Below are 71,121 nucleotides of genomic sequence, written 5' to 3' on the forward strand. Positions count from 1 at the left end.
ACGAAGTATAAAGACAGACAGAATTTTACCCGGCTAAGTTTAATTAAAAAATAGTAAATATTGAGATGCTGATAGCACCGCAAGATTTGGTTCCGAGTCACCGTTCTTGCATCTAATATTCAATCAATTGCCGCCTGTAAAGCCAAAAATATTCTGATCTTACATGAATTGACTTTATATATAGTCAACATCCATTTAATTTTCTGTAGCCACAAAAAAAAGTATAACTAGGTTGTTATCTTGTCTTTAACGATATATTTTCATAAGAAAATACCTTAAGAAATGAAAATTTTGCTTTTATCGACTTTCATGAGCTTAAATTATTTTATTAATTGGCTGCTATTTGGAAAGACAGTGGCGTAAGCAATACAATGCATGCACGGTATTGGAAAGAGGAATTGGAACGTCCCATGATATGAACTTATTTGAGTTTTAATCTTTTGAAGTGGCAGTGTAAGCGACATAATGCACATACCGTATTAGTAGGGAATCCTGATAAAAAAAGAAATGTAGTAAGACTTTTATTTGAGTCGGTTGTCAAATTGTATTGAGAAAGCTTATCATAATTTATTTCCGCCGGGATGATATATACAGTGTTGATCTGGTTTAGGATTTAGGATTTTATTAAACTTCAATAAAGCTATTAAACTGTATAATTATTAGATTTCACGAACATTACACTATTATAGTTTAATAACTTTCTCGAATTTTAACAAATTCATGATGCTGTATTGGAACATTTATATGTGCGTATGTGTATGTATGTACGTGTGTATCTATAATACAAATCTTCATTCATAGAGCGCAAAACCTGGCACTTTTAGCAATACAATGTTATTTGTCGCGGAAAAAAGCTGCTGCTACCACTTTTACCTTTTTAAATAATGAGCTTTTTTTCCCTTTAATTTTGTGTAGTTATCACTTTAACATTTATGAAATGTAATGATTAAATAATGAAGTGCGAAGCTTGGAAGCTTTATCTGATCTGAGAACGAAATTAATGTTGTGTTTCCGGCACCGGCAGTGAACAAAAATTAGAGAAAAAGATCACGCGAAGCTCTTTACTGTTCTTTTTCTTGCGCTATTGAGAAACATAGCTATGCCAAAAGCAGTAAGTAATAAAATGACACGTGCTCCTTTCAAACTATATATTGTTCATGATATCTGTTGTCCGGTGGTTGGTCATTGCAATGAAAGTGTAAGAAATTAAGTTCAAAGTAGAGGACGGATAAAAAAAAAAGAGAAGAAAATTAACTTGAAGTTATATACAGAGAAAAGCCATGATGCGTGGTTTCCGAAAGAGGGGGCGGGGGCCATATTGAAAGCTCAGTGGCTCCGAACCCATCATATATTTATCTCCAATCTCTATCCTGAGGGATAGCTCTTGTCGTTTGATGAGGTGGTTGCACAAGTAAAACAAGTCATGTTTTATATATATATATATATATATATATAAGAAGAAAAAGGAAAAAGGAAAAATAGAGCACGAGAGATTCTTTCAACTTTCAAGATAAATATAAGTGGTGGTTTCAGGTGGTTTTCAAATAGATATTAAGGTCGAAGGTCACAGTTTAGATGGAGGCGTGCCCCCCGCTTCCACATGTAAATATATTTTACTTGATTATTATTGTTATTTTTATTTTAAAAAATAAAAGTTAAATTGTTGCCCTCCAACGGGTGTCCCCACAGTTAGTACCTATATTAATTGTGGGCCCTCTTTAAATTTCTCTCTCTTTAGTCTTCAGTAGTTAAATTTTTTAGGTGGTTGGTGCTCTTCTGGAAGACCAAGTACACAAATGGCCATGATACCTAAACTTTTTCATGCATGTTTTGGACCATTCTCATGCCCTACCTCTATTATAAATTATCATTCATTTGCAATTTCATTTTACGCACAACATCACCAGCCCTACACTTTGTTTGTTGTCCTTAATTCATTTCTCTTTCCAGCTACCTAGCAGCAGCTTCTCTAGTTTCTCTTTGAGCCCACTAGCCAGTATGATCTAAAGAAAAGATATATATGCATATATCTTTCACTTTAATTGATTATTTGAAATAAGTTAGCTAGATAATGCTAGAAGATATGAATCTATCCATTAATGGCCAGTCTCAAGTTCCTCCGGGGTTTCGGTTTCATCCAACGGAAGAGGAACTTCTCCATTACTATCTGAGGAAGAAAGTGGCCTATGAAAAGATTGACCTCGATGTCATTCGCGAAGTTGATCTTAACAAACTTGAGCCTTGGGACATACAAGGTACCGTACGTAACATCATTATCTTCATCGCATCGCATCTCATCTCTATAATTAATTGATTACTTGATATATATGTTTCTTGGTCTTTATATAAATGATATTCATGGGATTTTTTAATTTGGTTTTTGTAGAAAAGTGCAAAATAGGATCAACGCCACAGAACGATTGGTACTTTTTCAGTCACAAGGACAAGAAATATCCGACAGGGACAAGAACAAACCGAGCAACGGCGGCTGGATTCTGGAAGGCGACCGGCCGAGACAAGATCATTTACAGTGGATTTAGAAGAATCGGATTAAGAAAGACCCTTGTATTTTACAAGGGACGAGCTCCCCACGGACAAAAGTCTGACTGGATCATGCACGAGTACAGACTCGAAGAAAGCAATAACCAGCAGCAAGATATAATCATTAATGTAAGAATGAATACTCCCAACATAATTCAAATTAAATTAAAAGGACCTCCTATTTCTCTTCGTTAATTAATTAATTTCTTTAATCTAGCTATTTAATTTAATTACTTAAAGGTAATTAAGTTTCTTATATCTTAATAACACAATAGATTAATTATAAGCATGTATTTATGCATATGTGAACAGATCCAGCCATCGAATTCATCAATAATGGGAGAGTCGTCGGAGTCCATTCCTGAAGATGGATGGGTGGTTTGCCGAGTATTTAGAAAGAAGAATTATCAGAAAACCCTAGAGAGCCCTAGGACAATAACCTCCACTTCAGTAATGGATTCAAATAATAAGTCGCACATGCTGATTGGTTCCAGCAACGATGCTGTCCTCAATCAATTACTTTTATACATGGGATCAGGCTCTTGCAAGATGGAGAAAGTTAACGGCGGCTCATCATCAAACACCACGATCATGAACAGCAACGATGACGATGATGACGACATGAGAATAACGCTTACTGCAAATATCAATAATAATAACTCAAGCATCACCGAGTTACTTCAAGAACGATTCATGCATCTTCCTAGGCTTGAGCTGGACGGCCCATCAATCCCCATCAACAGTACTTCTCCCTTTGACCAAGACCGTATGTTGAAATCTTGCTCTCCCATTATTGATGAATTCGATGGCTGGATCTGCTGAGGCTGCAGGCATTGGCTGTGGCGCCTCTGATACAACCAAAAGTACCGGCCTCAATGACTGGGTTGCTCTTGATAGGCTTGTGGCATCTCAGCTTAATGGTCAGGTTATTGACTCATCAAAGCAGCAGCTATCTTGTTTTAGTGACTCTAATGCGGTTTTCAATTTTTGTCCTGGCGATCATGATCATTTACATAATTCACAGAGATCAAATCAAGTCTATAACAACGACAATGATCTGTGGAGCAGCTTCACCAAATCATCATCATCACCGTCATCATCAGACCCATTATGCCACTTGTCGGTATAACAGCAGCATTACTGACCAAGAAGATACGTTCCTACCAGTTTACATATATATATATATATTTTAGAATGAAGCCTCCTGAATGAAGTCTAGGTATATATGTCATTAGATAATACGTGTATCGCACAAATAAATAAATCATAGACCATTTTGTCTAATATATATTCACCGTTGTTATGGGTGCTGAGACAAACTCTTTCTACCTATGTAATCATATCAAAATGGCTTAAGGTCTTTCCCGATTTCGTTAACAATATTGAAAAGCTCGACAAGTTAATTATATCACATTGTTGACTTTTTAAAGCAGCTAGGATTTGGGTCTCACTCACATGAATAACGATACCCACTTCCACTTGGCTGGGTCGCATTGGTAAAAGGTCATTCCCATTTAATCAATTCGTTATTGTGCTGTCGAAGATGAGTGAGATCATGGGGTCTCACCTAACGTTACCGTAAGTATCTTGTGAAGATCAACACACACAGATATTTTTATATAGTTGTTGCCTAATGCAACCCATTCTCAATTTTCTCCCCACTCAAGTGAGCAAGATCCAAATTTCAGACTTCTCGTTTTCATCCAAGAAATTTGAGATTTTACTAATATATAATTTAACAAATAAATACACTCATGAAAAAGTTGACTAGCTTTGTAATATATATAGTTCATATGAATTTAATAGACATACCATATGTGCTTTTCTTATCCTTGGTTGAAATTGGACTTATAAGTATTATTTAATAAGAAAATGAATTTTTTTTTCTTTCAAAGGGACAAAATGTTCATTACAGTGAAAGTTGATCGAATGACAGAAAACAAAAAAAGCATGATATAACATGAAAATTTATTGGTTATAGAGGTTACAATAGTACGTTTAAGCATATCGCATTATATTTTACGAAGCAACTCTCTGGATGAGTATGCACTCACGTGTTGCGATAAAATTATAGATGTATAGAATCAACTGAATAAAATAATAGGATATCTAGCCTTCTCGGTTTATACCTTTGATTTTTTAATTTTTTTAAAGCTACAAAAAATAAATGTTATTGTTTAAGGAATATTGAGGGCACGTGATCAAGACAATTAATGTTGCAGAACTTGAAAACTACACGAAGTTCCCAAATTTGTAAAAGAAATTTTTGCGTAAAAATTATTGTAATTTGACTAATTCCGTAGAGTTTCATCTAAGATGGCAAAACGCTGAGTAGAGACTCAAAAGTGATCATTCTTCACAATCAACATTTGAATTTGGGTTAATTTGAGACGAAACTCGAGAGATGTTGAAAGCTAACATTTCTCAACAAAACATGTTGCCATGCTAGCATACAGAGAAAGCGTTTGGTTCCATTTTTTCCTACACAAATGTTGCTTGTTTAAGACTCAAAAACAAAAAAACTATAGCTTAATTCACATCATAGGATTATTCCTTGAATTATGATACACATTATAATATTTAATCTTAAATGATGTAACATGTAATGTATTATTCACTAAATAGCTGATGATTTTTTTTATAAATTTTAAGCGAATGAATTACATTATTTCACCGACTTAAAATTAGAATGCCTAGCTTATTTCTTTAGTGTAATTAAGAAGCATTTTTTGGAAATTTATTATCAGTTATAAATTTAAAGCATTCATTAGCGCTATTGATCTATCGTGTTGTCGATTTATGAATAATATAGCTTTACGTTACTTGCTGACCTTCTTGCATGTTCACATAAATTCGTCAAACATTTAAAATCATTCAACAACGTTAATTAATTAATACTGATCCCCGCTTTTACAGTAAAACCAAAGAGATATCATATCAATGTCCAATGGTGGTGGTTTCTTCTACATGGAAACTGCATCCGATCATAGAATCTCAACAAAATAAGTCAATAACATACTTATAGAAAAAAAAATTATATTTACAAAAAGCCAGATTGCTGAACTGCCAGAAAACATACTGGAAAGTTGCCAACTTCAATGGTCTCATTTTATGTATTAACCCAATTTATAGCAAAGATACCTAAACATTTTGAAATTTTTTTTAATTAACTTATAATCATAACTATTGAAATTAATAATGGGGTTTAATATCAGCAATTATAATAATGGGTTCCTTCAATATTGGTGGCTTAAGATATGTTACCTAAGTAGTTAACTACCGTGTGATGTGCTTCTATGTATTATATATAATATTTTAATGTTTCTCTAAATAAGATTCATGAATTTTTTATTATAATAATTATATTTTGATTTTCATATTTTATCATTGGAAGTGTATTTTGAGAATATAGAGGAAATCAATTTGAATTTCGCGAATAAATCGGCGCAAGATTAATGATTTAAGGAAACAAATTGTGCGTTACAATTTAAGTATTCACGTGAAGCCCAGAAGAAGCAAATGGCTATAATGTAATTAAAATATTGGGCTTAAAAATTAAAAGTAAATGATGTGCACGTGAATTAAGAGGAAATTGAAAATTTGGTGCATCTAATTTAAATCATTTCTAACCTAAGGATTTGAGCAAGGCGGCTTCAACATTTTTAGTTAAGAAGCAAAAGCCGGGAGAAAGCGGAGAAGGAGCAATTGCATGAGGAGAATCCGATAGCAAGAAAAGCCGATCGAAGACATAATTGAGTTTCATTTCTTTTTCAACTCCTTTGTTTGAATGTTCGCCATTAAATTTATAGATTTTCTTAATTTTGTGATGAAATAATTTATTTTATTAGAGTAAGGATATAGTCTTACTATGAAGATTTATTTCCATAAATTTGTGTTTTTGTTAGTTTATTATTCTATAATTAAGAGTTTATTATTGTGCTCAAAGTTTTTAAATATCTTACCAATATTTAAATAATTTTAGGATACATAATAAGATCGAGAGAATATTTATATGATTTTGGTCTGCGTAATGGATACCATGAATTACATAGAAGATAGTGATGTGCTAACCTCATTCATGCAAATTTATTTAAGAGTTTCCATAGAACTTATCAAATCTTTACATATATAAATTCACATAAAGATGTAGTGGCTTAATAGTTTTTAGGATATTCTTGATATTAATTGAGAGAGGGTATTAAATAGATTAGGGAAATTCTCAGTCAACATGGGTAATAATTTTTAATAATATAGATGTAGAGATTAAATTGGATTGATTATGGTAAATTCATATGTTCTATTGTCTTAATCTCTTGATGATTTTTGTTACTACTTCCATCTTTATTTTAATTTTAATTGCTTTATTTTATTTTAGTTTTCAACTCTACTCATCATTATATTACTTTTCTCAAAAAATACGCTTGCTAATTGATGCAACACCCTATATTAGGATTATTAAATCAAGAGTCATAGAACAGAAGTAAAATTAGTATTAGGATTAATTAATGTTGACATCCCTAAACGAGAATGAATTTAAATTCTATTTAAACCAAATAAAGATATCACTTTAATTTAGTGTTTTAATTAACTTGTAAGTATGTCCCATAATCTGAATAGTACTGTCAGATAATTATCTTTTATTAAATTTTATTTATATCTAATTATTTAACAGTGTTCAAATTGTGGAGTATGAATACTGCCCAAAAAAATTTTGATTCCATAATTTACATCATTTCATTTTGAAAAGAGACTTGAATTATGTGTTTTGTAAAATTGGACTCAATGATAAAGGATGCTTACCTCAATAAGCTCACTATATTTGGATAAAGGACAATATACCCAATTTTTTTAAAAAAAAAATTGAAAAACAACTCACAAACAGATATGTATCATTCGGACAACTTATTAATTTTCCATGTGACGGCCGGTTGGAAGTGTTGTGGATTCCTTATGCCTAAGACAATATTTATCGGCGGCTTACAAATCGCATTTTAATAAGTACTATCAACATCTAAGTTAATATGTTGTGAAGATATTAACAGTTAATTATCTAATAATTTAGCAGAAGAAGATATTCACTGTTCAGGATATTCCCCACAGTCAAGTGCATCTAATACAAAGTATTTATAAACCTAAATAATTGATTGACGATTAGGTCAAATTAATCCATTATTTAAATCTGATTTTCGTCGGAATACTTATTGCATTCGTTCACAATTCAATGCTCTTTTAACACACCAACTCAACGGTAAAAGTAATGCTACATACTTATCCGGTAAGGGTCACCGATTATCATTTGTTATATATAATGTTGGGTCTTATGAAGTTACAACATATCTAACTTACATTTACTTATAATTATTTCTTTTGTATGACTCAATTGCTGTTAATCAAACAATTAAATGGTCATAAAAAACTACTTATGGTTTGATGTGAGTTATATATATTGTAACTTAGTTACTGTTTTTAATTCCCCTAGAATTGGCCTGGGGAGCAACTGCCCCAAACGGGTCTTAAATGTTAACTGATTTTATTATCAATTATTAATATGATAAAATATCTAACACTGCATGATATGTCAAATGTCACACATCATTTAAGATACAACTATGTATCTCAATATATGTATGTATCTTAAGTTTGTAACATTACCGATTGCTTATATGCTCACCGAAACAATCATAATTCTTAAGGAAATTAACCAAAATGCCATTTGCTTTGTGAAATTAACCATTTCTTCTTCATGTCTTAAATATTGTAAATTAAGCTCTTCACATCAGTGTTAAACAATTCTTATTCAATCTATTTGTAATAGAAAAAATTTGATAGGTAAAAGATGAATGGATGTTGACATAAATTTAGAGAGACAAATGTAACAATTAATAGAATTATTATTAACATAAAAATGATTTTGATTAATGTCATCAAATAAAACAGGAGTTTCAGTCAAGAGTGAAGCTATTGGCATCCTTTCATATCCTTACGAAACTCTATTTCAAATAATATTACAGTTAGAGACAAATAAGAATTAAATACACATAGATTTCATTTTCCAACAAATTACTTACATTCGCAACCAATCCTTTTTTTTAGGGTAAAAACCCATTTAAGCCCTGTATTTTAAGATTAGTATCCATTTAGTCCTTATTTTTTTAAAAATGTCTCGAAACATCCATGTCGTTAAAGTATTGATACCCATACCGTTATTTTTTATTTCTTTTGGCTTACTTTTATAATATTACCCTTTTATAATAATTTTTTTGTTTGGACATTAATAAAAAAATTAAATTACTAATTTAATGCTAAAAAATTCTATTAATTTTTAATTGTCAAAAATTTAATTGTCAAAAATTGTATGCAAACTACCAAGTGCGCAAATGGTGCTTGCAAAAAAATTAATATAATTTTTTAGGGTTAAATTGGTAATTTAATTATTATTTTTTATTAATATCCAAACAAAAAAATTATTATAAAAGGGTAATTTTGTAAAAGTAAACCAAAAGAAATAAAAAGTAACGGTAGGGGTATCAATACTTTAATGACATAGATGTTTCGAGGCATTTTTAAAAATATAGGGACTAAATGGACACTAATCTTAAAATACAGGGACTAAATGGGCTTTTGCCCTTTTTATTTTTAATTTTCTACCTGTTACTTTCTATTTAACTAAAATAAATTGTAGAAATTTAGAATAATCTCTTATTCCTTTCATATTTCTTATTGATTATATATATATATCTTTTTACAAAACCACCTTCTTCGCCAGACTCTTTCTCAGAGATGATACAAATCATATAACCTGGAAAGAGAAGTTCTTAGCAGGTTTACCTACTCTACTTGGCGAAAAGGTTAGAAATTCCATTAAAGCCCTTCATGACAATCGTATTCCTTATGATGAGCCTCACTTATGGTGAACTAGTTAGTTTTGTCAATAAATAAGGTTTAAAGATCTGTCAAGATTTGAAATTATAGAAACGACTTAAATGGGAGCTTAGGAAATCTAAGCAAGAATTAGGCAGTTTCTGTAAACAATTCAATTATGACCCCTTTAAAACTTCCACTTCCAAAAATTGTAATGGTAAGTGTTCTTCCAGACCTCACAAGAGACATTACAAATCCAAAAGCTATAGGAAGCCATTCCAGAAACTTAGAGAATCTTCTTATAAGAAACCTCAGAGGCCTTACAAGAAGACCAACTTCTCTAAGAAAAAGAAATTTAAACCTAAACACAAAGCCCCTTTCAACTACAAAGAAGCCATATGCCACAAGTGTGGTATAAAAGGCCATACTGCAAAGTATTGCAGAATGAATCGAAAGCTTTTTGAACTTGGCCTTGATGAAGAAATCCTCTCCAAAATTGCCCCTCTTCTTTTAGAGTCTTCTGACTCTGAGTCTTCCATGTCAGGAGATAGTGATCCCCTTCAGGTCGATGAGCTTATTGACTCAGATACCTCTGCATCCAGCAGTAGTGATTCTGAAACAGATTTTTATTTAAAGAAAATCAATGTTTTGACTAAAGACCAAGAAACTTTTCTTGCGCTCGTAAAACATATTTCTGATCCAAATCTTCAAAAAGAATATCTTGATAAGCAATTGTTGGCGGCAGAAAGTCTTTCTTTTGTTTTCTCATGAAATCTTTTGAGGACAAGAAGATTTAACATTTTCGCCAAGAAGAGTAGGTAAACCTGCTAAGAACTTCTCTTTTCAGGTTATATGATTTGCATCATCTCTTAGAAAGAGTCTGGTGAAGAAGGTGGTTTTGTAATCTTGGAATTCACTAAGTTTCCTACATCTCAAATTATGTAGTAACTCAACATTTTTATCTCTAAAGTGAGAAGGGTCACCTATGAAATGGAGGGATACGGTTAGGATCAGGGTGGTTACGGCATCCTGAATAGGGTTATTAAACTCGTCAAGAATAGGGGCTTCATTCTCATCTATTTGGATATCATTTAGGATTTCTAATTGTTGCTGCTTGGTGAGAAGGTGATCCCACCAACCTTTAAGTTGACCTGTAAAACCTGCAATAAGAATCTCTGCAATGGCTTTGTCAGAAGTTCCTGATTGGGTTTTAGAGGCATTGACTGCCATGGTCATCTGTTGCAACAATCCTAGGATGTTATACTCGGACATTCCATCTATATTCCACTCATAGACAGAGGATGCATTATATCGAGACTGATTTAATGCACTAGGCCTGTTGTCTATGGTCAAATCAGGTGGAGACTTGACAGTGGGAAGGGCTAGTTCCCAATGGATTTTATTGGCTTTTGGGGTATGTTCTTCTTTAAAGGCTTCTAGATCAGAAGAGGTTGTAGACATTTGGTCTTGTTCTAATACTCCAATCTTACTAGATTGAGGAGTATCAGGGGCTATTTGAATTTTGCTAGATGAGGAAGAAGCAGCTTCTATCCTATTTAATTGTTCTCTAATGGCTTTAGCAAAATCTGATTTTGACTCCTGAACAAGCTTTTGACTAGTCTTCGAAACCTGAAAAGGTTTGAAAATATATATATATATATATATATATATATATATACACACACACACACTTAAGATTGTTTAAATTATAATTTAAAATATCTATAAGTTAAGCCAATGATTAAAATAAAAAAATTCATCATCAAAAAAACTTTTTAATTTATGTGTAGAGTAATAATAAGGTTACAAAAGAAATGAAAAATATCACAATACTACTTTGAGTTTTAACAACAGAAAAATTAAATAATAAATTAGAAGTAGATTTAAAATAAAAAATAATATTTCGAACATAAAATAAATATAACTGAAATAGGGATTTCATGTGGAATTAGAGAGGTGCAATAGTCCAACTCTTTAGTCATTTTTTTTGCTATATCAACTGATACCTAACCATTTCTTGCAATGAAATTAAGAGGTCAAGAGTTACAACTCATATAAAAAATTAACTAACCAACTAAATTCTAATAGGTTAATAAAGTGTACAATTTTGTTTGTGGTTTATTGTCATTTTTAGAGTTTATAAGGAGCAAAAACTAATACCTAAGGAAGTTATGAATGATTAGGAGGACCACATATGAGAAAAATTATAAAAGTTTCGTGTGCTAATGATTGCTCTAGTGGAAGAAGTGATTAATATTTCGTTCATTGAAAAAGGAATGTCACCAAATGGCCTATCTACCTATATAAATCCGGAGTACCCACAAGTTGAAATTCAAATTATTATAAGATAAGATTAATGTTCTTTCATTATCAAATAAAGGAGATAACTAATGGAAATTGGGATGTCTTCGAAAAGATGTATAAATATTTGTCCATACAGTGGGTGCATTAAAAAGTAATCACGTTTCTAAGGCTCCACCATATTTGCTAAAAGACTTTTTTTTTTTTTTTGAATGGAAAGTATCTTCATTTCAACTTAAAGAAGAAAACAAGAACAACAAGTGGGGAGGGTATGAACCCATCCAAACAATAGTTTCGAGCTTCTCTAGAGTTAATTTAGCTAAAGAGTGGGCTAGTGCATTACAAGATATATGAGTATATTGGACACAAACTGAGCTAAAGCTCTTCAAAACTCTCTGCACCTCTGAAATGGTCCAAAAAATTTCGGATCTGCAGCCCCGACTTTTGTTAACTAACTTAACAACCTCTTGCGCATCTGATTCCATAATCAAGGACTCTATACAAGCATTCCCTGCAAGTTGAAGCCCCCATTGGATTGCTTCTGCCTCAGCAATAAACACATCACCATAGAACTTGGACTAAAAGACCCATTTTTAATTTACTGGAATGTGTACAGCCAAAATCAAGCAAAACACTGTACAGCATTTTGTTGCAATTAATTATATTTCAGAAGAATTTCGTATTTGCGAGAGCAATATAGTGGACGGTCGTTGAAGCATCACTGTCGTCAATGAACACATTATGAAATTAAGTATATGTCCCAATGCAATATATGGTGGCAAGATTCGGTCATCACAGGGAATTATTAGAATTATGCCCCATGTCTTATAACTTATTCATGCGAAAGTATTTTATTCAAATTTCTTAAATTTTGTCGTTGAATTTTGAAATATTCTAGTTGAAGCCCATCACCTAGCACCCAAACATGTTTATAACCAATCAAATTCTTATCATTAGCAAAATAAAGCCATTTTACACTTTCTCGAATCAATAACTGGACGAGCCGAACCGCCAAACCGTGTTATTTGGAGAAAGTAATTAATCACGGCTATGCTCGTGTTTTGGAACTCGTCCAAGTCTCCGTCTACTTTATTTGTCATTTTACTATTTTGGTCTTACTAGCCGTAAAGTTTACATATTTTGGGAGTATGAATAAAAGAAAATGACTTATATACATTTAACAATGGAATTAATTAAGGAAAAATGAGGATGACCTCCCAGTTATTTAAAGAAACTAAATGAACCACCCTTATATTTTAAAATATGTCCAAACACTCCTGCAGATATGATGATGTTAGTTTTGTATATCATTTTATTATTTTACCCTTAGTTTTAATGTTAGTCATAAAATTTAAATATTTTGAGCATTTTTAACCAAAAAAACTTATATCCCCTTAATTATCAAATTTATTTAATAACGAATTGCAAAGTATGAAGAAAAATTACAAGTAGGAGAAATGTCATAAAAGTTGCATAAACCAATGTAACATACCAAAACATGCCCTAAATGTCTGAAATCGAAGATTCTAAGTATACCTCTAAAAAAGAAAAAGAAAAACAATTGAAGATCCAAATAAACATGCAAAATTAGAGTTGGTAAAATTTGACACGACCCGAGTACTCGACACGAATACGATATAAATAAATGGCTATGGATCATAAAATTTGACGCAATTATTAAATAAATCGAGTCCAAGTCGACACAATTTTTTTCTGTGTCAGGTTAGGGTTAAAATTCTTGACCCATTACCGATTAATGACATAATTATATTTTCTAGTATAAATTAATTTATAGGCACTTGTTATCAAAACTCAAGTATTGGACATGACTCTCTGTTTTTTTATTTTTTTATCTTTTTGTAAAGATGAACATATACACAGGGTTTCATTTATAAAATTTTATTTAGATTTAGAACTTCAATAGTATAAATGAATAAAATATTTGAAAACATGTATATTTTATAATATCGATATATAAAATTATTTACATATATATAATTAAAACTCCAATAATATAAAATGTGTAATATTTTGATAGATATGCATATTTTATAATATCGATAAATTGTGTGTGTGTGTGTTTGTGTAGATACATGCACAAATGCTCAATGTAAAATTTATTAAATATTTATATATTAAATGAGTTATTGAATAACCCGTTTATTTTCCGTGTTAAGTAAAGATTTAAAAATGTTAACATGATTATTAAATAGGTCATATTTGAATCAACCTAAATTTGAGACGACACAAAGCTAAAACGACATGAACACGATCTAGTGACCCATTTTGCTAGAGCTAATGCAAATGAAGGCCAAATAGATAATTGGACTAAATGCAACAAATTCACCCATAATTAACTACAAATGAATAATATATAATAAATTAAATGCAACAAATTCACCCATAATTAACTACAAATGAATAATATATAATAAATTAAAGAGAGAAAAAAGACACTATATAAAGGGGATACATAAGCAACCAATTGATAAAATAATAAATCACATATACTTGCTAATGTTTGATGAGAAATAATTAAGATTGCTTAATTAGCATAAGCAAGTAAGCAAGCAACAATTATAATGATGGCAAACAACAAAAGGTGTATGGTATGGTCCAGCCTATGCTTGTCCAACAAAATGAGTGATTGTCCGCCAAATTAAAAAAGAAGAAAAATATATCCAATTTCTCATATTCATTTAAACTACTGCTTTGGAACTATTAGGGGTGGTTGTAATATTTCTCGTACTTACAATTTTTGTCAATACTTTGCAAGTAGTTATGAAATTAATTTAATCATTAAGGGCATATAAGTTTTTTACTTAAAAACTTTCTCAAAATATTTAAATTTTATAGTTAACATCAAGATTAGGAGTAGATTAGTAACATAATAGATAAAACTAACTCCATTATAACTGAAGGAGGTTTGGACCTATTCTAAAACCTCGATTAATTTCTTTAAACAATAGGGTGTTAATCCTCATTTTTCCTTAATTATAGTTATTTATCGAAAAATAATAAAATGATAAATAGCTATAATTAAGAGAAAAAATTGTAAAATGATAAATAAAATTGGCACTTAACTAAAATTAAAAGAATTTGGATGGATTTTTAAATACGAGGGGGAGTTCGATAACTTTCTCTATACAACAGGGTTTGTCTCATTTTCTCTTATTTTTGTATATTTATGATGTTATTTATTGTTTGATTAAGTGTTCACTCTACGTTAAAAATCAATGCATTTTATTCCACTCAACTTTTTGAATATTGCTGAGTGCTGACACATCATGTTTTTCAATATTGTAGACTATACATTATAATAGTGTACATAAAAAATGTCAAAATATTATAAGTTTTTTAATAAGGAGTAATATCCCAATAAGGGATCACTTATTTTATTAAAATAAAGGATAAATTGAAAGATAAGAAAAAAAATACACATTTTTATATAGTACAAAATAAAATATATTGCATTAAAATGGAAGATTTGTCTAAAGTAACAACATTAAACCAATTGATTTTAGACAAATTATAGAATCCATACTCTTATAATCAAGTTCCCATATTTTAATAAGAGACATAATTGTTTTTCTCTTAATTATAAAATAATTAACTAAAGGCGTAAATGTTTATAATAATCTAATTCAAATATCAATAATAATCTAATTGTAATTCATTAATTATAATTCAGTATAGAAAAAAACACAACGTGAGGACTAAGGACAGGCGACGGGGTTTACCGACAGGCGACGCACGAAGCCAGAGAAAAAATTATGAACACATTTTTCAGCTTTTAGGTCCCAGTGGAAGTGATATGATTATAGCGTATTTCCTACGATCCACGTTCGTTCACTTTCTTGTTTGATTCAGATGATGATGTATTCAATCAACCTCACCATACGACTAAATCAGGGTATAACAATTTTATCATTTATAGGATTGATTTATTAGACACCCACGTTCTTTCTTTCGTTCCTTTTCTCCTTTTTATTTATTTATTTATTTATTTTTAATGTTTGCGTTTTCCTTTCATAAAGAAATTGATCTTGTTAGGTACGCGGGACCAAACAATCAGACCAAAGGTAACATCTGGGAAATTGATCGATTGCTATAATAATGATAATTTTCGTATAATTTGACAGAGTTTGCGTTGGGAAGTTAACGCAAATTGATGAATAGGAACGAGGCAATTGAAAATTGATTTTTCAGTGGATGCGTGCGTGGTGCGCCTACAAAGTCAAAAAGCTTTGCTTTATTGGTCTTTAAAGTTTTAGGATTATTGTTTAGAATTAGAACATTATAACAAGAAAGTGAATGGATTTAGTTTACTATGATTGGAAAAAGAGTGGACCTTTTAACACCTCTCTAAACTCTTATATCAATCTTCTTTTAAAATTAAAATTAATATAATTTATTTATTAAAATTAATCATCTTCCTATAAATTGTTCTCAGAAAATTTCTTTTTGAATTGCATACAAGTCTTGAAATATTAAATTTATTTTAAACTTTTCTCTTATTATATAATTCCTATCTGCATAACTCTAAATTCGTATAATTTTTTCAAAAAAAAAAATTCAACTGAAATTTAAAGGATAAATATAAATTATGAAATGAGGTGGGTGTAAAAAGTTTGTTAAAAGAATAATTTATCTAAATATTTAATTGAATTTCCATTCACAACAGGAAATGTACTAAATTTGCGTTAAGTTATTTGAGTAGTTTAATTTTTTTTTTTTTTTTTTTTTTTTACCCAGAAAGAAAAATGAGTTTTAAAAGAAATTTTGAGGGGTGTCAAAAGACCTACCTAATAGAAATTAGAAAATGTAATCATAAATCGAGTGATGTAATCACAGACTGCATGAGGGGCCGTTGATTGTGGCTATAACAATAGACAAGCCCATGTATAACAGAAGGCGGACCTTCAAAGCTAAGTTCCCCCCAAAAGGCCGAACATATTGATATCGGCACAATTCTAAAGGCAAGAACAACAATCTGATTCTCAGCTTAAAGAAAACTTAAGACTGCAGAGGGATACACAAATAATTCATGGAACAGGGAAAAGAGTTCTGGATGTTTACGGCGCGTTCCGAAAATGTGTTGATTACTTGGTTTGCTGGCTACATTCCATGAATTTTTTTATTAAAAAAAAGAAAAAGAAAAAGAAAGAAAGAGGAGTGAGTGAGATTATTGCAAGCGAGGTTTTGGTACTAGTAAAGCTTACAAGAAGATTCATCACTGATAATGACGCTGTGGTCTGTGCAAGTAAAATTAGTTAATAATCGATCAGGAACAAAGAGGGCAAAGCACTAACCCATTCTCATTACAATCCGGACACCTCAGGGCAGCAGTCTTCCCACGCGGTTGCATGTTGATGACCAATTTACAGCTGCCATTGCAGCGAAAACAGGGGAAAAACCTGACATCAGCACAGCCTTGACACACCCCCTTGAGCTTCCTGATGGGTATGCCTTCGATCAACTCACCGAACCAACCCTCTTCAACAATTCTCAAAACCTCTTCGGCCCCACCGACGTACCTCCCTTTAACGAACACCCTGGGTAGGACTGGGGGTAGGGGTTGCACGCTACTCTCTGCTTCTTCTTCGTCTTTACTATTATCATTATCATTATTATTACTATTATTGCTGCTGCTGCTCCTCCTCCTCCTCCTCATCATCAATTCCCTCAACTCTTCCTTGAACCCACGATCCATTGACACATCCCTTTCGCTAACCGCCACTCCGAAATTTTCAATTACTGATTTCGCCGCTTTGCATGCTTCATATGTCTTCCGTATCCCTCTCAATGTCGTTGTGTATATCACCACCTTATTTTCTCCATCTGGCGGGCATATTCTTTCAAATCTTTCCAATACGCTCTTGATGACTGCACTGTTAGCACTTGGGTTTTCTTTGGCTTTCCGCAGGCTATTGTTGTCGCTCTCCCCCAAACCGGACATCAGTTCCCAGGAGTTTATGACTTCTGCCCTAACCGGCTCGCCCGGGAGTATGGATCCGAGGGTGAACCTCTGTGGCCGGGTCGGCGGAGTCGTCGCCGGTGGGTCCACATTCAAGAGGCCATAGGTGGTGGAAGTCAGCGACACTATGTGCTGACTCAGCGCCGAGCTACCGAGTTGACTCAACTCGTCTTCTTGGTTTAGCAAATTTGATGAGGCGCAGCCCATTGTCTTTCTCCAATCTGGTTTTGAAATTTTTTACTGAGAGGGAAAGAGAGAGATATCAGATCAGACCAGAGATTCTAAGAAGGCGTTGTACTTGTACATGCTGCAGGCAGGTAAGTTTAAGTTTAAGACTGACTCTACAACTTCAAAGAAAGATTGTATGTCCAAATTCTACGAATAATAATTAATTAATTAATTAAGTGTCATTATAACATTGTCAGATTTGGGTTCATTCAATTTTCAAAACTTTGATGGCACTGTCACACGAGCTTGAGGCTTGGGCGCTAAAGTTTTAATTCAAATTGAATGCGGCGCTAAAGTGGAGCCTCGAAGTCCGTTTCCTTTTCGGGGCTTTGATAATATTACCTCCCCGCCTGTGCTGACTGGCCCCTTGGGCCCTGATTGAACGCCTCATTCGGCCCAGTGGTGGTGCTGACTGACCCACTGGCGGCCGGCCCAATGCTTTTTCAGGTGCCTGCAAAATTTTGCTGCCAAGCAATAATAATAATTTCCTCATCAATCATTCAAACGAATTGCGGGCCTCTTTTATCCACGCATCAGTCAAATTTTCTGGTCCAAGTGATGACCCAGCTTGAAAATTCAAAATTGGTTTTTGGTGCAGAACAGAACCAGTGAATAACATTTGCATTATTTATAATTACTATCCTCAGCAAAATGTCAATTAATTTGCTACCTGTTTGTTTATATTGAAGAACGAACACAAGAATCATAAATCATTATTGGAAAGTACAGCAGAGAATCAGACACCCAGTTTGACCGGCTACCGGGAAATGAAGCCTGACTCTTCGAGTTACAGCTACTCGGAAGAAAAGCAAGAAACAGGTTTCCTCGTCAAAGCAACTAGATGATAAGTTCGATTTTGGTCTTCGAGGACCCTGCCATCCAATAATATAATAATACTACTATATATATATATATATATAATAGTATAATACATAGATGAAGTAATCTCTTATCTCTTTTCTCTCTTGTCCTTAAGCTGCTGCTCAAGACACGTGATGACAATGGGTTTGGTCAGTTGGTTCTTAAAGAGTAAAATAAAAGCATGCTCAATCGAAAAGCTTTTAGCTAGTAGCCATCCCCAACAAACTTACTTTGGATTCTTTTCCACATTAAAAACTCCGGTCTCTCATGTCATGTACTGTGATAATTTCTTACACATTACAAAGTTATTGACAGTGTCCCTCTGACACCTCCTCTAGTTTTTTTTTTTGTTTCCCACACCCCAATGCCGCCAGCAAATTAACACCCATATGCTCTTAAATTTGCAGACATATTGGAGTTCGTACCATGTAGATTCCTGACTTTTACAAATGAACATTACTCACTCTCCTTTCTTTCTCTCTCCCTTTAATTCTTCACGATCATAATGGTGAAGAAATCAAATTAAGACACCATCGCCATGCATATAAGCTAAAAGCTTTCTGGCTTCAGATTCGTTGTATTCAATTAATATTCATAGCTGCCTTGCAACTCTTCATGGGAAAGAAGAGTGGTATCTCGTGGTTCACAATAGTGAAAAGGGCATTTAGGTCCCCTTCTAAAAATGATAATGAGAAAAGAAACAGCAGAAGGAGAGAGGATGAATTTGAGCTGGAAGAGGAAGAAAAGGTGCGTAACACTAACATTACACTGCATTCACGCTGTCAATTTCTGCCTTGAATAAAAATTTTCAGGCGTTGCGTATGTTTTTTGAGTTTGTGCAGAAAAGAGAGAAAAGGAGGTCGCTTTTTCGAAAGGCTGATTGTACAGATGATGTACTATTACAACGATGCGAAGCTAAGATGGCAGCAATTAGTAGTGCTAATACTCGTACAACAAAACCAATGAACCCTATTTTAGCTTCTGAGCAGGGGCGCGCATATGCACTGGCTGCAGCTACTGCGGCAGCGGCTATGGAGATTGTTAGGCACTCTAGGCCAGCTTCCAGTAATTATGTTAGGGAACACTACGCTGCTACAGTTATTCAAACATCTTTCAGAGGCTATTTAGTAAGTGCTATATATGTATTGCATTAACACAGATACATATGCATGACATTATATATACATGCATGGTATATGTATGTATATGTATTTAAAGATAATGATCGGGTTCATAAATCATAGTTACTTTGATTATTGAAGGCAAGGAGAGCTTTGCGTGCACTCAAAGGGCTAGTGAAGCTTCAGGCTTTAGTGAGAGGACAAAATGTTCGACATCAAGCCAAGTTAACTCTTAAACGCGTACAAGCTTTGGTTAGAGCTCAAGATATGGTGCGTGATCAACGAACAAGGTTCTCACATGAGGGGAGCAGAAGGTCGTTGTTTGCTGAAACCAACGATTTCTGGGACTCTAAAAACCTTCATGACATTAAAAGTAGAAAGTCAATGGTAAGTCACTTGTGTTTCTCTTCATTGTCAATTGTTTGTTTATAAACTTCATATATTCTGGAGATGAATAGGAGAAGTTTTAGAATAAATTACATATAATATAATGAATTAATACATGTATCGTGTATCACATGTGTAACTAAATTTTACAAAACAAATACTTAGATATTAATTTTTCATAAAAGCAAATATGTCTATTATCATTTATTTTTTGTATAGCTAACAAGATATTTAAAAATTTCTCTAGCTAGTCCTTATTTTAATGAATTAATTAAGACGTTTATTTTAACAGTCCAGTAACAACAATGCAAGTGGCACCATTACCATAGCCGATTGGAATGACCATCCATGTACAAGCCAGGGGATAAAGGAAGCTGTTATGAAACGCGAAAAGACACTAGCTTATGCTTTCTCAAACCAGGTTAGTTACTCATCGATCTCCTTCATTAAGGAGAAAGTGTTCGACTCTGTTTCGGGTTTGGAAACTAAACTATAATGAGTCTTATTAATATGATTCTAATAACACTATCTTAATTCCTATCAAGGTATGGAGGTCTCGCAGGAATCCATCAGCGGGTGATGAAAGGGAACTAGATGAGAGAACAAAATGGCTTGATCGGTGGATGGCTACTAAGCAATGGGAAAATAGTGCTACTAGAGCTTCAACTGATAGAAGAGACCACATTATGAAGACCGTAGAAACTGATGCATCCAGGCCAAAATATCAAAACCAAAAGCAACCAAGGCCGCCGGTCTCCATTGGCATTGCCTCTCCACTTCACAGGGCGCAACCAAATCTCTTTTTCCACCAATCTCCAGCTCTCACGCCGTCTCCATGCAAAACCAAGCCAATTCAAGTCCGTTTGGCTAGCCCTCGAAGCTTTCTGAAAGAACAAACAAGTTTTTCAGCTGCACAAACCCCTACATTAAATGGGGTTGCTGCTGCAACTTCTACAATGCCTAATTACATGGCTGCCACTGAGTCTGCCAAAGCTAAGGCTCGTTCACAGAGCGCACCGAGGCAGAGGGCATCAACGTCAATGCTGCCGAGAGAGCGAAGCGGGTCAGTGAAGAAACGCCTTTCTTATCCAGCTCCAGAGCCACATTGTTGCCAGAACTCGAGAAGCAGCAGCTTCAAGAGTGTCCCGGCTGGTTGTGGTGGCTATAGTTCTGGAATGGAGCAGCTCTCAAATTACTCTTCCTGCTATGCAGAAAGTTATGGTGGTGAAATTTCTCCATGCCCCTCGGGATCAAGATTTTCTCTCAATCTGTGGGAGTAAATTAGTTACTCGTATACTTTCCCCGCATCTTATTCCTCGCATGCCGCTAAGATCAAGTTTAACCAAGTTCAAATTTTCCTTTTACGAATCTTAGCAACGGATGAATTTGTAAATGCTTGGTGATATGATAATTTAGTATGCCTAATTAGTTGTACTAGTTTTACTAAACCACAAAGCATATTAATTATATATAAAAACATTGGTCATGGAAGTAGGTAATAACACCAAACTATAACAGTTGAAGGAATTTCTAATTAGATTGTTGTTGGCTAATGTTCAACTGATCAAATCCAACTTCATTACAGCCAACATTTTCCATTCCACTGGTAGTCGGTAGATACACAAAACATAATGGGCTCAAAGTCAAGTCGTTGCAGCATGCACCACGTATTTACGCATTAGCTTTTTAGCTGCTAGTAGTGGTGCTAGTGCTGCAGCCGTGAGGAGATGCAGCATTCGAATCTGATTTAACACTGCTTGCAGTACCAAGGCACAATACTTCAGCCAATGGTCCACCAGGTGGTGAACCCATTCCTGAAACGTGGTTCATCCAGTGGGGTCTCAAAGCCCCAGCATTTTCTCTTTCTGATCCCATGGTTCCGAGACTGGCCATCAAAGCATTTTCGTTTCTCTCAATAGTTTCATTTCCACCAGACATTGACAATGTAAGGGAAGAGAGTGGCAGCTTCTCATTCGAGGAAACAAAGCAATTGCTGGTGCTGCCCATTCCGTCCTCATCGGCCATATTTTCCCCTCCAAGTCCAAGCGACCAAGCATCGATGAAGTGCCTAGTCTCCTGTGTTTGCTGTGCATGGTGGGAAACCATTTTGGGGCTAAGTAACAAAGAGTATTGGTCATGTAGCCGCTGAGCGTCAAAAGCAAGATCATCACCACTCAAATTATTTGAGTTGATGAGATGTTCTTTATGATGATGATGATGGCCACCGTATTTGCTGGTGTTTTGGAGCCATTCTTGGTTGGAATTACTAGCAACAGGCATTGTCTCCCCTTTCATGAACCATTCCAAGCTTCTTCACGGGCAAGCCAGAAATTACAAGCTAGAGTTACATCATACATAATAAAGTATAAAAGACAAACCAAAAGGCCCACCCAGTCCCACACCATATGGGAACAAAGACAGAATCGTAAAAAAATTGAGATTCAATTATAACATTAGAATATGATTAAATGAGCCATAGAAGTCACAACAAAACACAAAAACACCATTGTTGAAATCCCAACTAACCTTGGTTGTTCTTGTTGTTCACTTAATGCAATAGAAGAGGCCATGTACTTTGGATAAGACTTGTTGAGGGTACTGTTGTGGACACTTTGATGAAGGCTGCTGTTGTGGCCTCGGTGGGCTGGTAATTCCACAGGCTTTCTTGAACGGGGACGGCTCTTATGAGAGTGGCGCTCACAATATTTCTGTTCAGGAGCCACATCTCTAGAGCACCTCCATTTCTTTCCGTCTGTTCTTCTACACCTCCATGGCTCTGGATCCGAGCTGCTATTATTGCTCAACAATCTTAATTCCATTGACCCTTGCACCACTATTTTGAACAGAATAACTGATTCAATACAACTCTCTCATGCATATATAATAAAATCGAGAAATTTTAAACATAATGATTTGATTAAAATAACTGGAAAGAGGAAGGAAAAGAGATTAGTACTATTTGGTTGACAGGAAGGAAGAACCCTCGAAGTTGAAGGGCTTTTGGTTATGGGTAAGAGAAGTTCATGAGGAATGGGAGCAGAAGCCATCATGTACTTGTATATCAATGTCTGTCTCTCCAGTTCTTGCAACTGAGCAGCAGTAAACGCTAATCTCAAATTCACAGCTGCTGCTGCTGCTGCCATTTCTCCTACAGTAGTTGCACACCTTACACAGTTTATATAACATACGTATTATTATAAAGTTATATTATTCTTTTTTTTCCATTCCTATTGCCACCTTCCCCCCCCCCCCCCCCCCCCCCCCCCGGCGGGGAAAAAAAGAAATCAATAAGTTGTGCTAAAACGACCAAGGATTTATTTTCTCTATTCTTTAGGCTTTAGTACTAATAATACCGCCGGGGGGAGGGGGGTGTGGAGGGTATTTGGAAGGAGGAGGATGGGCACTTAATTTACATGGTTTAAGAAAAAAAAAAAGAGAGAACTTGAGTAATATTACCTGAGGCTGAGGCTGAGGCTGAGGAATTAAAGTGAAAGAAAGAATCAGTAATAGAAGGAGGGCTTAAAGACTTCGACGCCAGTACTGCTGCTGCACTGTTGGTACCAGATCTAGAAGCAGCACCGACAACATCGTATATATCGCTCATACAAGCAACCTGATTGCTTGCGTTACATAATATGGACCCACCACAACCACTAGCACCACCACCAGCAGTTAATATTTCACAAGAAGTTGAAGAAGAAGATAACAATAACTGAGGAGATTGATAATTATTATTATTGTTAATATCATAATTAACAGCACTACTACTACTACTACTAGTACTAGTAGTACAGGAACATGAACGTGAACATGATGAGCTTTCTTGCATCCTCAAACCCAGCCCTCCGAAATTACTTGCTACTGCTCCTTTCTTTTCCCCCCCACAATATAACTAACTTCTTGTACCCATGAAAATGAAATTAAAATTCGTCTTCAAAAAGACAACTTTCCCATCAACAAATTTAAAATATTTAACTGGATCTCTCAAACCCAAATCATAATTCACAAACAAAAACTTCAACACCACACTCTCTTTATTTTTTCTTTGTGGAGATAAAAGCGGGTTTGGTTAGCGGTGCAGCCATTTTTGAGCCATGCGTTTTGGTTCCTTAGCTTCCAACATTCGCACCTCTTATGGAATAAAGACAAGAATTTACATATCTCTCTCTCTCTCTCGCTCACACGCAGACGCGCATCTAACGTTTCTCTTTTTCTCGTTAAGTATAAGTTGATGATCTTATTATTGCATGAAGTTTTTGTGTTACCGCTTCGATTGATTTTGACTACCTGGGATAAGAGGAACACTCATTGGCTCTGGCAAACTTAACTAAGTTCCGATTTACTAATTTTGACTCAATCGACTAACGGTCCCCGTCAAGATTGTCACTTTCCGTCAAGCATGCCGTTAAGTGTGGCTTGCAAGTTGCATCGAAGATTGGGAGTTTGGGCCCACTTGGTTTTCTTGTTTTGCTGTGGGACTGAGGGGGGACCAAAATGCAAAATTTGGATTGTGACGCACTAACTAATTCTCAATTGGGCTCCCTCCTGGTGATTTATTTGTTGGATTGGACACATGGAATTGGGAATTTGATGAAATTTTTTCAAATATAAACCGTAGTTGATGTTTCTGCTAATACTGTGTATGATGATGTTAGAACATTATTTGCTGATGGTGACCGTTGAAAGGAAGGCTAAGGCTATGGCCATGGCATCATTATAATTATAACAGGCTTGTTTAAGCAACCTATAACCTAAACCTAGTCGAAGCCATATTGGGGGTTAGATAATAACAGTAGTTGCTTGTAGCTGGCTAGCTGAATACGATGAGATAGCAGTGAGAGTGACGTGTCATCACGAGCCCCAAGGCCGAGCCAACCCAAAGCTTTAATGCTTTATCTTTACTTGTGTGGGTGAGCATTGATTCTCTGAGACCACGCATGCACTTCGTATCTATTCGAGACTATTTCTCTCTCTCCCTCTTTTTAAGTTTTATTTTATGAAGGTTGTTATGTTATATAATCATCTAACATATGTGATTATATAATAATGGTTAAATTTTTATCCAATAATTGTGAAAATAAAATATTTTTTTATCTAAAATTTTCACTATTATTGAATGAAATTTAACGAATGTTACATAATCATGTATGTTATAGATGAGTAGGAGTAGTGGTGGGGGTTGAGAAGCAGCAACAATGGCGTCAATCGGCAGCAACAAGTGTTCTTTCTTCTTAGTCAATATCTCTGTTTTCTATTTTTAGCACTTGTATTATTATTATTTTTTTGGGACAAATTGATTAGGTTAGAATCATATTCGATATGTATGTTGTAGACAAATAAGTCATTTGATTTTATTTTTTTTGGTTATTTAGATGGGTAAAATAGTCATTTAATGTTTAGAGGTAAAACTATCATTTCATCAATATTATGTTAATTTCAATAACATAGTTATGACGGCAGTGGATAATTGAAACTTTTTGTAACTTTAGATAGATTTGTGCCAAAAAAAAAAATTATTTGCGTTTTTTTAAAAAAAAACCAAAAATTAAAGTGGTCGGTGGATAATTTCCCTTTAATAAATATTATCTACTCCACTACTAGACTTATACAGTAGAATATCTAAATATGAATACTCTATATAGGAATAACCTCTTCATAGTAATAAAAATTTATGGTCCCAACTTGGGACCTATTATAATTAGGAATAAACTCCATATTGTAATAAGTTATATTTTTTGTAGGTCCCGTCTTAATAAACTTACCTCTCCATAGTAATGATATTTTAAAAATATATGCCAGTTACATTAAATAATTAAGATGGAATAAAATATCTTTTTAAAATTACTTGTGACAATGATTTGTTCTTTAAAATTGCAACCACATCTTTCAATTTACGGGTATTGTTGAGTGTTAGAAAATGCATATTTATAAAGGAGAAAACCATCGTTTTACATTTCAAGTCTTACTAACAACCCTTACTTTTATGTATTTAATATTCTTGTGATTTAATTACGTGTGTTTTATTTTAATTAAGTAATTTATGTATTTTAGGGGCATTATAGTCATTTCACAATAAAGGAGAGATCAGACGGCAAAACGGACATCACTTTTGAACTCAGGACGGTCGAAAACCTTAGGAGGAGCATAAAAGGAAAAATGACACTATTCACATGTACGGTACTATTCACATATACGGGACTGTATACGTTACTGTTCACGGCACTGTTCACATAGACGGATCGATGATGTGGCATTGACTGATGAGGTGTCACGATCCTGTTGGACTAAAATTCTTATGTACTGTTGATGGTGACGTGGCAGCATATCAGTGGACGAAAAATTTCGCGTACGGTGCATGCATCACACAGGATTATTTTCAACCAAACCGCGTTACTGTTCATCCGGGTCAAACTGCGTTACTATTCAAAGTCGGGTCAAACCGTGTTACTGTTCATCCGCGTGGTCAAACTGTGGACTGTTGACTGATGACGTGGCGCAATCCTGAGCGTCCAAACTGTTTTTAATCCGATGGCCATGATTTACTCCATGTATCTATAAAAAGGGGGCCTCTCCCCCCTAATTCGATATCTCTGAATCCATTTTTGGGATCCATTTTCTGTAATTCCCTCTCCATCTTGTATTTTCTTCGTATTTTAATAAATTTCCATTTTGCCCCTAGTTCAACTATGAGTGGCTAATTTTCTTTCAAGCTTGGGTTGAAGGTGAAGTCTCAACATGTGTCATGGGCTTAATTTGGTAAATTTATTTTCTCTTCCCCTCTAGTTTTTGTGGATGTTTTGACTTCTCGTCGACAAATAATAATAATCTTGTCTAGATACCGCCTTGGTTACACCGGCCCTCTAGTACAAGGTTATTATTATTTGGCACGGTAAGCCCTTAGCACCATATTAATTAGAGCGTGGTTCATGAGGTGTGGATTCCCCCCTCATGATTTAATTGGCATTAATAAGGAATATTTAGCCCATGATGCATGTTGATGCGGATCCGAATACCCAAGTACGTCATTTCAATAGAATTATCTTCAATTTATTCTCGCCATTGCAAGTCCAATTTTAGAATTTATTATCGCCATTTCAATTCCAATTTTAGGATAATTTAAATCACTTCCACCACAATTCCAACCACCAATTTACAAAATTAATTCTATACATAATTAAAATCCACCTCCTCGTGGGATCGACACTCGTCACCATTAATCTATACTACAATAGATTTGTGCGCTTGCGAGTACATTAAAATTTGCACAACAGGTATGTATTAATTGATCAGCATAGACATCTTCTTTTTGAAGCCAAAACATTTCTAATTTCTCAAGTATATTTGTAGTTTCCTGGTATGAAACCTTTTGTATTAGTTTTTTTAAAACTATATATCTTTTTTATTAATATATATCCATTGAATTTGACTCACGTACTAATTTATTTATTAATGTATATACATTAAATTTGACACACTTATTAATTGATTAATACATAACATAATTTACCTCTATATCACTTGCATTAGGGATAATTAAGCAAAGACAATAATTTTTGTACTATACCTCTATTGAATTATAACGTCTTTATAAGAATAAATTTCTCCAATTTCAATAATATGACTACGTAGAGGTTTTACTGTATTATTGAGCAATGAATCTGGTAGCTTGAGCAGATTTTTTGTTGTTTTGCCTAAGCAAATGCAATGACCCTAAAGATCGATCTGCGGAAGGAAATAGTACATGAGTGCTTTCTAGGATCTCTCTCCTTGTGAGTTTTCTCTGAAAACTTACAACGATGAGGGGAAAAATAGAGGCGTCATGGCTCCTTTAAGTCACTCTGATGTGGGTGGGTTTTCTTACTATTGTTTTTTATCACTTTCATTATTTAATGTTGAGTAGTTGGTGAATTTCTCTTTCAAAAGTCCGTTCCTTAAAGGCTCCAAGCTCCAAGCTAATCCTTTCTAGCCTGCGAGTCTGTGTGGTAGAGAGGATGGACCCAGAGGAGCTAATCAGAAGATGTAGAGCGATAAAGTTGAGTGATGAAGAGGAGGGAAGAGTTTCTTTCAAGAGTAAAATGAAGGCCACAGGGGAAAAAATAGTTGCGGGGTGTTTGATCGGGAAAGTTCTGCATACGAGGGGAGTCAATATTGAGGGGTTGAAGTCTGTTTTGCAAAAGGTTTGGAGAACCTCATGCGAAGTAAAGATAGAAGGTCTAGGTGATAATGTGTTCATGTTTAAGTTTGGAACTGAGGCGGACAAGAGAAGTATATTAATGGGTGGCCCTTGGCACTTTGACAGAGCACTCATTGTGCTCACCGAACCAGCGAGAATTGGTGATGTAAAAAAGCAGAAATTAAATCAGGCATCTTTCTGGGTGCAGATACACGATGTCCCCATCATGTGTATGTCAAAGGAGATGGCTCTGGAGCTAGGGAATGTCATTGGAAAAGTTGAAGAAGTTGAAACAGATGCAACAGGGGAATGCTTTGGACAATTTTTGAGGTTGAGAATTTCTGTGGATGTCACGAAGCCCTTGAAGAAACTAATTGAGCTAGAGCAAGATGGGGAGGATAAGGAAGACATTCCTATGCGGGTCATGTACGAAAGACTGCCGGATTTTTGCTTCTGTTGTGGGCGGGTAGGTCACCAATACAGAGAGTGTGTCCACTATAAATCTCAGTCCAAGGATGAAATGCCGTATGGTCCATGGCTTAAAGCACTCACGATTACTGAGAAATTGAAACAGGGTAGAAGGAAAGATAGATGGGATTCAGATATCAGAAACAATCATCCAAATGCTTCAGATCTAATAAAAAGGGCTGGAGAAAATGAAATGATGGAGAAAGACCAACAGAATGGACGGGTTCATGAAACAGGATACGGATTCAATAGGCCTGAATGGGATTCGGGCATGGGGAGTTTGAGTGGAACGAGGAGCAGGGATCAATTGGGGACTGGGGAGAAATTAATGAACGAGGCAACAAAGACTGCAGAGCCAGCGGCCAGCCGTAATGTCAGTACAAATCAAGCAGAGGGAGGTGCAGTGCTGTGGGAGATGGACAAGGAAGCGGGAACTATAGATGGAAAAGAAAAAGAGTGGGAAGCGAACCTCCAACATAAAAAGTCAATAAAAATGCAAAAGGTGGGATTAAATAGAGCGGGAAAAGGGGAGCGGGAAGAAAATGTAAGAAAAGGCAATATAGTAGAGGGGGACCACAAGCTAAACATGTATATGTGTTCACACCAAATGGAATCAGAAGTGGAGAATGGAGAGAATGGGCTCAGAATGGATAAATCAAAGCCCAAGCAAAAAAAGTGGAAATTTCAAGCCCGCAACGTAGAAGGGAATATGGAAACAAATGAAGAAGTTATGGGATTAAAAAGGTGGAGTAGCTCAATGAACTGGGAAAGCCCGAAACCAAAAAAGTGCAAAGGGAACAGCCCACAAAAAATAGGGAGCAACCAACGGTCTGGAAAAGTCTTGGCAATAGAGGGGCTCGGCTTTGAAAATGTGGAGGAGGAAGACAAGGGGGAGTTTGAGAATGCTGGAAATGAGAAATCGGCGGTGGCTGGGAAACAGCCCCGCCGACAGCCATGAAAATCGTTAGTTGGAATGTTCGGGGGCTGGGAAATGACCGAACGTTCTGAGAAGCCCAGCAGCTTTTGCGTGAGCATATGCCTGAAATTATGTTCCTCTGTGAAACTAAATTGAAGGTTAAGCAAATGCAAGAGAAAGCAAAGAGGTTGAGATATCAAAACTGCTTCGCAGTTAATAGAGAGGGTTTGGGGGGCGGTTTGGCTTTATTGTGGAATGAAGAGGTTACAGTTGATATCAAGTCTTACAGTAAACACCATGTTGATGCTGTGGTGCATAGTGAAAATGGAAGCTATTGGAGGTGCACGGGCGTTTATGGACATCCGGAATCCGAAAAAAAAAAACACACTTGGGAGCTGCTGAGAAGGTTAGCACAATTGTCCTCATTACCATGGCTGTGTGTTGGGGATTTTAATGAAGTGTTGAGCTTAAATGAGAAGATTGGGGGAAAGGAGAAACGAGTAAATGAGGTGAATGAGTTTAGGAGAGCATTGAGGGACTGTGATTTGACAGATTTGGGAAGTTGCGGATATCATTTCACTTGGTCAAATAGGAGGTTTGGGCCTCACATAATCGAAGAGAAGCTCGATAGATTCTTGTGCAACAGAAAATGGGGAAGCTTCTATCAGGAAAAGGCAGCTTCGAATTTGACTTCGTGGAGTTCGGACCATATCCCAATTATGATGGAAGTGTAGGAGAAAGGCAGGGGAAATGGCTACTTAAAGAGAACGTATCCTAGACTCCATTATGAAGATATGTGGAGCCCGTACGAGAAGTGCAAGACAATTGTGAAACATGAGTGGAAGGAGCAGTGCTGCTGGAATAGTAGCAACCCGGTTGAAATCTTCAGGAAAAAATCGAAAGAATCCTTGGCTGAGCTGAAAATTTAGAGCAATGGAGAATTTAATGGAAGGAAAAAGAAGCTGGAGAAACTTGTAAACAAGCTGGAAAAAATGAAAAAAGATTATTGTCATTTTGAAAGTGGAGATGAATTAAAACGAGTTGAAAATCAGATAGATAATATTCTAGCTGATGAAGAAATTTTTGGAAGCAAAGATCGAGAGCGGATTGGCTGAAAGAGGGTGATAGGAACACAAAATATTTCCATTCAAAGGCTTCAGCTAGGAGGAAAAAAAACAGAATCCAGGGCATTGAAGATGAAAATGGTGTTTGGACTGAAGATGCCGAGGTAGTAGAAAGGCTTTTTGGTGATTATTTTACAAATATTTTTACTACATCAAGCCCATCTCCAACCCAGCTGAATGCAGCTCTTGAAGCTGTGCCAGTTAAAGTTTCAGGGGAGATGAATAATCAATTAGACCAACTGTTCACGAAGGAGGAGATAGCCGAAGCTCTCGCTCAAATGTGCCCCACGAAGGCACCAGGTCTAGATGGTCTTCCGGCGGCCTTTTTCCAGAAGCATTGGAGCTCTGTTAATGAGGGGGTGGTTTCAACATGTCTGCACATCCTAAATGAGGGAGGTAATCTTACTCTTTTGAACCACACCTTTATTGCTTTAGTCCCGAAAGTGTCAAAGCCTAGGAAAGTGACAGAGTTCAGACCAATTAATCTTTGTAATGTCATTTACAGAATTGTCGCAAAAACAATAGCAAATAGACTCAAAATAGTTCTGAATGATATTATATCTTCCAATCAAAGTGCTTTTGTTCCTAATAGGCTTATAACTGATAACATAATCATAGGATATGAGTGTCTAAACAAAATTAGACAGAGCCGAGGGAGCCGAAATGGATTGATAGCTATGAAATTAGATATTAGTAAGGCCTATGATAGGGTGGAGTGGAGTTTTGTTAAAGGAACAATGCAAAAGCTAGGCTTTTCAGTGAGGTTGGTGGATTTGGTTATGAATTGCATCTCCACAGCTAGCTTTTCAGTCTTGATAAATGGAGTGGCAAAAGGTCTCATCCATCATCAACGTGGATTGAGACAAGGATGCCCATTTTCGCCATACCTGTTCATAATGTGTGCTAAAGTATTCTCATGTTTGCTGGTAAGAGCAGAAGGTCAAAACCTATTTCACGGCTTGAAATTCAGTAGAGAGATTTCGGTCACTCATCGTTTGTTCGCAGATGACAGCCTAGTGTTCACAAGAGCTTCTAATGCTGAGTGCAGAGAGCTAAAGAAAGTTTTTGACTATTACACTGCAGCCTCAGGGCAGATTTTCAATTATGAAAAGTCCTCTATGTTTTTCAGTTCTAGTACAAGTCAGCAGCTGGGGGAGGAAATAAGCAACATTTTTTATTTGGCTGTAGTGTCCAAGCATGAGAAATATCTAGGACTTCCTTCGATGGTGGGGAGAGCAAAAATCAGTTTCTTTAACGACATAAAGCTTCGAGTGTTGAGTAAATTATCAAGCTGGCAGAGTAAATGTTTTTCCAGTGGGGGGAAGGAAGTTCTTATAAAAGCGGTGGCTCAAGCGGTGCCCGCTTATGCGATGAGTGTTTTCAAAATCCCCCAAACCCTTTGCAGTGACATGGAAAAGGCTATAGCCAGGTTTTGGTGGGGTTCTACTGGAGGAAAAAAGAGTATTCACTGGTCTAGCTGGAATAGATTGTGCCAAGCAAAAACAAAGGGAGGGCTGGGATTTAGAGATCTTTCTTGTTTTAATCAAGCGTTAATAGCAAAACAAGGGTGGAGAATTCTTCACAAGCCTGATTCTTTAATGGCGAAAATTCTGAAAGCTAAATACTTCAAAGGTGCTGGATTTATGGAGGCTAAGTTGGGGTCTAACCCCTCTTTCGTGTGGAGAAGCATTCTCTGGGGAAGACATCTGCTAAAAGAGGGATTGAGGTAGAGGATTGGGAACGGGAAGCAAATCTCAGTGCACAGCAGAAATTAGATTCAGAATAGTGGCTTCAGTCCAGTCCCTTGGTCAAGTCTTCATCTTGAAGCTGTGGTGGCTGATCTGATAAAGGATGGGCTGCAATGGAATAGAGAACGAATAGCTCAAAGTTTCTCAGAGAACACTTCAGCAGAAATCTTAAGACTACCTCTCCCGAGAATTCCTCAACCAGATACTCTGATATGGCGGTTTGACAAGCATGGGAAATACTCAGCTAAGAGTGGCTACCAAATAGCTGTGAAGGAAAAATTCAAAGAAGGCCCAAGTTGTTCTGATAGCTCCAAATCACGATGGGATGTCGTCTGGTCCAATGAGCTTCCAGAAAAGGTGAAAATATTTATGTGGAGGGCTGTCAAAAATCTGCTTCCAACAACGAGCAACTTATGGAAAAGGAAAATTGTGGTGGAGCCAGTATGCGTAAGATGTGGGTGTAGGAGAGAAGATGTGGTCCATGCTTTGCTGGAATGTAAGGCTGTTAGAAGGGTTTGGAAAAAGACAGAATTTTACGAAGATATAAAGATGATGGCTCAACAAGATATCTTAAGCATGATCCAAGAAGTAGTTTTGAAAAGGAGCAAAGAGGGCAGGGAGATGGTAACTGCAATCTGTTGGGCTATCTGGCATTCAAGAAATCTCTAAATTTTTTAGGGGAAACAAGAGGACCCCCTATCACCAGTTGCAAGAGCAGAAGCCATAGTGGAATCCTACAAGAGGATAAAATACTCAAATGATCAAGTTGCCTTAAAGGCTCCCAAGAAAAAGATTCAGGCCTGGATGCCCCCCTCAGAAGGTTGGTACAAAGTGAATGTGGATGCTGCAATAAATTTTTCAACCCAGCAGGCGGGTCTGGGAGTAGTGATCAGGAACTCAAGGGGAAAGATCATAGCTGCAGCTATTAAGAGAGTTCCATATAGGGGTTCGGTGGTTGATATGGAGGCTGAGGCTGTCCTCTTTGGTATTCAAAATGCTTTTCAAGTAAACTGCAGGCCTATGATTATCGAATCAGATTCATCAGAGGCAGTGGAGCTTTCTATCAACAGAAAGGGTAGCTTGGCAGAGATAGCCTGGACAATTGCTGACATTCAGTTGTTTTTAAAGCACCAAAATCCCTCCAGAATTCAATTTGTCCCAAGAGTTTGTAATGCTTTAGCTGATTCATTAGCTAAATTAGCTTTAAGCTTTGAAAGACCTGCTCTGTGGCTGGAAAATTTTCCAGAAAATGTTTTGCTGTTGTTTTCAAAGTCAGTTTAATGGAAAGCTTTACTTTCCCTTCAAAAAAAAAAAAAAAAGATCGATCTGCGTTGTGCACTTTGTTCCATTTCTATCAATTTATTACTTAGTTTTTTTTTTTAATAAAAGGTATAAATTCATTTATCTATTTTGCACCTAATGCCTTTTGAAGAATAGATATAGATTGAGATTATGCATAAAAAAGATATTTTCTTTGCCTTATAGATCGACTCCAACTACGAGGTACAAGTGTGAATTTTAAGGCTAGGAAAACATTGTTCAGTTATTATACAAGGTGAATTATAAATAAACAAAATGTCTAACCTTAGATATAAACATTAAAATGTAAGGTGTCTGTGTTGGAGAAATAGGCAAACTCTAATAATATAATCAATCTTTTTCTTATACAAGCATAAAAATCATGAATTGAAATATAGTGATGCTACTGACTTGACAATAAAATAGAAGAGGAAGAATTTGTTAGAACAATTAATTTTTAGTGCAAACCATCACCTATAATGTAGGAATATTTATGTTGTATTAATAAGAATCAATAAATGAATATGCAAAAGTGTACCTGGATCTATAATACTTAATTGCTCTCTAGTCTCGTGTGGTTTGTCTTTCAAATCAATAGATTCTTCTAGAGAATCCTTTAAACTGCTCTATGCACTCCCTCTAACGATGGAATGTCAGTAAAAAATATAATAATACGTGTGACTTAGGGATTGTAACAACTTATATAAATAAGTTTTCCTGTTATTATTAAATATTTTTATTTCAACTCATCATAGAAATAAAAATTACACTTAAGTCTCTAAACATGAAAGATTCATGTCCTATTAGATATATTAAAGTCTAAATTACCGAAAACCTTAATGGATCACTTTTAATTGGACTTAACCTTATATGACAATTTACAACACATAATTATTTACATATAAGTCTAATGTTGGGTAAAGGATTCGACAGCGTTGGTTTAGGATCCGACATAATTAATAACGGAACAAAGAGTGATAGGATTCCATTCCATTCTCGGCAGGTGCAATGTGAGTTGATTTCAGTTTCACCATGATACATATATTATGATCAAGTAGACTTCTCCCTCTTTGGAGCAGAATTTTGTTCTTGCGCAAACTAGGACTAGTTCCATGCAATTACATTAGTATTTTGCTGTTTGATTTCTTTAAATTGTGCACGCCTTCCAGGGTGTAATTGCTTCAAAGTGAGCATAGCTAACAACCACTTGTAAGTTTCAAATTAGAGGAAGTTTTTGGTATTATATTTTATTCATTATGTGTGTACGCACATCATTATAATTAATTGAAATGTACATGTAATAAAAAATAAATAAAAAAGGTGCAATGCTTCGTAAACACCCAAGAATTTTCCTTCAAATTATGTTGGTTTCATTGGATTCAATTATTTTCAGTGCTTTTAATACTTTCCAAAAGTTACTAATTAAATCGAATACAAATCATTGCCGAAGACTGATCGCTGATGGATCTTCTCTTCTGCAAAATTAATAGTGAAATGAAATTAACGCAGCCTTAAGCGATCATTTGATCAAATATATTGTTAATGTTTCTGGCCCGATCCCCAATAACCAATAAACTGGACGTCTGGACCCATTAGGATCAAAGAATTATTATTTAACCCACCATTTTTGACACGCGAGCACTTGATCGTTGAGTCACGCACATGGTTGATAAACTTCTATCTTATGATGCGTCGTTTACTTATGGGTGGTAATTATGGGCGGATCCAATTAAGGCCCAATAATTTTTTTTTAAATGTACCTCAAGCTTTTTTCTAAAAAAGTTAAATAAATAAATTTAGACACATCTTTCATATATTAAAAGATTTGTAGTTCAATGGTAAGAGTGCTATTTAATGATTTCAAAATCTTAGTTCAAATCGCATTAGCCACATTATTTTATTTTTTAAAATAATTTGTGAAAAAGACTTCGAAAAATGATATTTTCACGCATTTAAAAAAATAATTTATTGTTGTTATTATTTAGAATTTAAAAAAAAAGTAATAAAATTTGAGTTTATAAGACTTAAAATATATTCAAGTGAACATTAAAATAATCTAAGTTTTTTTAAACTAAACCCCCCTCATTTTAATTTCTGGATCCGCCACTGGTCGTAACATGCTAATCTGGATCAAATTGCTGCAACGAACAGCTTTTGATTATCATTTGATGTTAAACTTATAAGAATTTGTAGTTTTAAAGCTTCATTTTCATAATTGTTTAATTGACTATAATTTCTAAAACCAAATGGCTGACTCCTTTTAAATGCTTTTTTTTTTTAAATAGAACTACTTGATCAATGCATGTCTAGACCCGTGAGCCTAGAAGAGGACTAAAATAGGTGAAATTCTTTTATAAATAATATATCATGCAATCACGTTTGTAAGAGTTAGAAAGTGACTTTTTTAATTAAATTTACCTTGCATTCTCTGAGCTGTACTTTTATCCAAGTCAAGGTGCATAATTTATTTGCACCTATTAAAAAAAAAAAGTTTAAGCATGTGCATGTGCCTTCATAGTTGAAAAGATGAACCTTTCAATAGATCTAAGAATAAATTTTGTATTATTTCCAACCACTGATCAGATATCCAAAGCATCACTTTCTGATTTCAAAGCTTAAATTAAATTGCATCAAGCTCAAATATAAGTAACCAAAATATATGTACGTGCATCATTCTTAAAAGTTACAAGCTTCTAGGTAGAAGAAATTTTGACTATATATTAACCCATTTGCAGGGGCAAATCAACAAGGAAATCAGAAAAAAAAAAAAAAAGATTACAGATTGAGAAATCAAGACACAGAATAAGCATACATAACACAGAGCAAATGATAATTTTCAACTCATAATAAGATTAATATTGGATCGAATGGGGCTTCTTTGTTTAAGTAAAAACCTGAGCTGAGCGTTTTGACACTCCAGCTTTGTATCCCAATGCCTACTCCTTGATCCGATTGCTCGAACTACTCTTGGAAATTCAACAAACCCTTTAATCCCTCTCTTTATGTGAGGATTCTCAGGTTCTGATGGTGCTCTCCTTTGAATTGCGATTGATGCAGTGTCATTGCTTGCACTTGAAACCGCCCTTGTCGATTCTCTTGAATCAATCTCATTACTGCAAGCGCCAATACTAGATTTCTCACTACTCAATGCCAACCTGGCAAATTTTCCTGAAAGGCTATGAGAAGCTGTTAAAAACCCTGGAAATTTATCCTCTTGATTCCTCCGTAACTTTTCTGTCCTGGTACTTGAAGTATCAATTTGAGTCCTTTTAGATTCTTCCAATTCTTGTAACTTTTCTTCAAAGAGAATCTTGGCCTCGGTGAGCTTCATTTGAACTCTTTCTTCTCGTAACACTTGAGCCATTCGGAGCATCTTTCTCTCTTCTTCCATTTCTCGCTTTATCCGATCAATTTCTTCTCTATCAGAGGAAATATCTCTAGCAAGCTCTTCACAAAGTCTCTCCATTGTCTCTCTTCCTCTTCTCTCCTCAGCCAGCTCTCTAGCGAGTCTCTTATTCATTGACTCAGCCCTTTTACGTGCTTTGCGTTCATAATCAAGCTCAGCTTTCAATTCCATGATCTGGGCCTGAGCGATATCTAGCTCAGTCTCCATCATTGGCCTGAAGAAAGTTAGATCCCAGAAAGAAGCCGCGATCTTACGAGCTGAGACTGCAGGAAGATGAAACTGGTGAATATGCTTGGTATTGCTTTGGCATTGATGATGATCATGATGATTTTGACGGTGCTTCTGAGAATTATAAAATGGATTCTCATAAAGTTTCCAGCTCGAGCAAGTGGTGGGGGTGATGGGTTCTTGAGAACTAATGGTATTAATTTTAGAACTATTTTCAGGGCTAGTGATCATCATCATCACCACCTCCTCCGTATCTTCTTCTTCTTCTTCTATTGCTACTACTTTTGTATATGAACTTTTTCTTTATATAGCTTTTTGCTCGCTTTCTTTTTCTTTTCCCCTCTCAAGAAAGCAATTGAGGTAGGCCCTTATCTCCTGGAGCTTGCTTTGAAGATGTGGATTGTAAAGAAAGATACATCACATGCACCTCATCTTCTCCCTAATCAAATCCACCGTATCGTGGAGGTACTCTCTCTTCATTTCTAAATCTTTTACTTCTACGAATAAATTTCTTGCCTTCTATATGCGGCCCTCAACCGGGCAATCTCCTTGAGTGATGAACTAAGTAGTGGGCTAGTGGCTCAATATTGTAGAGGCCCCAAATTGCCAGCCCGTTTGACCCTCTTTGTACAGACAAGAGAGCAATCAGTGCCGGTGCGGGTTAATGCATTAGTTGAAGAAAAAATTTCGTGGGACCGTCCACTAGTTTTCTATCACGTGGTAGAAATTAGGTTGCAAAGTGGGCCTCACTATGGGATTTTCTAAATTTTAGAAGTCAATAAATGTTATACTAAGATCCAATACTCTTCGATTGCATAATGGATTATCTCATCAGAATAGTCCTAGGCAAGTTCCGTTCCTTTAGTCAGACTAGTGGGCACCGATTCACATGAGTTCTGTTTCAGAATAAATCGAAATTTTTGGTTCTATTTAGTTTAGGAATTTCAAAAAATTAATTTGAGAATTTTCATTCGGTTCGGTTTCAATTTTAATCAATTCGATTTTTTTTTAAAATTATGAAACACTGAACCGAATTTAAAAATTATTTTACTCCAGTTTAACTACTTTAAATATCACGTGGCATTTCTTTAATTTAGAAATTATTTTTTTTAGTTTTTTGTTCGATTTTTTGATTTGAAATTTAAAATGGAGAACTGAACCGGAGTATTCTATTTTATACCAAACTGAAATATTCAATTTTTTTCTTAAAAAAAAAATTATGAACCAAACCCCAAAAGATAAAACCCAACCCGTAATTTTTCAGGTTCGGTTTAGTTTTGCCACCCCAAGGTGGGACATTTTGCATCATATGTAAATGGCTAGTTTGTCCACATGTTGCATCTACTTTCGTATCTTAAGAGTCAAACTCTTGACTGGTTGTTGGTAGAGAAACCAACTTACCATCTTTTCTGAAATGTTACACGAAAATGTATATAATATGTTCATGGGTAATTTTATTTAGAATTACTCGATCCTTTTACAGAAATTAGGATGTTACAAAAGGTTCTTTTGCTCTCGTTTCGGTAATGTTCTTGATGATTCATAAAGACAAATGCATCAGATGAGTCCGTTAGTTATTTGCAATCCTTCTCAAATAAATAATGTCTACTCGGAAAGCATTTGAAGGAGAAAGGACGGTAAAAGCATCATCACTTCAGTCAGTCCCCAAAATATTCATGTTTTCTACAGTCTCCTCTGTTCGCCACTCGGCCTTTACCCCGAGTGAAGAAAAATATACTTGAGCTTTGAGAATTGCAGTGGACCCCTAAATAGCCATATAAGTGATACCGTCGCAGGTTGTTAGTGATTGTGCTATAGTAAAATGTCGCCTCTCAAAGACAATTAAGGTGAAGCACCATTCTTGAATTCACTTTCACCAAGTAGTGGGACGTGGCATCTAGAGAATTACTTACACCTAGTGTAATTAGGCTTTCATGCAAAAGAAGCAATTCCACAACTGCTTAAACATGCAATTGAGTACTAGATTCCTACATATGGTTAAATCTATATAGGACATCTCTTTTAGATTACAAATAAAGCAATCTTCCATGGTCATGCGCCATGGTCTTATACATGCCTACTCAAAGACACTGTTCCATGGCAACTCGAAGAGTGTTGAACCGCTGCCCCACTAAAGTGAGAGTAATGTTTTGAGTCCTCGTGTCAACCATTTCTCTTCTAATTATATAATCAGGTGGAGGCAAACATCTTCCCTACCAATGTCAATGTAGAAGATATCCCTCCGATTAGGGAGGATGGAAATCATCAGTTTTGTTGTGATAAGACTTAACTTAGGGTAATCCTAATAGATTTCTAATCGTAAATACCAGTAACCTTCTAATTGTAGTATTAATGTTTTCCACGTACACCATATAAAAAAAAAAAGGACAAGCAACTAAACGAAGCATATATGAATCATCAACAATATCCATATTACCCAGCCCTAATAACTCTCTACAAGATGCAGCCAACCATTTCATATATCTCAACCAACCAAATGTTATTCAAAAACACACAAGCCAACCAAATGTTATTCAAAAACACACAAGCCAACCAAATGAATAATTAGGTGGGGAAAAGAGAACCAAGGGCCAGGCACGGCCCTGACAATGAAATCACAAGGACTAACTAGCTCACACAAGCTCATAATTCATCAATTTTAAATAATCAAAAACTGAATCTAGAGATGACATAACAACCAAAGTATGAATTACTTAAAAAAGGAGCACCAAAACCATAAAACCATTCATAAAATGGCGGGAGTGACTTTCACCTATATGAAAGTGCAGGCAATCAGAATCATAACATCTCTACTCTTTCCAACAAAATACAATTTAAATAATGACTTTGGTTGAAGAAGTTCCTGGTTACCATCACAATAGGCAAGCAAGGTGAGTTACATCAACACCAACTCTTAAGGCAATTCTTTTGCTTCTCAAGTTGACACAATATTTAACACAACCCAACCAAACGAAAACTCCACATTTCTCACCGAAACTCAGCAGCCTAAGACCAGTGAGTTATGTGGTTAAAGCACTAAAACATTAAATATAAAGAAATAAGACATTTGGCATAAAAGTGTGAAACATCATACTTGATGGCATCTGGACTTGAAAACTTAGCAATTATCCACAAACCCAAACAAACCTGTAATCAGCTAAAGCTGGACAATAAATGATTACTGCGCCCCTATCATTTAACCCAAGAGAAGAAAGTACACTCTTTTTTGTGTCTGTAAAATGTCCTAAAACATCTTTGTTCAAAAAAACCAACTAAAACCACCATCTTAGGAGAAAGGAATCTGAAAAGGAAGTAAATAAATAAAAATCTAAACATAAAACAAAGTTATGTATTCAACAATACAGAATATAATGCATACATGCGAAACCATCAATCTGTAAAGAGATGGCACATGTGATCAGACAAGAAAGCAGAACTATGAACATCGAAACATCCATTACAGTTATTTGGTGTTAAAACAGGGTTATATTTTCATTTATCAGGATGAGCAAACGAGTAAATCAATTTCACAGAGTCAATAAAAGTGCTACTACACTTTCAATTTAACATTACTTGGTACATTTCCTCATGATATGAAAAACTTGATATGCCACATTTCTTAAAGCATACCCTCATGTTATGAAATTTTTTTTAACAGAAATGCTGTGATTAGTCTATTCTAAATTACTTGTAGGTGCTTCTTTAACAGAAACAGAATTTGCCACATGTACTTCTCAAAACTGCACACCTTATAAATCAACTTTATGCATATATATATACACAAAAATAAATAAAAATAAACTATTGGTAACAAAACATCCACTACCTTTCCAAGCCAAAATTTAAGGGAGACTATTTCCCTCACAAAAGCAGGAGATACACAAGCCAAAATAAATATACACAAAAACACGTTTGTTTCTAAAAAGCAACTGGTCACCATCAGAATAACTATGTGCTGCATATATTTTATTTCTTTCTTCAAGGCTATGAAATGTCTAGTTTTTCATTTGATTACACATCATCCACATTAGATAATTTGAAATAAAAGCACAATCATTTCTCAAAAAGAAATTCAAATATCATGTATGAGTATTACATGTACTATAAGATTCACAGACATATATCAAAGTTGAAAAAAGTAACCTACTAATTCCACCAGACAAAAACGAACCAATATGAGTAGGCAAGATTTCTACCTCGAGTCTCCTACTCTCCCATTTGGATGGTGTCAATCACAATTCAAACTCCTCTTCAAGCTTCAATGCCTCAGCAGCAGCCTCTTCCTCCTCATCATCAATCACAAAGTACGGATTATGTGCCTCGGGCTTAAACTTGTAACCGGTGAACACATAAAATGCCAGCGTGGCCAATTCTCCAGCCACCACGCTTGTCCACAGATACTTGTAGGAAGTAATAGTCTCAAGTGCATAGACCACCACCCGAGTAAAGTAAATGTAGCAGATAACCACAATATAGTACTGTCTGAACAGTGTGAGCTTCATCAAATTAACCGCGGCTTTGCCGTCAGTCCTGGCAGCCTCACGCAGGTTCTTGATCGACCAAACGATGGGGAACAAAACGGCACAGCAACACACAACATCCACAAGCAAGAATACTTGCTTCCACGTGATCCAATCCTGACCATACGGGCCCGTTTCATCAATAACCACCTGCGCAATATTAGCAACGACCTGGAGTGGGATCACGATCATCAGGACTTTCTTCTCTTTATCCTGCAGATACGGCTTCAAAAAGGACCATCCGGTACCGATCAAAACGATCAACGTGAAAAGCGTGATTCCTTTCAGGAAACTGAACATGTAAAACAAGACGTCCCAGCCGTGGGCGCTGCCGGTGCGTTTGATGTACGATTTATCTTCGGCCTCGCACAAGAGGTTCACCGCTTTGAGGACCACGACGGCGAGCATGAAAAAGTGGATGCGGAAAACAGTGAGTCGTTTCCTGTAAAGGACGTGGATCCAGAGACCGGCGAGGATGAAGTAGATTAGGGAGAAGAGGAAATAGATCCTAGGCAGAATCGTCTTGCCGGCGGAGAGGTAATCGCGATTGTTGGATCTTCCTTCGAGATTGTACATGGCGGATCTGACGTCCATGGAGACTTTGAGTTGCTGGAGACAATTGGCGAAAACGAGCGTGTATTGATCGGCGTCGTTCTCGGAATAGATGGTGCTGTACTCGGATTTGCCGTTGAGGTTGTTGAAGGTGAAGACTTGTTTGATTAGATCGGACTGGAGAACGCACGTGATCTCTCCGTCTTCGAGCTGTTGGAGCACGTGGAGCCATGAGTCGTGAGTGCAGAGGAAGAATCCGACCTTGGAGAAGTCGAGGTCCGGGTTTGAAAGGGAGATTTTGGAAACGTTGAGCTCGAGACGGCCACGGTGTGTGAACCCAAACTCGTCGAACGGGATTATCGGGCGGTTATCGTTTCGAATCTCGTTGAATCGGATCGCGGCCGATGAAAGGGAAAGCAATTGGAAGACCAACACACAGAAAACCAAGGATTTTGAGACACCCATTGATTTGTCTTCTGATTGCAAACCCGGCTTCAGTTTTCCAGATCAGATCTGTCTAACTGATATCTGACGACGATGTCGATGAGATTAGTGCTGTGCTGTGCGGCGCCTCTGCCTCTCTCTCTCTCTCCCCCCTCCCTCTTTGCTCACTGTTTTACTTTTATGGCCTTTTTTTCTATTACCAATTACCACCAAAGCAAGCAAACGAGAATTGGAAATTATAAAAATGATGACAAATGTTAACACTTCAACGAATGAATTTCGTATTCGTATTTGTGTTGGTTTGATTTTTATTTTTATTATCAAGGAAATTAATTTATTCAAGGCAGGGCAAGGTAGAATTTAAATTTATTCTAGTGTAAGAGAAGACGTCACAGACGTGGGCCTTTTCTTTTGCATCATTACCAAAATGCCATCAAAAGTTGGCCCTCTGCTCTGATGGTGTTCTGTGGGCATGATGGTAATTTTATTTGGCCCGACGGGAAGATTCTTGGCCTCTTTTCTTCTTGTGGTACTTTTTAGTTTTATCGGCTAAAGGTTCCTTTCCAACCGAGATATTGAAAAGGTCCTTTCTTTAAAGAAAGCTATTGAGAGCCCTGACGACATATATATTATTATTAATATTAAGCTTGCTAGTGAATTAACGGTCCATGGTGAGGAATTTATTTAATTAATGCTGATTCGGTCACTCTTTATTATGTTATGACCCTCTTTCTTTAATCCACGAGTAGTAGTAAATAGTAATGCTATACAAATTGAGAATTGGTGCTAAATTTACCTGGAATGTCACTTCAATTGTTAAAATTACACGCAACTGCTAGCGGGAAAGCTTAATTTAGGGTATCTTTGAGTGTAAAAGGAAGATGGTGGAAGAAAGCAAAAGAAAGAAAAAAAGTAAGAATAATCCAACCAGCGGCAAGTGGAGGGACATGGGATGTTTTTCGCAGGCATAAATTTGGTAACATCTTAAAACATTCGGGGAAATTTCTTATCCAACGATTTCCATAAATGCATTCTCAAAATTAGCAATATAACAAAATTTCTATCATAATTGCCATATACACCGAATTTGGATCAAATTGCCTTTGAAACAAACAAATTAAATCCAAAGCAACTAGTGCATCGCCCAAATTTCGTCATCACTCATATCTCCTATGTTGCTCACCGCAGCCCCCATCATCACCATCATATCATCACAGCCCCCATCATCACGATCACATTATCACAACCCCCATCATCAACAACAAAGCAGACATTGACGACGGCATGAGGATCGACTTCAACTCAAAGGTATGGCTCTCTCACACTATCACAACAAGTTTCAATTGATTGGCGGATTATTATTGATAAATGAGTAATGTTAGCATATTTTTTGGCATCAAGAATTCAAAATTTTTCTTAAGATATTGTTTGTAAAATATAGTGCAATATGTGTCTTTAAAATACCTTTAAGATTTTTTTTTTATTATCTCAATGAATTTGCTGAGTTATTCTCCTGTATCGAAAGCACTAAATAAAATGAATTTTACACTTATTTCACACACACACACACTACACCTATTTCACACACACACACACACACACACACACAGAGCATTGGTTTCAAGTGGAATGCAGGTGATGCTGTCGATTGCCAATACGGGCGATAAAGTCCATTGCTCGCATTCACATAGGAATGGAATCCTTTGCTTTGACTATCCCAAATATGTATTTTTTTATTTGTTTAAATATTATTCTAATACTATTGTATTTAACTTTCAAATATGTTCTCCAATGAAATGTTGCCTTGGACACTACAGATACCAATTTCGGATTACTTTCCAAGTGTTCTAAAAATGTGACCAAAACGAAGAGAGTGATTGGCCTTATACAAAGAAAGTTGATTGATAAGTGATAAATTTTGTTTAAGAAATCAATATTTGGGCATTTTTTAGCTATTAAGGAAATTGGATTTAATGGTAAGCTCGTGCACAATTTGTGCTTAGATAAGTCGTGCGAAAAGTTGATGAATACCAAATATGGTTTCATGTTGACAATGAATTGGAGCATTTCTCAATTCGAGAATAGTGCCTTACAACATGACTTAAATGTGGTCAATTGGAAGAGTTGGGAGAGTTTGAAAAAATAGGCAGCAAATAGATGATGTTTATTTTGATAACAATGATGACTTTCTCCTTAAAGAATTAGACAAAATGTTTGAAGAATTTGATTTCACTAAAATCAATGACGATAGTGCATTGAGAATTGCTTTGTTCTATTTTGTAGGCAATCTTGCGAGCAAGACCCAATGAAAGGTCAATAAGTAATTTTATATTATATGCCATCGTAGATTTAAGATGTGTTAACAACTTCTCTTGTGGAACACATTCATAGAATATTATTTATGATCAAATAAGTAGTTCATTGAATGGGAAAGCTGAAAATATAAGAAAAGAAACAAGTAAGCAACATAAACATGAAGCTTATAATTTCTCTGTCTTTTCTTATAATGTACAGGTGCTTAAAAAATATAAATATGAATTAACTATGCATAAATATAATATAATGTCTTATAATTTTTTTTCATTTAGGTTATATTTTTAAAGCAATTGGAGAAATCACATTAAAGTATACCAACCCTATAAAAATGAATCGTCCTCACTACTTCAAGTGGACAGACTTTAAGATTGTATAATGTTTGGATTTGTTAGAGAAATTTAGAGCATCTACTATAAATATAGCTAAAGCATGTAATTTTGAGTATTTATTTCTCTACAACCATGCAAACTTAATTTTTTTAATTGCTTATGCAAGTGGAGTTAAAGCAAGTTTTGAAAAGGATTGGTAAAGAGAACAAAGAACCATACTATTAGTCTATGAGGAGATACTGCACTAAGTTTTTGACTTCTGTCGATGAGGGGAGAAGATTTTGTAATATAAATTGGTTACTTGCAATTCATTTTGCTGAACTGAAAATTTGTAAATTACTTTATGTAGTTAAATAACTTGTGGAAAAGCTAAAACATAATAGTACCATACTGCCATCAGATGACCACCATTTGATGGTCATCGCTTGCAATTCACTTATAAATAACTTTATGTCACACAACCTAGCTAATAGTTTCTACAAAACAGAGGATTTAGATACTATTGAGTTTAGTTTTTTTGGCACTTTACGTTCGATTTAAAGTTTAAAATAACTAAAGAAGTTGCCTCAAGAGTAATTTTTTTCTTACATTCAAGTTAAAGAATCGATATGATATGATTATGTCTTCCATAAACTAAAAAAGCTTGAGCTTGATGTTGTTGAAATTAAGATCGAAATGGCTAAAATAAAAATGGCAATGGTTGAAGATCGGAAGGTGTTTGGTGAGGTAAAAACGAGATTTGATTAGATGAAACATGCAATCATGGAATTTATTGCATCAAACACTAATTCCACATTTTCACAATCATATGGTGAATTCTCATATCGACGCTCACATTGAGTATGCAAGTTATACATACATTAAAATTCACTTTTTATTTTTACTCTTCATTTGTAACCTCATATGGTGAATCCTCATTTGACAAATACCTCTAAATTTTAGAGAATTATATAATCCTGATATCAAGCCATTTGAATATGATGAGAGTAACAAAAGAAAAACTCCAACATATAGTTGGGCGAGGAACCTCCATGATGGAAGTGTTTGTATACTAGCAAAAGTCACCATGAATGAGTTTGTTTGGATGTCAACTAAAGAAGTCGCATATACTAAGCATTCCATACACAATTCCCCACCTAAAATGCAGAAAGTTTATAATGTTGAAAGTCTTCTCGCAAATGAACTTACAAATATGGTTAATATAATATTTATTAACACAAATCCATTAAAATGGCTTAGTAATCTAATATATTTTATGAATTTAAGTAGTGGTATCATGAAGAAATCACAGTGAGTCGGTCTATTACATTTGGGAAATATTTTTTTAGATATATTTTTTTGTGACTATAGGAGCGGTTCACACGAATGGCTGATAGATAAGGCAGTGTTCTTAATCATTGTATTATCTTGATCATTGAATTTGTTGAATCTATTTTTTTTCTAATCTTCTATAACTGATCTGATAGTATGTCTATGCATACTTGCAATATTCGAATGCTTTACCTTTGCGTTGCACGCATACAAATATTTGGTTTTTATGTAAGAAACCTTCCTATTAGTTAACTACTACGTGATGAGATTATCCAAAATTTTCATTTTACTGTTACATCATGATTAGGTTCATTCTGGTAGCATTATGGAATTAAGGGAAATGTGATATTTTGGAAATAATTTATCGAGATATTAATTGCTATGAATATAGTTGGATGACACATTGTTTAAGTGTTGGTTGAACATCAATATCATATGTAAACAAATTATTATTTTTGGTTTTAATTTCTTTACTTAATAATAATTAGACTGCAATTACAGTTCAATAAATTTGATATATAGGTTTACATGACAATGAATTTTAAGAAACAATATTGGTTGTTGGCCTGAGTGAATCTTAATAAAAAAGAGATATGGCTTATTGACTCATTGATTGATCTTTACGAGGACGATGAATATTTTAAGAAGTTGTTGCCTCTCAAAGTTTTCCTTCCTCATTGGCTAGCAAGCATAGGTTTTAATAAAACACGTGAGGAAAAGAGACTTAATGCATGTTGGTTATGCAAGCGATGATAAAGTTTATCGTAACAATTCCCCGATAATGGCAATTGTTGAATGTTTATGCTAATGTATATATTTTATTTAATGTTAGACCTACACCAACTTTTAGCAATAGCCTTGGGAATTTACTCAGAAAGAAGATTGTTTTAAATCTCTTTATAAGAGTTATTATATAGAAAAGCCTACTCTTGAACATTAATGGAGTTTCATCATGTACTTATTTCATATTTTGAGGTATCATGTATTTATTTAACATTTTGACTTTGCACCATTGTAGAGAAAAATTCAAGGACTCAAGGAAAATGATGCTGATTTTGAATCGGGCTCGGAATTTTTTTTTATATTTTCTAGTGTTAAAAATAGTGAAAATCAGGAAAAAAATGCAAACATATCGCAATGAGTTCAAACTTTCCAGAGGGGCATCAAAATAAATTTAGGAACCATAAAACGTGGAATAGAACAGTAAAAAATAAAAGAGTTGTGGCAAAGTTGCATATTTCCATTGAAAAAATGCTCTTAACTTTTCCATTCTTGTATTTCATACGACCATCAACATAAGTTTCCCACAATTTGCCAAAACACATTTTAAGCACAATTGTTGATTCCATTAAAATTGAAGCAAAATAAAATTAATATAATTACATCACTAAAACAACAGTTGCATTTCTTTAAAAATAAAATTAACCTCAAATAATTAACATTAAAAATACAATTACGATAAGATGTCCCACATTTAGGCTTCCATCACTCGTGGTCTAGATTTCCTCTACAATATCTTGAAATACAAAATTATCCATATTTTACCTAATTTATGGACTCGCGCAAGCAAATATCTACCCACATTGTAATAAAAATTGATAAAGATATCTTTTTCTACAAAATCCATACATAAAACTCACTTAATCTTTCAATCTAAATTTTAAAAACACTAACTTTAATTCCTTCTCGATCCTTTTTTTTTTCTTTTGGTTTGATTGATTCATCTTAAGTGCTAGCTAGCAATTGTTGTTTGATGCATGTGAGAAGAGAAGTGAAATCATGAAATGGGTGGAGTTTTGTGGAGTTTGTGTTTAGTTTTTGTAGGCAGTTTTGTGGAATAGGGTGTTACCAAATAGGTTTAGCAGGTTTATTTTAAGGTAATTAGATCTAAATTGGGTGTATGTGGCTATTATGATTAAAAGAATAATGTTATATGGCTAATTTTGATAATGGATTTATGAAAATGATTAGAAAGATAAGACTTCTCAAACATTTATCCTTTATATAAGGAAGTTTTTTTTTGAGAGGCTTTATATAAGGAAGTTGATTAGTCTAATTTCAATTTTTTTCCTAAATACTGTTTACTTTTCAGCAAGGTCCTGAGTTTAATTAATTACTCCGATTTTTTATTTTTTAAAAAATTGATTCATTTTATTAAACGGTAAGAAAGTCAACATTAACTCAAAGTTGGCAAAGATATCTCTTTTGCCATAATTGATATATTACTTACCATATTACTCAAAAACTCAAGAGAAGAATTATTAGAGGTTACAGTTCTGACGTGGAATTGGAAGCATTGTAAACCAAACTTCTCAAATTCTCACATCACACAGGATAAGACAGATTCACGCCAATCCTCAAGAAAGAAACAAAGAACATTTTAGTTAATTTGTGGTGGTTTTGGATGAGAAGAAAGCAACAGCACCAACAAACGGCGCATTGATGTATGTAGCTGGTTCTGACTGCTGATAATTATTACGATCATCGGCAAAATTGTCTCTATTATCAGGCCCACCTAATATAGCTCCACTGAGAACATTTGGATTGGGTGATCTAGAGTAGAGGTACTGGAATCCATCGTTGCAGGCAATGTGATCAGGATGTGCATGGATGGACGGTAGAGATGAACCCCTGTGATGAACATGTTGCGGATACCTCTCTCCGAAGCCCACCATGTAAGACATTTTAGCTGGATTATCGCCTAATATGTAATCCACTTGCTTCTTTGCTAGGGCTATGAGATTTTCTGCTTTTACGGTTGACGACCCACATGTTGCGACTCCTCCATTTGAGCTAAGGTACTTGGCATACGTTAAGAGGAGAAAAGCTGTGGTTGTTACATATTGAAGATTGCTCTCACTTGCTTTGTAGAAAAGCCCCCCTGCAAAAATATTGTGTTATATACACTTCCTTTGCTTGCTAATTTCCTAGAAGAGAAGAGACGCAGAGTAAAGAAAAGAGCAACTAATGGCTCGTTGACCAGACCTGCGGTGTATTGAGCTTGGAAACTAGATGACCCTGGAATCAGCGAGCATATGTAGTTGTCCGAGTGTGCTTTATATAATTGAAATTCTTGTGTGTTCTTCTCCAAGAATCCCTGTGTGGCAAATATCCAAAACTTAATTAAGGATCTATCTGAGCTTTAAAATATTGCAAGAGGGGCAGGCAGGCAGGAGCTTTGGAAGTAAAGTAAACCTTGGAAAGAAGGACCTTCGTTCCTGCCCGCTTGTCGTCCCAACTGAAGGAATAGTCATCATCATCAGCCCCCAATATGTGGCCATTGGATTGGATGTAAGCCAAGTATGAGCTGTTCTGTGAAGCTCTATGTAGCCATGAGGCACCCCAAAGGAGCTCATCCTAAATATAATTAATAATTGGGATCAATACTTGTGGTTGACATCAAGTAATGCAATTAGTAATATGTGTGATGTGTCTTACAAGGTATCCTGAATATGAGCAGTAAAATGGGCAGACCACTGAGTTGAGAGAGTCACTGTAAGAACCTCTATATTTGTCTGCAAAATCAAATACCTGCACCCCACACAATCCATTTTCTTAGTGAATGGAAGTAGTAAAATATTTGGCAAAGAAAAACGATGCAGTTTGTCGTGCATGTTCACCTTCATGGCCGTTTTAAGCAATTTGGTGGAATAAGAAGGGTCGGAGTCTTTAAACACTACTGAAGCTGCAGCCAGTGCTGCCGCTGTCTCTGCTGCTACATCAGAACCTGGGTTCTGTGTTGAGACTTTGTAAACATTTCGTGGTGTGTCCATATCTTCAGGTCTCTCCCAGCAGTGGTGATCCATGTTTGGATCCCCTACCTGTTGCGTCAAGTACCACATCACATATAATGTTGCTCTTTTGCACAAGACTGTAGTAGATAGACATTGTTTAATTATTTTTCTTTTTTCTTCAAAAATGATTATAACTATTTCATCCGTCTAATTCTTCTTTATGGTCAATCCCCTTTTGTCGTGTCACCGATGTAAAACTTGTTATTTGCTGAATGAGACACCAAGGATTGTTATTCTCTGTTTGAGTTTGTTTTTTGGTGGTTAGTTTGTAAACAAAACATCAAAGCATTTTGTTTAACTCACCTGGACGTATAAGGCGCCGGGGGTTGCAGTAGATGCCTTTAAAAGATAATCTGTGCCCCAACGGATGGCAGCTTTGGCATTCTCAAGATGGTTCTGCATTGAGCTTCCAAATTCAATCACACTCCAGGACAACAATGTAGTTGTGAAAGCCATTGGAAGGCCAAACTTGACGTTGTCACCAGCATCATAATATCCGCCCACTAGATCAACCTGAAATCAAATCCCATGTAACACCTCAGTCAACATATATAAAACTGTTCAGTTAAGCATGATTAGCCATGTAATAATGTATACATGATAAGAGGAACCATCAGATAGCCCGGAATTGCCCCTCCATGTAAGCTGCTGGTTAGGCGGCAATCTTCCAGACCGCTGTCCCTCAAAGAAGAGAATGGACTTCCCAAGAGCATCAGAGTAATCTTGAAAAGTGAAGGCCGAGCACAATAAGCTAAGTGCACAAAGAGTTAAGCCAAGAATCTGCAAATTTAGTGAAAATTTAGTAACAGGATCCATTTTCCGTAGTATTGACAGTACCATGCAAAAATTAGAGGCCTTGGTATTGGTGGGTGTGAAATACATTCACGTCAGATGACGCCATTTATAGGCAAAGCAGGCAGGAATGATGCTGCTCACGGGATCAACTGCGTAAATTTGGACATTTGCTGCGGGGTCAATATTCAAAATTTATCCGTAATATAAGCTATCGGAGCCTTAAAGTCTAGGATACAAAGACGATAAAGACAAGTGTATACTTGTTTAATTCTCAGTACTTGTCAGTATTGCTTCTCGTGTGTTAAAAGTTTTACATTTGATAAAAGAGGCAAAAATTCCCCGTTGATTATACAAAAAAAAGTCTTAAAACTGCGTAAATTGAGAGAGAAAATTAAGGGTAAGACTTGATTTCAGCATTGGATGCCGTGATTAATGCTGGAGCATAGTGTGGATGGATTTTGTAGAAACATAATTTGTCCGTAGCAAAAAGAAGTCACGGACTTCGTCTCACGTGAAACGAATTGAGGCCTTTTCTGATAGAATTGAAGATTGTGCGGTTAGCAACTTGAATGAACAGAACAGAGCATAACAGTTTTGTTAGTTAAAGGTGTGTCTGCGGTCCAACTATAATATCTAACTATCATGTGATAAGAGTTTCATATGAAATAAATGGTCAAAAAAATTCAGAATTTTCTTCATCTTCTTGCATAAATGCGCCTTGATTCTTGGCCAACTTTCCAGAGATCAGTGGATAAACATTTCGGCATTTTAGAGGAAACCCAGAAGCAAATGTATGAACGCTTGCCTCGCCATTATTAACTATGACAAAATTATAAAGTATGCAATGAGTAACTTTCTCTTGAGACGGCCTATTGATCTACTCGATAAAAAATGAAATTATGGAAAAGATTTTGTTTTATCGGTCATAATTATCTTGAATTACCTGATGACATAGGTTGATTTTGGTGAGAAGATCCTTTCAAGGCAACATGCCAATTTGGGAAATTACCAGAACTTATATTTGTTTGTTAGCTGAGTCATTCCGCATTCGATGCATTTTGTGAAGAAAATGAACGAACCCACTTGTCAAATCGACAGATTTTCTGCTACAAGAAAGCCAAAACCAGCTTTGCTGATTTTCCACATATCAACACAGTAAAAAGCACCCTCGTTGTTTGGAAAATTTGCTTATGTCTCAAATTCATAAATTGCCACTGAATTGGCACCAAATTTTTTTATCCTGATTGATCAGGACAGTCACCGTACTGTTACCCTTATTTAACTTGAATTTAATTTACAGGCTATTCTTTCAACAAATACCAAGATGCCACTAAAAACATATGTAGAATCTACTTCATTCAATGATGTTTTGCAGTATTTCTGCTTCAAAGTATAGGCGCAATAAATTTACAACTGATCTTTACTTACAATTCAACAACCAAGTATTGTCAGCAGTATCGATTTCCTCACGGATGGATTTCATTTTTCAGTGTATTTTCTGGTTGGTGATAGCTAATGTTCCTTTTTACAAAGTATCAATATGTAGCCCATAAATGGCGCAATTGATACTTTACAGTAAGTACATTTGGTTTCAAAGTCATGCCATTGGCATTATTTCTCATATCCGGTTCCGCAATATCTGCTGTCACCAAGGGCTTATAGGGAACCCAAGCATCAGTTTATCTGAAATTCACCAAAAAAAAAGCCACAAAAAAGGGGATTCTTGTAGCGTTGCCTAATTTCAGTTTGTAATGGTGCATACTATGTTATACATTGTAGGGCCAACCGGCCAAGACAGATTGACTATGGAGATGTACGACTGGAAGCTAAATGAGCTCGGAATGGGAACTCGTCATGCTTGTAACTTGGGACAGACTGGGGAGCTGGGGTTCGCATTTGAACCTGCTGATTATGCAACGGTTAGAAAGCAAGAAAATTTTCATTAATTACAGTGTATAGAAGTTTCAGAAACTCACATATGTCTGTGAAACAGGGCTGGGTGGACACTGGATCGTCTTCAAATGAGGGTGGAACCTGGCCATATACCATTTCACAACTCATATCTTCAAAATCTGAGGACAAACAATATGCAGAGTTTAGGGTTTGTTTGTAAACGAATAGACGATTATTTACATGTAATTTGTATGTATTACTGTAAATTGATTAGTACTGCAGTATCAATGTTAAATTACGGCGCAAGCAAAGAGTATGAGGAGACATACTGGGTATCATGGTTAGTGGAAGACCAAATTCCCTGGTGAAGAAATCTTGAGTAGGAAACTTGCACATATTTACACACATTCCAACACAACCACTGTTCTCCAGGTACCTTAACCGGTTGTCAAAAATTGCAATTAGCATTTCAGCTTTATTATAAATTAAAAAAAAAAAATCTGTTAATTATTTGTTGCATGCCATAAATCCAGCCCCAAATATCTGCTGCACAGATGGAAAGCAAAGGAAATCCGAGAGACCAAATTAACTATTATGCAAATACTACAATATCTTTGTTGGCTAAATGACTAGAGAGTTTCTACCTGCACTTCTTTATATGAACTCCACTTCTCTGCTTCTCCCCGTTTATCTCCACTTCCACAACCTACCAAGTACTCACCCATTAGAACACAAAGAATAAAAGAATTGTTACTACTACTATTTTATTTTCTATTTGCAAAATACACGAAATAAAGAAGCAAAATGAAGCAATGCACATCAGATTGTGGGCAAAAGAAATTAGCAGCATGCCTCAGAAGGTCCAACTAGCCAGTGGAAGAAAGGCACTGTCAGTGCAGCGTTGAATTCAGCAGCCCACTTTGTTGGAGGAAATAATTTCCTGAACTGCATAAATCACAACCACTTAATTAATTATTCATTAATCAACCATTCAAAAACAAATTGTACCACAAAAAAGAAAAAGAAGAAGAAAAAAATGGATTGAAATCCTTGAAGAGTTTAAGATGCAACAATTATGCACCTGAGCTGGGGCACCAGGAGGGAGCATGGACAAAAGCACTTCCCTGACAACTTCTTGCTGCTGCTGGCGAGACCTTCCTTCCATTACTCTCTTTGACACATCAACAAAACTCTCATAATCATAACCAAAATCAAACCAGCGCTTCTTCTTAGTCTCAGTTTTGGATTTCGCCGGAGATGCAAACTTCTCCATCTTGCGTGCAAATAATGTCATGAATGCCTTTTCAAAGAACCCGTCGTTGTACTTTGTTTTCTGCCCCAAAGGAGCAGGCTCCCCTGATGGCTCTGCTATCCCACACCGGGTAATCTTATCAGTGCTTTGTCTGCGCAATGAAATCTGATACGGAGGAGTAGGAAACCTGACTACTTGCAGACTTAGAACCACCATGAATATTACACAGAGTTTGAATTTCAGCGAAGAATAAATAAATAAATCAAAATAATGTGCTGGTTAGAATTGTTTAAAGTTGATCCCAGAAGGCTAAAGAGCAGATGCCTGCTTAAGTGTCCTGCTTTAGCTTCCATTAAACAAAATTCTGTCCACACATACATTTCCGGGAGAGATTATCTGCTTCTTGGTTAATTTTAGACTGATTGAATAACCAAATTGACCCACTTTTCTTTTGTTCGTATATGCATATACCGGTTACAATTAAATTTTTGAGGAGGGTAACAAAGGAATTCCGCGTCAGAAATTTACAAATAAGAGCTGTGTGGTCGGGCCAAGCATGCAGGTCTCAAATCGATTTAAGAATTTGAGGCAATGATACATGCCACGCTTGAATTTTAGCAGTTAATTGGATTCTGAAAATACTCCTATTATAGAATAGAGGCCAAGATCTAAGTTTAGTGGACATAATATGGACAGGCGATATTTGACCCCACGGACTGCATGAATAATAGAATATGATCGACATTCTGACACCTCTAATCTTTTTTAGAGTTTTGACAACAGCCAATTGAAACAGTACACGAAACAAATTAGTCGTGGGCTTAGGGAGGTTTCTCTACCCTAGTGGGCGGCCAGACCCAATGGGGATGGGCATAATGGGAATTCTATTAGGATACATAGGCCTTTTGACACCCCTTTAAATTTTTCGTACAACATCTGAATAAAACTACTTAAATAACTAAGGACAAATAAATTCTTTTCTTATTTTGAATGGAAAATTTAATTAAACACTTAAGTAAATTATTCTTTTAATAAATTACTTATAACAGTTTTAGGGTTATGGAGATATAAAATATGTAATAAAAAAATAATTTTAAAAAATTTTAAGATTTGTATGTATTTTTATAAATAAAAACTTAAAAGCAATACTCCCTTTGTTTTATGGCAAGATGGTAATTTTAGTTTATAGGTTTATATTTTATAAATTGAGTCGAGATATTCAAAGAAACAAAGCTAAAAGGGGTGTGCTGAGAATTTTAAAGGGGTGTCAAGAGCTAGGAAGCAGAGGAATTCGGGATTCATTACAACTTCAAATTTGAAATTTACAATAGATTTCACACCTTAGGTTTATATATCGTCACCATATTTATAGATTTTCTGATAAGATTATTTTATAAATTTTATTGCTGATGAGTTCGTATTCTTTGATTATGATGAATAATGGTGAAAATAAATAAAGTTAATTCATAAGTGAAAATTATTGAGATAAAATGAGGGTTAAGTATCAATATTATTGAATACTTATGAACAACTTACAGTTGGTCCAAAATTAGTTTTTTCACAACTCCTTAATTATTTGACAAGCAACAATAAAGGTGGCATTTATTTTTTTTTTCTCTCTAAAATTTAAATAAATTTGAATTAGTTTAAATTCTGAATAGAATTAAATGTCTGAATCCGAATGATATATTTATTTTGTTTTGTCTTAATTACTAAAAATAAATATTAAGTTGTTTTTTAACTTAAAAAATTTGAAAACTAATATTTTTTCTTTTATGCCCTTACAAATTATAAATGTTAAACAAATAATAAACACCTCAAAGAAAATAAATAAGATAAAATATATTATCATAACATAAATTATATTCAATTGAATACAATTCTTTAATATTCTATATTATATATGTTAATCAATTTTATTATAGTTTATGATATTTCTATATGAAAAATATTCATAAAAAATTATGAAGATAAATAATGCTAATTGAAGAAAATAAAAAAATAAAATATATAGTCTACCTCTATATATCATCACAAGTTATTTAAAGATGGAAAATAATCCTAATTGTTAAATTTTAGTTTAGGTAAGGATGAAAATTAATTAATTAGATTAGGGATATTTTGGAGAATATTTTTTAATGATATCTTTTGGGATTTTTAGATTAAGCAAAAAGTTAAAAAAATTAGCCTAATAACTTAATGATTTAACGGCTGAAAATTTTCATTGAGTTGAAAAAAAAAACAAACTTAATGACTTAACTGGTTAAAATTAAAGTCAATTAAGCCATTAAGTCATTAAGTAAAAAAAAACAAATGGTGCCTAAATCATACAAAATAATTGATTTTAAGTCAATGTATATTACAAATGATGTAACTTAGCTAGACGCATGCTTATGATATCAGTGATATTTGGCCTCACAATTTATCTCATCAGCCTTTTATAATCGCTTTTATGTTCATTTCTATTTTGTACTCGTACAAACTTACTAAAAATGATAAATAGGTTTTAATTACAACAACATATATAACTTTTAAGGATATCTTATTTTATAAATCTTGATTTCTATTACACTTCTTAAAGGTTATTATTTTTTTTCTGATAAAGATGCAGTGCGTTTTAAACAATTGCTCTTCATAGTTGAATTAATGCAACGGAAGAATATAATGATGTAAAGCGATGGTTAAGTAGAAGGATATTTTCAATATTTTGTTGAATATAAAAATGTATGGAATAAATAAATAAATGAAATTCACATTGATTATGAGAATACCGATGAATCTGGTTCATTTGATTTCGTTGATTCAAAAAATGTCGAGAAATAACAAGGTACAAATCGAACTTATTGTTTATTCCATCGAAAATAATCAATAACAAGTATTAAGTCTCCCACAAAAGCCTACAAAAGACTTATTTATTATGCTAATTACGATTTATCTTAATTGCACTTAAAAACCTACTATAATAATACTCATAGCTTATGTGCTTTGTCTTTCAATGATAATGTATGAATAGAATTTAATTTCTTTATTTTCTCTATTTGTTAACCATTGCTTAGAAGAGATCAGATTATGAAAAAATCTTAATTCAACTAGAAATAAAACTCTTACTTGAATAATAAAACTCTATACAGAAAAATAAATTAAATTAAATATTCGTAAACTCTATCAACTCCAAATTAATTAATAATCAGTTTGGAATTATTTATGAGAGGTTTAAAAGTGATTTTGAAAAGCTAAAATTTAATTTTTGTATTTGGTAAATTTTTTTAGAAATCACTTTTGGTAGATTCACTTATCCTATAATAGATTTTGAAAAGTAGAGAATGAATAACTTTTTAAGATCTAATTTTGAAAATCAATTTTATAGAAGGATATAATCATATGTATCATTCTGTATATTATAAAAATCTAAAATTATCCTTATTAATTAGGGAATAAAATCATTAACTTTAAGGAAATTATTATTATTATTACCACCAATCATATTGAGAAGCATAATAAAAAATAAAACTAATAGAATAAAGTATTGATTTTATTTATCAATTATTATTTACACAATAAAAAATATTTTATATACATATTTAAAAATGTGTAAATTAATTTTTATTCAATATTATGCCCAATTCAGTTTTTTATATTTTTATAACAATTTAACAATAAAATTTACTAAATACTTACAACACCTTTAAAAATAAATTTTATCAAATATCTAACTGATTCAACTGATTACTTCTATAAAATGGCTAATAGCAATTATTTGAAAAGATATAGCATTGTCAATTTGACCTTAAAACTTCTTGAGTTACCCACTTTGTATCAAATAATATATAATTTACTTTTGCAATGATGAAAGAAAATATTTTGCAACGGTTAATGACTAATGATGAAGCAGTAAGTTTAAATTTTTCTTTTTTTACTCCCGAATCATTATTTGTCATGGATGCACATTTTGCACACCTTTTATTTGTTAATAGAAATTCTATACCCCTGAATTCCGAACTTAGAAATGTAGTTAATTGATGTGAAATCCTAAGATATAGATTAAATAATTTTGTTATTCTGCACATAGAACATGTTTTTGAGCAATTAGCAAACCATATAAATTTTGTTGGTACTTGGTAGTCGTTGGGTACATAGAGCCATTGTTTGCAACATTTAGACGAGAGTAAAAATAAACTGTATATTTATTTTTCAAGTTATCACTTATGGATGGAGCAATTAATTAGTAGCTTTTTTACCTAGTTGCTGATCTGAGTTTGAATTCTGAAAAAATAACTTTTATGTGTTTTGTTTTTGTTTTTTTAAAGGTTTGCTTTCAGCTTTTTGGTATGTTTGCATGCATTTTGACTTGAATTCTTGAATTATAGGTTTTCCCCTTTAATTTATGGCCTTGGCTATTTAGGAGTTGCTCTAATATAGATCACAAATCATAGTCACACACACAAAATGATAAATAGTAAAAAATATGTTATAACTTTAATCGTATAATTATGAATGAGTACTCCACCGTAAAGCGGTTTTAACATAACCAGACTCTCAATTTGTTTACTATATTAATTTATCTTCAGTACCTAAGTTAAATGTCATTTTGATATACATACATACATACACACATACATACATACATACATATATAAGTGAACAATATTTCCGTCACTGGATGTTTCAATTATCAAAAAAGTTGAATGATAGTCTATGCTAGATAATTTTTTTTGAAAAAAAGAAAAAAAAAGACTTAAGAAGATAGAGAATGAATTAGAGTAACAAGTAAGATTTGTTGAGTTTTAAAGCATGGTGGATGAAAAATGATAATAAATGCATGTTTGGTATGAATTACCTAATAGTTAAAAGTGTTTATTTAATCTCATAACTCTTTTTAAAATTTTTAATATTGTCTAATTCTATTTTGAGTAAAGTTTTTCATAATTAAATAAGTTATTTTGCTTCTACTCATAAAATATTAAATTTTAGTACATGTTTATTATGACTTATCTAATGATCATAAATACTTATTTAATCTCGTAAGCTCTTATTAAAATTTTTGTTATTGTTGTTTTTTAGTATAGTTTTTTAAGATTTAATAAGCTATTTTGTCTGTATTAATTTGGACTTTTGAGAATAGAGGTTGATTTTTTTTTAAATGCTAAAATGTATAATATATTCATTACTTATTTGACAATCTTATTTCATTATTTTCATAACTTTAAAAAACTAATCTATTAAAGTAATTTTATATTTTTTTGTAAAAACTCTCATTGACAATCAAATAACTAAAATGTTTTGGATAAAAAATCTACTTGTAAAATTTCTATTAATAAAAACTCTGTTTAAATAAGCTATATTTGAAAAGCTATATTAAACGGAGCCTTAGACTTTTGTGAGTAGAGGTCGTAGAGTTTTTTTAAAGAGTTAAATTGTCTTAAGTACCCTTAATTTATTTTAAAATTTTATTTCATTCTTTATTTATTAAAGTAATTTTGTAATTTTTAGTAAAAACTCTTATTGACAACTAAATAACTCAAATATTTTTGTAAAAACTCTACTTAAATAAGTTTTATTTGAAAAGTTATATCAAGCGGCGCTTAAGGCTACAATGGAGATTAAGTAGGATACATTGAGAGAGAAATTATAATTTTGAGTAGATTGATAGAGGGTTTTGCTTATCTATCATTTAATAAGGTTAATAATTAGATAAACGAAAGGACTCAAAAATCACTCTTATACAGGGGTGGCAATGGAGTGGGGATCATGATACATGACCCCATCCCCAAAATAAATTTTGGGGATGAATTGGGGATATCTCGAAAAATCTTCAAATGGGCTGAGGATAAAATGGGGGCCTGATCCCAATTTGTCAATACATAGATTTTTCTCCAAAATAAGGTGAGAATCTTGATGGGTCTTTACATTAAACGAAATTATTTTTACATATCTTCATAGTATCTAAACATACAGTGAACACATTCCAAAAACAGAAAGTCCAAAAGAACTCAGTAGCAGAAAACATATATTTCCAAGATCTACATGAGTCAAAGACTTATCAAAATTGCCAAAGGATGACTAAAACTCCACCTCAAATCATGTTTACAGATGTATTGACATGGTGGGTGTTGCAAAGTTCTGACGTTTTCTTTGTTTCAGAACCAAAAGAAAAACGACAACAAACACAGGATCAAAGCTCATATTTTTACTTGGGCTACGGAGGTATCGAAGAAAGTTATAAAACAAAGAGTGCACTAAAAGATTGCTTCCTTTTTTTTTTTGACAAATTTTTTATTTGTTCTTCAGTCCTTTTTTAGAAAGGCCAGATACTGAGAGCAAAAATTAGAAATTTGGGTTTGTTGTTTACTTTTTTAATTTTGAATATTTTTTAAAATGAAGATGGTTCAAGTACCCTAGGATGGTAAAATCCAAATCCAAATCCGGATTGACATTGTTATATCCGGATCCGCATTGAGATCCGTAATTGTTTTTGCAGATCCGGATGTGGATAATATCCGCATGGATTGCGGGCGGATATCCCCGATATCCAGATCCGTAAAAAATAAAAAAATATAACAATTTAAGAATGAGATTAAGCATTTATAATTTTACATTATATTTAAAAGCATTTAATTAAAGTAATTAATCCAGAAACCATAAATTCATTCTGACTACTAGTTAATAAATTCATCAATTAATCAATTAAAATTTTGTAAGTCGTTGTTGAGATTCAGAGAATGAAAGAGGGAAAAACGTTAGATTCAATCTTCAAAATTACCAGCAACAGCATGCTAACGGCGACCACTTGTCTCTGTTCAAATTCACAAGGGAGATGTGTTGCACTAGATTCGACAAGTAGTGGCTCTTGCTCTGATTTTTTATGGTTTCTAAGAAAAAAAAAATTACAAAAATTGAAGTAATTTGTAAAGTCAAGGAAGATTACAGAGATGCAACCGGATGCAGTAAGTTTAGCAAGCCAAAGATGCAGTAGCATGCAGTGCGGTCAGCGAGGCAAGGCTAGGCAGCCAGCACTCGATGACAGCAATGCATGCCCAGCTTGGCGACGCAGCCGGCGTTCGATGACAGCGACTGCGAGGTAGATGGCGTTCGACGGTTATAGATTTGGGGTTGTTTTTGGTTTCGGCTGCAGCGGCTACTTGTGAGCAGTGGTGAAGTCGTGAGTGTGCGTGTTTCCAGTTTTAGCTTTTAGGGTTGCTGGGATTAAATTTGTTTTTCTTTTCCCTAAAATTTTAGTTTATGTATTTTTTAATTGAAAACTGATTAAATTAATAATTTAATTAAAAATAAGCCAGATCCGGATATCTGGGCTTTCCCGATGGCAGCGCATCCGGAACCGAATCTGGATCTGGGCGGATATTAATTTTTGAACTTTGAATCTGTATTTTTTAATATGCGAATCTAGATTTTGCGGACTCTTGCGGATTTGTTTGCGGGCTTTGGGCCTTGTCCCTAAGATCAGACTCAACTAAAATTTTGGTGTCTTTCGGGGCTCATAACCCAACCCGAATTAGTCTTAACGGGTTCAGGGGCCGAAGGGATTACTACCATCCTAGTCCTATGTGACATTCAAATTGCATCCATGTAATTACACTATTAAAGCATTGGCATTTGCGTGACCTTTAGCTATGAGCTCTCGGCACAGCAAACTCCAGTTAAAGGCTGCTGGTACCAACCAAAATAATTTGTAATGCGATACAAACTCCTATTTTATGAGGAAAATTACTCATATTTCTAGAGAAAAAACTAAGTCGTGCAATTGCATTCATACTTCAATTCACTCCCGGAAGCCATTAGGCATCCACTCCTACTTTCATATCAAATCATGGGCTAACTATTACCCACCAACCGTTACATGCAGCTGTTAGGCATCTAGTCCTACTTTCATATCAAATCATGGGCTACCTATTACCCACTAACCGTTACATGTAGCTGTAATGCAGAGCAATGCCTCGCTCATTAATTCAGAGTTGGAATTTGCACATGCAGACAAAGAACAGCGCGAACAAATGTTAAAGCGTCATTCGCCGATTTTAATTGAAAATTTTAAAAAGAATATGACCATGGCAAGGCCATACACATGCAGACAGACCTAATGACCTCAACAGTCTCGATTCGTTGAATAAGTCAACTTCTGTCACGTTATTATACTCAATAGATAGACTTCAAGAATTGACCAACCGCAACAAATTTGTCCACATTTCTCTTAATATATACGTGTGTGTGTGTGTGTATAGAGTAGTTTTTTGGTCCATAATTTTAAAATATGGGAAAATTTGAAAAAATTTTAAAATCATAGAATTTTAAAATTTTTTTAAATTTTTTTATACTTTAAAATCTCATATTAAAATATATATATATATATATAGTTAGTTAGTTAGTTAGTTAGTAAGAGGCATTGGGAAGAGTACATATGGGTTACTTCCCTTGCCTACATTGTTTCATTATATTTTACATTCATTGAGTTGGTGGCCGTTTACAAATAGAACTAAGTTGGTTGTCACAACGACTACGAGCAACTTAAACATTGGGCTCTTTCCATATAAAATGAATGAGCTAAGAAGGATGGGGTTGGCTTTTTTTTTTAACACTTAGGGTACGATTAGAATTGAGATGCTGTATTTTTTAAGTTATAAAAGTTACAACTGCTGTGAAAAAAAAAATTATAACTATAAAACAAAAGTTAGTAATAAATAATAAATATAAATTTTAAACAATAATTTTGATAAAATTATTAAGGATATAATATATTTTCCATTATACAAGTGAAAAATCATATCAATATAACTTTTAAGATACAATAGCTAGTGTTTATTAAATATTTTAGTGCTGTAGTTTTTAATTTATAACTGCCTAACCTCAATCCCAAATGCACCCTTAATAGTCGTGTCTGAAATCTTCTTCAAATTTAAAGGAGTTGATTATGCCCTTCGGATTGTTTGGCTGCGGTGATAAATGTGAGCTACAATTTGACAAATTAAATTTTTAACGTGAGCTTGAATTTTAATAAATTTTAATTTGTCAGAGGAATGTAAAATTTTAATTACAACGATTTGGGAAAAAGAGTTTAAGCCCTGCTACGATATATTTTTTCCTACATATTTCGAAGAATTATGGGCTCGAATATCCGAGTTGTGTCATAATATAGTTGATTTAGGAAGTCTCAACATCCAATTAGTTACTGAATTGTGCTATAACATAGTTGATTTAAGGCAAAATAATAAATTTAATGAGGGCTGCTGGATCGGCGGCTGCTTTTGGGCAGCAGATAAATCATTTCAAACATGTTAGGATATCTAATATCCATTATCCAACGTACGCAAATATTGGTAGATAAAAATGATTTTCGTAATATATATATGTATGTATGTATGTATGTATGTATGTATGTATGTATACAACATAACCCGATGCATTCCATTCGCTGAAAATTTTTGGTTAGGTCTCACTTGAATTATAGCCGTAAAGTTGAGGAATGTCGATAGGAAAGCTAATGGTTTCATCACCGCCAATCAATTTTCTTGTAATTATGATATTAACATTTTCACAGCTTCACTAGTGGAGTGATATGCATCCCAAAGCACATACTTTGATCGATCATCACAGAAAACAGAAGATGTGCTTCCATGACTGCTGCCCTTGAAGCAAACAAAAGCAAAAGTATCCGCTGCAATATGGTTGTTTGGCATTTTCAAGTCCTGGCAACATCTAAATAAATATTAATAAAATATAAGCTCTAAAAAAATTAATAAATAACTTGTCCTTGACATGTAATGTAATGGTGTTTACCCACTCAGGGGTGGTTTTAAGTATAGGCGAACAAGGCGATTGCCTAAGGCCCTATATTTTTTTAAGGCCTCATTTTTTTTAGTATTTCTTAATAGTTCTTTAATTAATAAAGATCATTTTTTTTTTAATTATGTATTGTAGAGAAGCCTATTAGACGTCTTTATAATTAACAGTTATACCACAACTAAGAATTATTATTATTTTTTAATAGAAAATCAATATTTGGTAACCTTAATGTTCAAGAGAGATAATTAATAAAATTGTTTAGCTATTAATTCATTCATTATTAGTATTTCCAAAAAAAAATTAATTTTTTACCTTTTAAGTTTCCTAAAAAAATTAAATTCTTTTACTTTTAATATTCCTTTTAATTTCCATTAAAACCTTGTAATATAATATAAAAATTAATAAATAAATAGATTTCTTGCTCTTTTTTTTTTACAAAGAGAATTATTACATTCATTAATTCATGTAAAAAAGAAAAAAATTAGTTTCTTAAAATATAAAGTGCATATCTATTATTTCATAATCAATTCATTATCTCAACTTTCTGTTATTCTAAATATTCTATTTGAAAATAATATTATTTTTATTTATTTGTTTGTTTATTTTTGTAATAATTTTAATGGAAGTAAAAAAGATATATTCTTGGTTAATTTTTTAGGTTTGGTTTTTGAAAAATTTTAAGATATTTTTTATTACTATTAAAATTCAAGAGTTAAAAGCCGAATGAATTTTTTAATCTTTTATATTTTTTTTTAGTATTAAAATTGTAAAATAAAAAAAAAGGCCCTACAAAATAATTTTGCCTAAGGCCCCATATACTTTAAAGCCAGCCTTGTACCTACTTAATATTCATGGACAACTACAGTTTTTATTCAAGCACTAAAATTCTAATGAGAGTTTTGATGGTTCTATCAAATACTTAAACGACAAATAAATAAAGAAATAAAGAAAGAAGAGAAATTATATGGAATATGATCTAAAAGTATTAATATTTATTATATAGTGAATAATTAAACGTGTGATAAAATTTATATTTTCTTATAAATAATATTAAAATTATAAATTAATTATATAATATTACGTGATATTATTGGTCACCATAAAATGAGCAACTTCCCCGTATCCACTAGATCATTAATTTGACTATCTATATAAATTAAGATGCGTCATCTTCGACTCCAAGTACTATTGACGGGTAAACCGCCTTGATCAATGGGATGTGATTTATTTCATGTGTCTGCTTTCTTCTTAATTTCGTAACCAAATAGCTGACTCTGTCATTAATGGCTTCAGAATTCCTTCAGGAATTGCCTTGTTTCTTTTGTTTCTGTCCACATGTTTCTACAGAAGTTGAGGACATCTATAAAGAACTTAAAAAAAAAAAAATTAAAATGGGGGCTGGAAAGAAATCATTTGGATGCAATCCACTCTTCTTCTTCTTCTTCTTCTTTTTAAGAAAAAAACAAAAAACTTCAATTGTAGTTTCATAATAGTTCTAAGTTCAAATTAACATCTCCATATTTTAAAATATAAATTTAAAAAATAGCAGATGCAGTCCACTTACAATTTAATATTATTATAGTCCAATAAAACTGTATTTTAATGCGGGTGGTCTTGCGAATGATTATGGGGGAATCAATCTCCAAAGAAAGGAACGAGTTCTTGAGGTGACTAGCGAGGCAATTCAGGTAGTGTTTGGGTGGGAGGAGAAAATAGGGGAGATGAAAGTAATTTAATTTTTTTTTAATTTTTATTATTTGGTTTGACAAAATATATAAGAATTTAATTTTCATTAAAATTTAATATCCATCGTAATATAGAATTTGAATTCCACACTTAGTAGTGAAGAATTTAAATTCTTCTTATATTATAAATTAAAGTTTTCAAAATTACCTTTTAACTTTTTAATTTGTTTAATGTCATTAATAATTATTATTTATAATTTTATTTTATTGATTTAATATTATAAATGGACCTCCGCCGGACCACCGTCGGACGTTGCCGGAAAGTCACCGGACGTAGCCGGACTTTCGCCGGAAAGGCGTCGGACCTCCACCGGGCTTTGCCGGAAAAGCACCGGACCTTCACCACTGGCCACCGGACCGCCATTTTAATATATATATATATATAAAATTAGTACTAATATAAATAATTTAATTTTTAAGGTAAATGATAAATTTGTCTAAAGAAAAAAATTATAATGCATTTCCTTATCAAATTTTATATCAAACCAAACAACAAAATCTAATTTTACTACTCTTCTCTATTCATTTATTCTCCCTTTCTCTCCATTCCACTTTTTTCCTCTCCTCCATTTTCTTCAAACCAAACATGACCTTAAAGTAATGTATGTGTAGTTCAATTAATTAAATTTAATTAATTAGGACTGTTAAGTGTTAACGAATACTTTGGTTGTATATGAGGCATAAACCTGTGGGTTAAATTTTAGTTAGTTTCTGACGTTACCTATAATGTCGGAAATTGTTCGTCCGTTAGTAAATCGCCCGGTGGGCCGGCTACGGAAGGCTTGAAGTCGATGCCATAAGGAGGCAAATTAGCTTTTGAGAGTAAAAATGTAGTCATTGTTTCCCGCATCAACCAAATAGTCTCCAAGCACAAATAAGGTGAAACAAAGACATGGTGAAAATTGATCTAATGAGGAAATCAAAACTATTGAAATGCAACTTAGAAATTTTAAAAATCTCCATTTTAGTGAATAAAATTATCTATTTTTGACTCACGAATGACAAAACCATCCATGAGTTATTTAAGACTCCATGGCCCCATTTCTAATAAGTAAATTTCGATAATTTTTAGGAAATAAGATGGAAATTAGAAGAAAATAATCCCTAAATTTTTAATAGAGTGGGTTTAGGTTGTACTCCTTACCTAAATCCTTTTATATATAAACATGTATATTTTTTAGTTATCAGTTATCCAAATATTTTACATTTTGATATGATTCAAAATATTGTTCCAATATGTTGGAGATGTTTTTCTTCTTTTTATAACATAAATACTTAACAATATGTTAGTAATAGTTTTATTTGAGTCATTATAATTTTTATTTCATTAAAATTATATAACAAATCTAATATAAATAGATAAATGGCAACATAGTGGGGACTGGTAAACTAGTCTCCAAGAGAGGATTTCACATCCCCAACCTAGTAATGGTGTGTTTACAAATTGAAAATGAGAATGGAAATGAGAGAATGCGGTTTATTAACTTGTTTACTTCTAAAATAAGGAGAAAAAAATGAGAATGAAATTTGAATGGGTTTCACAAATTTCAGAATGTGGGATGGGAATATCATTTTCAAGGAAGGTGGGAATGAAAATGAGGAATGAGAATGAGAAGTGGATTGAAATCTATACCATTAGTGAAAATTAAAAATTCCTTTTTATCCCATCTACTAACAATAATAATAATAGTACTAATAATAATAACACTAACGAAAGCAACAACAATTCTTGTTGTTATTAAAAATAATTATTTTTAATAATAATAATAATAATAATCATCATCATCATCATCATCATCACAATTTATTCTAATAAATAATAGCAATAATTAACTAAAGTCAATTTTGAAACTCACAACAATCCATTCTGATTCTAAACTAAAGTAATCACATTAATAACAACACGGTTTATTTCAATTTTCGATTCCTACAATTAAAATAAATAATTATTTTGATTCTTATTCTCCACTTTGGTTCCAGTTGATAACAAATTAATAAATACACTATAAATTTATTAGAGAAGAAGACAAGGAATGGATGTCAAATTCTAAATACTAGGAAATTGGAGGAAGCCCCGCTTAAATTAAAGTAAAGCATTTACTCAAATATTTAAATACTTACTCATGACCTGGACGGAAGATTGTATTCTTGCCTGGCGTGTTAAAATTGTTGGAATCTTTGAACTAGTCTCTTATATAAGGTCCGTTACAAGTCATCATAACATAATAGTATATGGAACTTTTCAATAGTTCATAACATTACCAAATATTTTGCACAATTCCAAAGAGAAAGATGATTATAACTAATAAAATACTTTATCATGCAAGATTTCACAATTGTATTATTTAATCATAAATTCAGGCATGAACTGTACATTGCCCTATAAATGAATATGTCAAACATATCGCAATTTTCAAGCACACCTTATTCTTTAAAGAGCAAATAGGATGGAACAGCCACTCGACCTTACTGTTGTGAGAGCAGCAGTTTGAGTTCTTATGCATTTAAATTCTTTCTCAATTAAGCATGATTGAGTAGAGTCAATTTACAGTCTTTCTCTCTTATAAAATGCGAGTGAAAAGGTACAACCCTCGAATATTTATGAGGGTTATTTGTATCAGTAATTATTATCAGTTATCTAATTGTATGATGTAAATATATGATGAAATATCAATTTTTTTTAAAAAAAAAAATAGAATGGAACAAAGCATTAAACTTTTTCAATACGGTTGCTTCCGTGACACATGGAATGCAAATTTTGCCGGCTACAAATTTGACGTGTCTTGATGTTCATTTGATTGATCATGACAAACAGATTGACGAATAATTATTTTTTCCCCATATGAATATTTGTCATGGAACAAAAATTATGAATAATAATAATTGGTTCTCTTTTTTGTGATTTGATTGAGAATATGAGACCATTACCTATGAAAAGGTTATCAAATTTATTTAATGGATAACTTATTGATATATGGTATAATGACCTATATACAAGATGAATTTGATATGTCATGCTTGAATTGATTTGGGGAAAATAATATTGCATTGTTTTGACGTAGACAATTAAACCCCACGGTTTCATAAACAGTATTAAGACCACATTCATTTATGAGTTTCATTTATCAAATATTAAAGATAAGATCATATATGATATTAATTTCTATGGACATTATATTAAGAGAAGAAGACTGCTAGGTCTCCAATGTTTGGGAAAAGGGACATAAAAATTTCTAACGTCTTAAAAAAGATACATAAGTTTCTTTCTAAAGCAACGAAAAAATATGAAAAATAGGCTATATTCAATTATATTTCTGTACATAAGAATTTATAAATCTCTTTAGGATACAAATCAGTAATTATCTCTCTAATTAAAGGAAAATAAAAATCGATTTGTACATATCCACACAAATCTCTCAACTACCTAAAATAACAAATAATCAAATATAATATATAATAATAAAAAATCCAAGGAAATCTTTCAACACTCCCCCACAAGCTGGCATGAATATATCACTCATGGCTAGCTTGCTAACTAAGTTCTCATATTGCAGCTTAGGAAGTCCTTTGGTGAGTATGTCTGCTACTTAGGTCGTGGTAGGTATATAGGACATGCATATCACACCGTTGTCTATCTTCTCCTTGATGAAATGTTTATCCACTTCTACATGCTTTATTTTGTCGTGTAGAACTGGATTGTGGGCTACGAAAATAGCTACATTGTTATCACAATAAGCTTTAATAAGTTTTAGTGTACAAACCTTAAACTCTTCTAGGAGTCTTTTGACCCCTAACACTTTACAAAACCCATGTGCAACAAAGTGGAATTTTGCTTTTGCATTACGCCTAGCAAAAACATTCTGCTTTTTGCTCCTCCAGGTGACCAAATTCCCTTATACCAAAGTGCAATAACTCGAGATAGATCTTGTATCAATTACATCACCTGCCCAATCTGCATTTGTGTAGGCTTTGACTTGAAGATGACCTCTATTTTGTAATAATAGTCATTTCCCTAGAGTTCCTTTTAGATATCTCAAAATCCTAAACACGGCTTCAAAGTGAGTAGGTCCAAGTAAATGCATAAACTAACTTATTACACTTACTGTAAATGCTATGTCAGGCCTTGTGTACGACAAATAGATTAATCTTCCAACTAATCTTTGATAATATTCTCGATCCACCACCTCATTTGTTGCTGCTGCTTTTAGTTTTACATTTGGGTCTATTGGAGTTTCTACGGATTTACAACATGTCATCTTTGTTTCCTTGAGTAAATAAAAAATGTATTTGCGTTGGTTGATAAAGATTCCCTCCTTGAACCTTGCAAATTCCATCCTGAGAAATACTTAAGCTTTCCCAAGTCTTTTATGTCAAACTCGGTCTCAAGCTTATTCTTCAACTTGTTGATCTCAAACAAATCACCCCCAATCATGATAATATCATTTATATACACTATCAGAATAACTATTTTACCTTTGGTGGAGTGCTTGAAAAATAAAGTATGATCAGCTTGACTTTGTCAGAAGTCATGCCTTCTTACAACATTCCTAAATCATTCAAACCAAGCTCTTGATGATTGTTTTAGCCCATATAAGGATTTTCTTAACCTATAAACTTTGCTTCTTCTAAGTCTTTCTTCAAATCCGGGTGGCAAGTCTATATATATTTCTTATTGTAGATCTCAATTCAAAAAAGCATTTTTGACATCAAACTGATATAGTAGCGAGTTGAAATTA

At 34.0% G+C, this 71,121-nt stretch overlaps 9 protein-coding genes across 11 annotated transcripts; 3 read left to right on the top strand and 6 right to left on the bottom strand.

Annotated features, from left to right (window-relative positions):
* The first annotated feature begins 1,927 nt into the window (after positions 1–1,927).
* On the top strand, positions 1,928–3,830 carry LOC18049201 (NAC domain-containing protein 12). Its single transcript, XM_006439145.2, is given in 4 exon segments — positions 1,928–2,255; positions 2,387–2,670; positions 2,854–3,341; positions 3,343–3,830. Coding segments are annotated over 4 exon segments (1,284 nt in total). The 5' UTR covers positions 1,928–2,071; the 3' UTR covers positions 3,671–3,830.
* Positions 3,831–16,859: 13,029 nt separating this feature from the next.
* LOC18049202 (uncharacterized protein At5g39865) lies at positions 16,860–18,045 on the bottom strand. The gene has a single exon (XM_006439146.2). The coding sequence runs from the start codon at positions 17,885–17,887 to the stop codon at positions 16,988–16,990; it is 900 nt and encodes a 299-aa protein (XP_006439209.1). The 5' UTR covers positions 17,888–18,045; the 3' UTR covers positions 16,860–16,987.
* Positions 18,046–18,896: 851 nt separating this feature from the next.
* LOC18049203 (protein IQ-DOMAIN 1) lies at positions 18,897–21,645 on the top strand. The gene is made up of 5 exons (XM_024188395.1): positions 18,897–19,516; positions 19,612–19,896; positions 20,032–20,277; positions 20,570–20,698; positions 20,823–21,645. The coding sequence occupies exons 1-5, from the start codon at positions 19,385–19,387 to the stop codon at positions 21,555–21,557; spliced, it is 1,527 nt and encodes a 508-aa protein (XP_024044163.1). The 5' UTR covers positions 18,897–19,384; the 3' UTR covers positions 21,558–21,645.
* A 139-nt stretch (positions 21,646–21,784) lies between these two features.
* LOC18049204 (growth-regulating factor 7) lies at positions 21,785–24,539 on the bottom strand. 2 transcript variants are annotated; one of them, XM_024188396.1, is made up of 4 exons: positions 23,734–24,539; positions 23,234–23,425; positions 22,804–23,110; positions 21,785–22,585 (listed from the first exon to the last, which is right to left on the bottom strand). In XM_024188396.1, exons 1-4 carry the CDS (start codon positions 24,104–24,106, stop codon positions 21,964–21,966), a joined length of 1,494 nt encoding a protein of 497 aa, XP_024044164.1. In that variant the 5' UTR covers positions 24,107–24,539; the 3' UTR covers positions 21,785–21,963. The 2 variants fall into 2 exon arrangements, with proteins under 2 accessions (XP_024044164.1, XP_006439212.1); XM_006439149.2 differs by having other exon boundaries at positions 21,785–22,588.
* A 5,414-nt stretch (positions 24,540–29,953) lies between these two features.
* On the top strand, positions 29,954–33,987 carry LOC112100177. The gene is made up of 4 exons (XM_024188742.1): positions 29,954–30,564; positions 30,930–32,684; positions 32,772–33,330; positions 33,385–33,987. Exons 1-4 carry the CDS (start codon positions 29,954–29,956, stop codon positions 33,985–33,987), a joined length of 3,528 nt encoding a protein of 1,175 aa, XP_024044510.1.
* Positions 33,988–36,789: 2,802 nt separating this feature from the next.
* LOC18049205 (protein BRANCHLESS TRICHOME) lies at positions 36,790–37,881 on the bottom strand. The gene has a single exon (XM_006439150.2). It carries the CDS (start codon positions 37,874–37,876, stop codon positions 36,842–36,844), a length of 1,035 nt encoding a protein of 344 aa, XP_006439213.1. The 5' UTR covers positions 37,877–37,881; the 3' UTR covers positions 36,790–36,841.
* Positions 37,882–41,695: 3,814 nt separating this feature from the next.
* LOC18049206 (protein GPR107) lies at positions 41,696–43,492 on the bottom strand. The gene has a single exon (XM_024189051.1). It carries the CDS (start codon positions 43,174–43,176, stop codon positions 41,872–41,874), a length of 1,305 nt encoding a protein of 434 aa, XP_024044819.1. The 5' UTR covers positions 43,177–43,492; the 3' UTR covers positions 41,696–41,871.
* Positions 43,493–49,493: 6,001 nt separating this feature from the next.
* On the bottom strand, positions 49,494–51,757 carry LOC18049207 (endoglucanase 1). The gene is made up of 7 exons (XM_006439152.2): positions 51,503–51,757; positions 51,209–51,418; positions 50,732–50,932; positions 50,550–50,642; positions 50,307–50,468; positions 50,097–50,208; positions 49,494–49,992 (listed from the first exon to the last, which is right to left on the bottom strand). The coding sequence occupies exons 1-7, from the start codon at positions 51,743–51,745 to the stop codon at positions 49,496–49,498; spliced, it is 1,518 nt and encodes a 505-aa protein (XP_006439215.1). The 5' UTR covers positions 51,746–51,757; the 3' UTR covers positions 49,494–49,495.
* A 1,279-nt stretch (positions 51,758–53,036) lies between these two features.
* On the bottom strand, positions 53,037–55,549 carry LOC18049208 (beta-carotene isomerase D27, chloroplastic). Of its 2 annotated transcripts, none has more exons than XM_006439153.2 (6): positions 54,675–55,549; positions 54,446–54,538; positions 54,238–54,299; positions 53,923–54,029; positions 53,677–53,772; positions 53,037–53,602 (listed from the first exon to the last, which is right to left on the bottom strand). In XM_006439153.2, exons 1-6 carry the CDS (start codon positions 55,059–55,061, stop codon positions 53,553–53,555), a joined length of 795 nt encoding a protein of 264 aa, XP_006439216.1. In that variant the 5' UTR covers positions 55,062–55,549; the 3' UTR covers positions 53,037–53,552. The 2 variants fall into 2 exon arrangements, with proteins under 2 accessions (XP_006439216.1, XP_024043453.1); XM_024187685.1 differs by having other exon boundaries at positions 53,037–53,605.
* Between the last annotated feature and the right edge of the window lie 15,572 nt (positions 55,550–71,121).

Source organism: Citrus clementina, unplaced genomic scaffold (genome assembly GCF_000493195.1).
Source record: "Citrus clementina cultivar Clemenules unplaced genomic scaffold, Citrus_clementina_v1.0 scaffold_3, whole genome shotgun sequence".
In the NCBI taxonomy this organism is placed as follows: Eukaryota; Viridiplantae; Streptophyta; class Magnoliopsida; order Sapindales; family Rutaceae; genus Citrus; species Citrus x clementina.

Coding starts and splice junctions, on each gene's coding strand:
- LOC18049202 (XM_006439146.2), bottom strand. CDS start 17,887: ATGGGCTGCGCCTCATCAAATTTGCTAAACCAAGAAGACGAGTTGAGT.
- LOC18049203 (XM_024188395.1), top strand. CDS start 19,385: ATGGGAAAGAAGAGTGGTATCTCGTGGTTCACAATAGTGAAAAGGGCA. Junction 20,278..20,569: donor TTAAAAGTAGAAAGTCAATG/GTAAGTCACTTG, acceptor TTATTTTAACAG/TCCAGTAACAACAATGCAAG. Junction 20,699..20,822: donor CTTATGCTTTCTCAAACCAG/GTTAGTTACTCA, acceptor ATTCCTATCAAG/GTATGGAGGTCTCGCAGGAA.
- LOC18049204 (XM_006439149.2), bottom strand. CDS start 24,106: ATGCAAGAAAGCTCATCATGTTCACGTTCATGTTCCTGTACTACTAGT. Junction 23,426..23,733: donor AGCCTCAGCCTCAGCCTCAG/GTAATATTACTC, acceptor CAACTACTGTAG/GAGAAATGGCAGCAGCAGCA. Junction 22,589..22,803: donor GAACAACAAGAACAACCAAG/GTTAGTTGGGAT, acceptor TTGCCCGTGAAG/AAGCTTGGAATGGTTCATGA.
- LOC112100177 (XM_024188742.1), top strand. CDS start 29,954: ATGCCTGAAATTATGTTCCTCTGTGAAACTAAATTGAAGGTTAAGCAA. Junction 32,685..32,771: donor CTGCTAAAAGAGGGATTGAG/GTAGAGGATTGG, acceptor CCCTTGGTCAAG/TCTTCATCTTGAAGCTGTGG. Junction 33,331..33,384: donor GCAAAGAGGGCAGGGAGATG/GTAACTGCAATC, acceptor TAAATTTTTTAG/GGGAAACAAGAGGACCCCCT.
- LOC18049205 (XM_006439150.2), bottom strand. CDS start 37,876: ATGATGATGATCACTAGCCCTGAAAATAGTTCTAAAATTAATACCATT.
- LOC18049206 (XM_024189051.1), bottom strand. CDS start 43,176: ATGGGTGTCTCAAAATCCTTGGTTTTCTGTGTGTTGGTCTTCCAATTG.
- LOC18049207 (XM_006439152.2), bottom strand. CDS start 51,745: ATGGTACTGTCAATACTACGGAAAATGGATCCTGTTACTAAATTTTCA. Junction 50,933..51,208: donor CCGGCGCCTTATACGTCCAG/GTGAGTTAAACA, acceptor TTGACGCAACAG/GTAGGGGATCCAAACATGGA. Junction 50,209..50,306: donor CGAAGGTCCTTCTTTCCAAG/GTTTACTTTACT, acceptor TTTGCCACACAG/GGATTCTTGGAGAAGAACAC.
- LOC18049208 (XM_024187685.1), bottom strand. CDS start 55,061: ATGGTGGTTCTAAGTCTGCAAGTAGTCAGGTTTCCTACTCCTCCGTAT. Junction 54,300..54,445: donor GGCTAGTTGGACCTTCTGAG/GCATGCTGCTAA, acceptor AGTACTTGGTAG/GTTGTGGAAGTGGAGATAAA. Junction 54,030..54,237: donor GTTCATATAAAGAAGTGCAG/GTAGAAACTCTC, acceptor CAACCGGTTAAG/GTACCTGGAGAACAGTGGTT.